Genomic DNA, 72,089 nt, shown 5'->3' on the forward strand with positions numbered 1-72,089 from the left:
AAGGAGGAAACCATACCTGCCATCCACGAACCACGAGCCCAGCACATGCTCCGTCTTCTAGATGTCGTCGATGCAGACCACAATCCGCATCCAGATCCCGCTATTGGTTATTGGCCGGAGAGGTGTCTCGGTCATGTCTGCATGGTTCCCGAACCCGTAGGGTCTACACACTTAATGTTCGGTGACGCTAGAGTTGTAATGGGAATAATATGTGGTTACCGAAGGTTGTTTGGAGTCCCGGATGAGATCCCGGACGTGACGAGGAACTCCGGAATGGTCCAGAGGTGAAGATCGATATATTGGACGAAGGGTATTGGAGTCCGGAATTGTTCTGGGAGTACCGGGTGACGACCAGCGTGACCGAAAGGAGTTTCGGAGGCCCCGGCAAGCATTGGGAGGCCTTATGGGCCAAGGGGAGGGGCACACCAGCCCACTAAGGGGTTGGGCGCCCCTCCCACCCCATCTCACGCAACCTGGAGAGGTGGGGCGCCTCCCCTAGGGCAGCCGCCCCTCCCGGCTTGGGGGGCAAGTTTCCTAGGGGTGGGGGCGCCCAAACCCATCTAGGGTTTCCCTGTGGCCACCGTCCCTCCCCTAGGGAAACCCTAGGGCGCCTCCTCCTCCCCCCTTCCCCCTATATATAGTGAGGGAGAGAGAGGGCAGCCGCACCCCCTTCCCTGGCGTAGCCCCTCTCTCCTCCAACACCTCCTCCTCCTCCGTAGTGCTTCGCGAAGCCATGCCGGAGAACCGCAAGCTCCACCACCACGCCGTCGTGCTGCCAGAGCTTTCCCTCAACTTATCCTCTCCCCTTGCTTGATCAAGGAGGAGACGTCCCTGGGTTGTACGTGTGTTGAACGCGGAGGCGCCATCCGTTCAGCGCTTGGACGGATCTTCCGCTATTTGAATCACCGCGAGTACGACTCCATAAACCGCGTTCCTGTAATGCTTACGCTTAGCAATCTTCAAGGGTATGAAGATGCACTCCCTCTCTCTCATTGCTAGCATCTCCTAGATTGATCTTGGTGACATGTAGGAAAATTTTGAATTATTACTACGTTCCCCAACAGTGGCATCATGAGCCAGGTCTATGCGTAGATTCTATGCACGAGTAGAACACAAGTAGTTGTGGGCGATGATTTGTTCAATTTGCTTACCGTTACTAGTCTTATCTTGATTCGGCGGCATTGTGGGATGAAGCGGCCCGGACCGACCTTACACGTACGCTTACGTGAGACTGGTTCCACCGACAGACATGCACTTGATGCATAAGGTGGCTAGCGGATGTCTGTCTCTCCCACTTTAGTCTGATCGGATTCGATGAAGAGGGTCCTTATGAAGGGTAAATAGTAATTGGCATATCACTGTTGTGGCTCTTGCGTAGGTAAGGAACATTCTTGCTAGAAACTCATAGCAGCCACGTAAAACATGCAACAACAATTAGAGGACGTCTAACTTGTTTTTGTAGGGTATGCTATGTGATGTGATATGGTCAAAAGGATGTGATGAGTTATATATATGTGATGTATGAGATTGATCATGTTCTTGTAATAGGAATCACGACTTGCATGTCGATGAGTATGACAACCGGCAGGAGCCATATAGGAGTTGTCTTAATTTATTGTATGACCCGCGTGTCAATGAAAAACGCCATGTAATTACTTTACTTTATTGCTAACTGTTAGCCATAGTAGTAGAAGCAATAGTTGGCGAGACAACTTCATGAAGACACGATGATGGAGATCATGGTGTCATGACGGTGACGAAGGTGATCATGTCGCGCCTCGAAGATGGAGATCAAAGGTGCAAGATGATATTGGCCATATCATGTCACTTTATGATTTGCATGTGATGTTTGTCATGGTTGCATCGTATTTGCTTAGAACGACGGTAGCATAAAATAATATGATCCCTCACTAAAAATTTCAAGAAATGTGTTCCCCCTAACTGTGCACCGTTGCGAAGGTTCGTTGTTTCGAAGCACCACGTGATGATCGGTGTGATAGATTCTAACGTTCGCATACAACGGGTGTAAGCCAGATTTACACATGCGAAACACTTAGGTTGACTTGACGAGCCTAGCATGTACAGACATGGCCTCGGAACACAAGAGACCGAAAGGTCGAACATGAGTCGTATAGTAGATGCGATCAACATGGAGATGTTCACCGTTGATGACTAGTCCGTCTCACGTGATGATCGGACACGGCCTAGTCGATTCGGACCATGTATCACTTAGATGACTAGAAGGATGTCTATCTGAGTGGGAGTTCTTTAAATAATTTGATTAGATGAAATTAATTATCATGAACATAGTCTAAATTGTCTTTGCAAATTATGTTGTAGATTAATAGCTCGTGCTTTAGCTCCCTGTTTTAATATGTTCCTAGAGAAAGACTAAGTTGAAACATATTGTAAGCAATTGTGCGGACTAGGGCCGTAGTCTGAGGATTGTCCTCACTGCTACACAGAAGGCTTCTGTCCTTAATGCACCGCTCGATGTGGCAACCCCTCTGGCGTCGTCTGTGGATGTTGTGAACATCTGGCAGACACATTCTGATGACTACCTGATAGTTTAGTGCGCCATGCTTTACGGCTTAGAGTTGGGGCTCCAAAAGCTTTTTGAACGCCATAGAACATATGAGATGTTCCAAGAGTTGAAATTGATATTTCAGGCTCATGCCCGTGTTGAGAGGTTGAGACCTCTGACAAGACCTTTGCCTACAAGATGGAGGAGAATAGCTCAGCCAGTGAGCATGTGCTCAGAATGTCTGGGTACTTCAATCACTTGAATCAAGTGGGAGTTAATCTTCCATATGAGAGAGTGATTGACAAAAGTTCTCTAGTCACTATCACTAAGCTGCTAGAGTTTCGTGATGAACTATAACATGCAAGGGAAGATGATCCCGGAGCTGTTCGTCGTGCTTAAGGCTATAAAGGTAGAAATCAAGAAGGAGCAACAAGTGTTGATGGTTAACAAGACCACTGGTTTCAAAGAAGGGCAAGGGCAAGAAGGGAAACTTCATGAATGGCAAGCCAGTTGCCGCTCCAGTAAAGAAACCAAAAAACCCAAACCTGAGACGAAGTGCTTCTATTCGGGGAACGGTCACTGGTAGCGGAACTGCCTCAAATACTTGGTAGATAAGAAGACTGGCAACTTCAACAAAAGTATATTTGATATATGTGTTATTGATGTGTAGCTTACTAGTACTCCTAGTAGCACATGGGTATTAGATTCCGGTTTAGTTGCTAATATTGGTAACTCGAAACAAAAGCTACGGAATAAACAGAGACTAGCTAAGGGCGAGGTGACGATGTGTGTTGGAAGTGTTTCCAAGGTTGATGTGATCACCATCGCACGCTCCCTGTACCTTCGGGATTAGTGTTGAACCTGGATAAATGTTGTTTGCATTGCTGTCTGCGTTGAGCATGAACGTGATTAGATCATGTTTATTGCAATACGGTTATTTATTTAAGTCAGAGAATAATGGTTATTCTGTTTACATGAATAATACCTTCTATGGTCATGCACCCAATGTGAATGGTTTATTGAATCTCGGTCGTAGTGATACACATTTTTATAACATTGATGCCAAAAGATGTAGAGTTGATAATGATAGTACCACTTTCTTGTGGCACTGCCGCTTAGGTCATATTGGTGTAAAGCGCATGAAGAACTTCCATACTAATGGACTTTTGGAGTCACCTGGTTTTGAATCACCTGACACATGCGAACCATGCCTCATAGGCAAGATGACTAAAACCCCGTTTTCTGGAACAATGGAACGGGCAAGTGACTTGTTGGAAATCACACATGCTGATGTGTGCAGTCCGATGAGTGTTGACGCACGCTGTCGTGGTTTTTGTCACGACAGATGTCCTAGAGAAAGGACTTAGTCGTGGAGCCATCGTGACGGGTTAGCTTAAAGGGGTTAAAGCGGACAAGGGACGCAGAGAGTTTATACTGGTTCGGCCCCTTGCGGTGAAGGTAAAAGCCTACGATCCAGTTGTTGTGGGATTGCTAGGGTTTCGATGACCAGGGAGCAAATACGCTTTGCCTGGGTCTCGAGTTGTTGTCTGTTCTCCTTAAACTGCCGTCGGGTCGTCCCCTTATATACATGGGTTGACGCCCGTCGGTTTACAGGGTCCCGAGGGCGGCTCATAAACGTGTCCGGCTCGGTCTCTGCTCTTTCTATCTTATAACACAAGTTTACATATCAATGTCGGTTTATCACTACAGGTCTTAATCCGCCTTTGGGCCCTGGGCTTACTTAAAGCGCCATCATCTTCGTCTTCATGGGCTTCAAGTATAATAATTCATTATGGGGATAACCCGGCCTCTCCGGGCCAGTTTACGCCCAGTAGTAATATCCCCAACATTAGGCCCCAGATTGATTTGAAGTGGTTCATGTCAATCCTCAATACTTAAGAAAATTTCTTCTTCAGCACCTTCGCATAATCTTGTAAACCGCCGTGACGTCACTTTCGAGGACCATGATAAATCGCCATGACATCATCTGTTATTAAAAACAGCACATAACCCACCTTCATTAATGAGCCTCCGACAATCGAGGCAACAGAGCTGTCACATATCCCATTTTTCGGGCTCCTCGATTCTCGCGCCTGCCACTTATCCATTCACCTTATAAATAAGGCCGAGGGGTCCTTTTCACTCCCCCCCCCCCCCCGTGCCTCTTCGCATCGTCTTCTTCCTCGTGCCGACTAACCTTCGAGCTCTGCCGCCGCCGTCGATCTTCACATCTGCCTCAACAACGGCCGCTGCATCAACCTGACCGCACCAGAGAAACGGGGTGATCCTCCGCTTCTTCCTCAGCATCAGTAAGTTCCTCTTCTCCTCTCTCTAGATCCACCATTAGGGTTTCAGTGTTCATCGGAGTTTATTGAAGCTCCGGCACCATTCTTCCCTGTTCTTTTTATTAGCACAAATGACTAGCTTGGATCTAATACTTCTTGTGCGGCCGTAGCCATAATCCCTTTTTCCTTATTGGATCTTCTCCTTTATATAAAACTCATCTGAACTTGCTGAACTGTTCAAGCACTTGAAATTAGGTCTGAATACTTTCTAGTTTCTGTCATTTTTTATACTACAGATCTGAAATTATCAAGCCTTGCTGTGAAACTTGTTTTTCCTTCACTTATGCATCTTAGATCTGTATCTTCTATATCAGAGTAGACGGTTTAATCTTTATAGAAAAAGTGATGATCCAGTAGGTACCATTAGTCCCCTGTTGAATCGCCAAACCGCTTTTACCTCTGCACATCTCCCATGACTGATTCCGGTTTAACAATGTGTACATATTTCTGTCTTCTTCTACTCTTGCACCGCTTTATACTTGTTCAATATAAACCTTAAACCGGCAATAATCATGTTTCAGCTTTCCATTGAAATGGCCAAACAAGTCTATGAGTGCAATTGGGCTCCTTCCCGAGTCACTGAGGATCAATTAGACAGATGTGTCGCAACTGGCACTTTAGCCAAGAAAGAGGTCATCCACTGGAGGGCCCCCGGTCCGGAAAATCCTCCTGAACCCAAGGACGGAGAAGTAGTTGTTTTCATTGACCATCTGGGTCGAGGCTTTACCCCTCCCGGTTCAAAATTCTTCCGAAATGTGCTTGCCAGTTTTCAGCTCCACCCCCAGGACATCGGTCCAAACTCTGTGTCCAACATCTGCCATTTCCATGTCTTTTGTGAGGCTTATCTTCAGGAGGAGCCCACAGTTGAATTATTTAGGGACTTCTTCCACTTAAACCGTCGCACAGAGTTCACAGATGGACCCAATACTGAGCTCGGTGGAATAGCGGTTCAGAAAAGGAAGGAAGACAGCTTCCCTCACGCCAAGCTTCATAGTCACCCCAAGGAGTGGAACCAGACTTGGTTTTACTGCAAAGATACATCTCCAATTGATGAAAATCCTTTGCCGGGTTACCGCCCTCACCGTCTTAGCAATACACATCCCTTTCCTCATAGGTTGACTGCAAAGAAAAGGGCCACTTATGCTCCACAACTGTCAAAGCTTAGAGCCTTTATGGCGAACGGTTTAACAGGTGTTGATTTTGCTCGCTGTTGGATAACTTGGAGCATATTTCCCTTAAGTCGACGCCCCGGTTTAATGTGTGAATATACCGGGAGATTGAAGGACCCTCAACGACACATTGATATCCAGCTTACAGATGCTGAAGTTACTGAGGCTATGAAGAAGATGCTGAATGAGCCGGAGGCTGTCCGTAGCTAGACCGGATTAAGTCCTTTATGTGTTTCCAACAAACCTCCAAAGGTAAGGGTCACATAACTTTTTTTTCGTTTTAACTTGCTTCTTTCAAATATTCTCTGAAAATCTTGTCCATCTTTGTCAGGGCGATGATCCATTCTGGAAGAAAAAACCACAAGATAAACCGGCAAAACCGCAAGATAAACCGGCAAAGCCACTTCGCCCGAAGACCAAGGTTGTTAAAAAACCCGCCAAGAAAAGGACCACTGCGTCTTCCGAGCCAAATGCAGATGCCGATGAGGCTAATCCGGACTCAGAGGTAGAACTTGACTCTCTTGGTTCATTTTTCATACACCTCATTGACAATGACTATTATCAGGACGACGTTGAAGGCAGTCAAGCTGATGACGTTGAGGTAATTATTCTTTCCTCCGATTCAGATCCTCTGCCAACATCAAAAATCCGTCGAGCAAACCGGAAAATAAAATTTTCTCACCCCCTTGCTCACTTGGATCCAAACTTCCTTTTGAAGACGCAGCAACACGAAGCTCGCCGCACAACCCGGCACAGCGGCCAGGTAGTTACCTCCGCCGGTTTACCGAACACTCCGGTTCGGGAACGCCGATCAGAGGTCTCTTATACTCTTGATACTTCTTGCCCCAAGGCGGGTTGTTTCCGGCAGCCTCTTAATCCGTCTGATTCAAATTACCAGGGAACACCTCACTCATCCTCTGGCGAGTTAATAGCCACACAGCTTCCAACCCTCATGACAGTTCCTGGGTGAGTCATACCTTTAAACTTACTTTCAATGTTTTTATGCTTTACACAATTTATTGACTTTTATATTTGTTCTTCAGTGCCAAGCCAAGACTCAGCAAGAAGGCTCGGTTAAACAAACCGGCTGACGAAAATGTGGTTGTTGAACCAGAGAAAACCCTAGACCCAGTAGAAACCAATGCTGAATTTCTGCTTGATGATCCGCCGGAACAAGATTATGACTTCGTTGTTGAACGAGTAGAACTTGACACCACAGGTCATACAGACAAACTGACTAGTCCGACTCGCACAGATGATAAAGCGGCCAGTCCGGCTAAGGCTGCTGATAAGCCGTCCACTCCAGGGAAGGCCACTGATGATAAAGAAGACAACATTATGATTACTGGCGTCAGCCACACTGCTCCTGGCAACCCGGTCGCTTTATCCAAGCATAGCGCCAAGGATGAGCTTTCTGCTATGGGCAAGGGTAAATGGAACACTGATTTGTCCAGCTACGCCCATCTCAATGCCCAAGACATTCACTCTGGCTTCTTGAACCGTCTGTATACTAACCGCGACTATGAAGCCGGTTTGGTAAACTTGATGAAAGAGCGATACGAGGTAACTAATGCTCAACTCTGCATAACTGTTTCTCTTTTAACTTCCAAATATCCACTCCAGTAGCCCCCAAGTGACGGTTTATGATATCAATCCAAACCGGGACTTAGTAATAACTTTATATTTGCAATATTGTATCTTTTCACTGGTCTAGCCCCCAAGGGCCGGTTTAACTTTATAAAGATGAACCGGGACTTTTTAAAAGAATTTCCATGTCAGTATTTGAGCAAACATACATTAGCCCCCAAGTGCCAAGAGTAATACTTGTATTGTGCTTGGGACTTGTAGAAATTTCCGAGAACAAGCAAATATGCATTAGCCCCCAAGTATCAGGTGCATAACTTGTTATGTGCTTGGTACTTCAAATATATACCGTCAACTCATAATATGTCTGTTTCTTATAGGCTGAGCTGAGCAAAAAGGAATCTCAAACCGCCGATCTGCAAGAAAATATCAAGTCCTAGCAAGCCGAAACTTCCAAGGCAAAGGATGAGCTGACTAGCGCTTTAGCCGCTATGGAAAAGCTAAAGGAGAGTTTCAACAAGGAGCGGGCAGATTGGAACACAGAAAAATCCGCTTTGCAGAAAAGAGCCGAGGACGCAGAAGCAGCTCTTAAACCGGTGGTAGACGAGCTGACTGGTGTAAAGCGGCAAGTACATGCTATGACTGCTGCTGTGTTCGGTAAGCCTCCTATCTTTAAATCCTCATCATATCATCTCATTCATTGCCGATTTACTGATGTTTGGAACGATACAGGAACTCGCATTAGCCACCTGGGCTCTGATGTACAGAAGAAGCTGAAGGCTGCCTATACTCTTATAAAGCAGTTATATACCGGCGCGCAACGGATTATCTGCACCGCTTCTCACAACAAACCGCCCCCAACTTTAATCAAGGAGACCTTAGAAAGGATGTCAATGCTGCCTGCCCGGGTAGAAGAGTTAAAGAGATCTGCTGCAAGAGCTGGTGCTCTGACCGCGCTAACCCGGGAAAAAGCATGGGTGCCCGATCTTGATCCGGAAGATGTCAGCAAAGGCTATCCGAGCTTGAAAGAAGACGGATCAGAATTTGGCAATGAGGACCTCCGAGCCATAAACCGGGAAGTACGTCCGCTGGCTTGTCAATTAGCTGAAGAAGCTGATCTTTCACATTATCAGGCAAGTTATGACATTAACAACAAACGGGTGGCCGCACCAACTCCTGAGGTTCAAAATCTCATCCCGCCAATTCATAAGCACACTTATGCCCCTAACATTGAACCATCCACCCTTATAAGCGACGAACCTGTGTTCCAAGCCCTAACTGGGATTGACTTGACAACTATTGACTTCCAGCCGCTGGGTAGAGACGAAGAGGATAAACCGGTGCAAGATGATCCGCAGCCGTCAGGTCAAGCTAGAGACGAATCATGATCCGGAGGCCGGTTTAGTCTTCCACGTGCTGCAATGCTTATTGAGAAACAATTATCCTTTTTGGGCACTGAAACGCTTTGTAATAGGCTAGTTAAAACACTTGGTCTATTATGCCTTCGTGCATATTTATTTGTGCCTGACACTTGTTAATCCGCCATGCTTAAGACATATTATGTTCATAGTCCGTAGCGATCTATTCCTGCACACAAAAAGTTGACAGTGTCCTGGCGGTTTACCGCCGGACGGGTCATGATGCCCAGATATATAGCCAGGGTTTATAACCAAGGCCGTAAAGAGATAATCAAATATGAAAATAATTGATACCTGTGACCTTGAATCACAACGTTGGCTGACCAACGTTGGTAGTGAGGGTGATAACCCCAATCTTGAGTAATGATAACTCCTTTCCTACCATGCCGGTTTATGATAAAACCATGTCAAGTTGTGATAAACACCTGTTTATTCAATGCTGGCGACTTAGAGTCAAAACCAGACCGGGTTAAGAAACTCCGGGTTATAAGTGATTACGTACTGACAACTTGTAGTTGACAGCCTAGCTGGGTTGATGAACACCGGTTTATCAAAAAACATCATAAGTCTTATCAAAAGAGAGAAAAACTTGGCAAAAAGCAAATGAAAACTTGTAGTCAAGGCTTTTCACGGGCTACCAGGCCCCAAATTCGAGGCTTTTCATGGGCTGCTAGGCCACTGAGTTAAACCATTTCACAAAGCCTTTTAAGATGGTCCTCAATCCTTAACCAATCGTCGTTTTAACTTTGACAAGTTTAGGGTCTCATATAGATTGACTTGTCATAGTTCGACGGGTCATACCAGGTTTACCTGGACGGAGTGACTTACTTAGAAAAGGCAGGCTAACCCGGGGTTTTAGGTATATACACCAGGCTTCCAAGCCGTGGCTTGATAGCCTATTACAAGTGTAGATTCTTTGTTCATTTTCGATAGCAAAGAATCCCCAAGCAATATTTTGAGTTGTGCTCAGTGGGTGCCTATGTTTGAGTTGTTCTTTTGCAACACTCTCTTTGGCCCGGGAGTAATTTGGCTTTGAGACGATCAAGAGGTGTGACTATGGTTCGAATACGACCAAGCCCCCAAGTGATTTTTCTAGTGGCATTACGCCGATAAAGAGGTGTAGCTATGGTTTAGTACAACCAAGCCCCCAAGTGATTTGTATATAAAGCTTTATAAGCTGAATCAAGGTGTAAACCGGACGCCGTTTTATGAACAGAAGCCCCCATGTAACCACACGTGATATAAGAAAACAACAGATACCCCGCTTTAGTTGAGGCTCCGGTTTATTATATTGATCATAATATATACATGGTCATAACTATGTACATAAGCAGAGCCTATAGCTCAGGTATAGTAGGGCCGAAGATGAGCGATATTCCACGGCCGGTGAGTCTCCTCCTCCGATTTATGTGAGTCTTTGTGCTCTCGAACATCAATAAGGTAGTATGACCCGTTATACAGATTCTTGCTGACCACAAAAGGTCCTTCCCAAGGTGGGGATAACTTGTGCATATCGGTCTGATCCTGGATGAGTCGGAGCACTAGATCGCCTTCTTGAAAAGTTCTGGTTCTAACCCGGCGGCTGTGATAACGCCGCAGATCTTGCTGATAAATCGCCGAACGGGCTGCCGCAATGTCTCTTTCCTCATCTAACAGGTCAAGTGCTTCTTGTCGTGCCTTCTCATTGTCAGCTTCGACGTACGCCGCCACACGGGGCGAATCATGACGGATGTCACTAGGGAGAACCGCCTCCGCTCCATAAACCATGAAAAAGGGCGTGTAACCCATGGATCTGTTAGGCGTGGTATTCATACTCCACAACACAGAAGGTAACTCCTCCACCCAACAACCCGGCGTCCGCTGCAAAGGAACCATAAGCCGGGGCTTGATGCCTCTTAAGATCTCTTGATTGGCCCTCTCCGCTTGACCATTAGACTAGGGATGAGCCACTGATGATACGTCAAGTCGGATGTGCTCACGTTGACAGAACTCCTTCATAGCACCTTTGGACAGATTGGTGCCATTATCTGTTATAATGTTGTGTGGAAAGCCAAACCAGAAAATCACCTTCTTGATGAATTGAACCGCTGTAGCTGCATCACACTTACTGACTGGCTCTGCCTCCACCCATTTAGTGAACTTATCAACTGCCACCAAAAGGTGGGTCTTCTTGTCCTTGGACCTCTTAAAGGGCCCAACCATATCCAGCCCCCAAGTTGCAAACGGCCAAGTGATTGGAATCATCCTCAATTCTTGAGCCGGTACATGAGCGCATCGTGAGAATTTTTGACATCCATCACACTTTTTGACCAAGTCCTCGGCATCAGCATGAGCTGTGTGGCACCCCGGCTCAGAGCGACCGGTTTACCCTGCATTGCCAGCCCAGAGATCATGTCTTCTGGCAACACACAACATATTGGTACAGAAAACAACCACTTTATTGATGCTAGCGGAACAGGGTTCATATTACAACAGTGGTCGAGGCCAAGCGGCACACTCGGTGCGGCGGAACAATATGTACATTATTTAGTGAACATAAAGGGGCCTCGACTTGAACAACTACGTGGCAGCGGAATAACGTCGTAGCGGAAGCTCCATATCACAGGGACACTGATGTGGACACGATCTAGACTCGAACAGCGCTCCTTTCCAACGAGACTTTCCTGAAATCTGGCATGACACGCCAGGTCAGTACATTGAATGTACTTGCAAGCTCACAACAAGCATAATCATAATGACAAACAATATCATGATATTTAACCAATTATTAATAATGCAACATTATATGTCAACATGCTGTGATCAAGCCCGAACGTCCCTCAGGACAGCTTACCAACTGTGATCATCTCTGGACCACAAACACACCACCATAGTGGTCTTTCTCAAGAACAACTCGTGATCCTTACGGCGATCACAACCACGACCATCGTTTGGTCCCAAATACCTCGATGGCCTTTCTGCCATCCATTTACAATGCAAAGTTCATAGCTTAGTGTGCAATTTTTATTAAACATTGACTCATGGTGGGACCTAGTACGAGGTGTCCGTGACCGTGGACTCGGCTATCGATAGATTATACACTCTGCAGAGGTAGCACACTGTACCCACACCATGGAACCCATGGCCTCGCATTCCCATTCGGGTGGACCAACGGCATTCCAACAAAACCCCTCCATTGCCACAACACTCTCCCGGCCACTCCGACCCAAATCCCCAACGGGCTGGTCCTGGGTGGCCCCGTGTCTACCAAAGACACCCCGACCACCGTCGTGGTCAAAACACTCCCACTCGGGGACTCGGTACCATAAACTCGTCAACGAGCACACAAGATTATGTGTGCTTACCGGGCCAGGGCAAGCATGACATAATCTTCCCTAGATGGAGGCACCGACCAGAGGCCGTGTCAATGGACCGAATCAAGGCCTCCCACAAGGCAAATGTGGTTGCACTGGAAAGAAACTCGATTCAGCGGCACCATGACCCAGTCAACGGTATATTCAAGTTGAATTATATTCAGGATTAATCTTTAAACTAAAAATGACCGGTGTCATAGCATGCCATGAAATGCAAAACAACACATGCATCACATATTGATAAAAATGACCGACGTCATCCATATTCACACCAAGCATAAACGTCAACAGCTCATATTACTCTACTTGCTCAAAATGACTCACAACTTAACCAAAATATTTTACAACAAGTTTTATTAATTTCCTACGCAAGAAAGTAACTCCGATAAATCTTTCATATGCTTGATCAAAAAATATCATTATCAACAACTCTTAATTTTTTTATCACTAAGTTGGGTTCAAACATTCTGTAAGACAAGTAATATGATTAAACAAGTATTTAACAGAATATTTTCTAACAAATTTTTATCAATTTAAGAATGTAAACACAAAGCTTTACATAATTACTAACATGCATAACAAAATAATTTCTAACATCACCTCAAATAAATTTTAACTTGCTTTACTAGTTTCAACTATTCTGTAAATCAAGCATAACAACTAACCAATACTTAACAGAATATAAATAATTCAATAATTATTTACATGCATGGGTTAATCATTTCATTTAAGTGAGAAAATCACAAATATTGAAATGGCATCATAAAAATGTTGTTGTGGCTTGCCTTAGTACAGATGAGGTTCACAAGCCTCCTCGTGATCCTCAAGACAAGCCTCACCTTCTGAAAATAATTTTAAACACAAAAAGAGAATATCAAGAACACTTCTGAAATTCACCAGAAATTCTAAACAACTCAGAAAAATCTCATCTTTGGTGAGCTGTTAGATTTCCTTTCAAAGAACACAATGCAAAAAGAATCATCTCATTTGGACTTATGGTTAAAAAGTTAAAATTGTTTGAAGCTCTCTGGAATATAAATGAATTTGAATAAAAAAGAAACAGCGGGGGGTGACGTCAAAGGCGTAAAGCCTAGGGGCGCCACCACTCGTACCGCTTCACACGTGTAATGAGTGGCTGACTAGCGGGCCCCGCTAGTCAGGTGGGGGAAGAGGGAGAGAGAAACAGAGAGGGCCGCGGCTTCGCCGGAGCTCTCGCCGGCGACGAGAGCTCCTTGGCCCAAACGAGAGGGAGGGATGGTAAGAGGAGGTCGAGGCGCACCTGCCCGTACCCGTAGTGTGGCTAGGGGTGGTCGGACGGCGTCGGAATCTAGCTCGCGAGCGGAGGTAGAACGAGGAGGTCATCGGAGTTGAGGAAGACGGTGAGCAGAGGCCGCTCTAGGGGCTCCAAGCGGGCGAGACGGCCTCACCGGAGAGAGGCGGAGGCCTTGGAGGGGTCGCCCAGGCCTGGGAGGGGCTGGAGCTACCGCGGCGACCAGAGGGGATCGCTGGCGAGCTTGAGCTTGGGGACGGCGGCCCGAGGCCTGCCCGGCCGGGCTACAGCTTCCTACTCGACCGTGGAGTGTGTGTGAGTGCTAGAGGATGCTCAAGAAGGTTGGGGAGGGGCTCTATATATAGGCGAGCGGCGAGGGTGCTTCGGGCTCCGCCGGTGGACACCTATCCACGGCGCCCGGCGATGAGCGGCGTCAGTGAGAGGGGGAGAAGGCGACGGAGGTCACGCGGCCACTGTGGGCGAGCGGGGACGAGCACAAGATCAAAGGGATGGCGACGAGCACAGTGCGCTCCGCACTGTTGGGCTGGCCGGACCTTGCCCGTGCTCGCTGCGGCGAGCTCCGGCGTCAGCGAGTGCCAGGGTGGAGTTAAGGACGTCGAGACGATGATGGTGGCGAGGTTTGGCATGGTTGGGCAGGCGGGGGAAGCAAGCACGCGCGAACAGAGCATTCGGCGGCACCCAGAGCGCGTCGACACGCATGCCTGGCATCATGGACACGCGTGGTCACCGCACGAACTCTCTCCTCAGGCCAGCCTTCGTCCAAAAATCATGTCTGGCAAGTTGTTCGTGGTAGTTTTGAAGTTTACCACGGTTTGGTTTGGATCCAGGTGAAGTAGAGAAGATTTTACACGCCATGTAAGTTTCTGGTCAGTAACTTTGTGATGTTACTGTGGTCAAATGGCTGGGAGTTTGGGGCTGTGCTTTGGAGGCTAGTAATAAGTTACTAAGGTAAAGATGCACAAGAAAGTTTAGGTCAAATGGAGCAAGTAAAATGGTAGTTGCTGTAGAAACCACCATTTCTGTCCAGAACAGAAAAGATTTTCTATAGCAAAAATATTCCAAAAAGTGATGAAATATTTTTGCTCAGGGAGGTGCCCTAGGGTCCCTAGAATATTTGTGATTTATCTTAGAATTTTCTGAGCCATAAAAATTAGGGTTGCCTTGAAGCAAACAGATCTGGCTTAGGGTTTTTGAGAGAAAATGAATATTTTTCATTTAAGAAAAATATTCCAAAGGTTATTTTGTGGTGGATCATAAGTGAAGTGATGGTTTGGGAGATAAGTGAACACTTGGGTGAAAGCCAAGGATGCCCAAGTGTTTAAGTCCAAATGAAAAGATTCAGAAACTCCAAGTTTCAAAAACTTTCAAATGAAATTTCAAGCAAATAAGAAAGGGCAAAAACCAGCCTGTCACAAGCTGTCAGCCAATAGAAACCGTGACGAAACGCTTTGGCTACCAGAGATTTTGAACCGGCATGGTGACCACAATCTCCTTCGTGGATCTCTTGAAAAATTTCGCGGCCTTCTTCAGGAGATACACAACGCTGAAACGCCCGTGTCACACTGCAATGATGTAACTCTCCATTGATAATAGTCATGGACTTGGACTGCCGGATTATCTGCCTGGCCGCTGTTTCATCCTCTGGTAACTCGCCCCGGTTCATATACGCCAAATATGGAACCGTCCAATCTGGGATAATATGAAGAGCCGCCACCAACTGAGCCTCCGGATCAGGAACAGCCAAATCTTCTTCGCCAGGGAGCTTGACGGACGGATTATGCAGCACATCCAGGAACACATTGGGTGGAACTGGTTTATGTTGGGAACCCAAACGGCTCAGAGCGTTCGCCGCTTCATCCTTCCGCCGGTCCACATGATCGACCTGATAACCTTTGAAGTGACCTGCAACGATATCCACCTCTCGACGATATGCTGCCATGAGTGGGTCCTTGGAATCCCAAGTACCAGACACTTGTTGAGCCACCAGATCCGAATCACCGGAGCACTTAACTCGGCTTAGATTCATCTCTTTAGCCATCTGAAGACCATGGAGTAAAGCCTCATATTCAGCTGCATTGTTAGTGCAAGGGAACATTAAACGGAGAACATAACAAAACTTATCACCTCGTGGGGAAGTTAATACGACTCCAGCCCCCGAGCCCTCCAATTGCCTGTACCCATCAAAATGAATAGTCCAATAAGTATGATCCGACTTCTCTTCTGGTGCCTGTAACTCTGTCCAGTCATTGATGAAGTCCACAAGTGCCTGAAACTTGATCGCCGTCCGGGGCATATACTTCAACCCGTGAGGCCCAAGCTCAATAGCCCACTTGGCAATCCGGCCAGTCACCTCCCTGTTCTGGATTATATCCCCCAAAGGAGCAGAACTGACCACAGTGATGGGATGACCCTGAAAATATTGCTTAAGCTTCTGGCTTGCCATGAAAACTCCGTACACCAGCTTCTGCCAATGCGGGTACCGCTGCTTGGACTCAATAAGTACTTCACTGATGTAATAAACCGGCCGGTGAACCGGATATTCCTTTCCAGCCTCCTTGCGTTCCACCATAATAGCCACGCTGACAGCCCGGGCATTAGCAGCCACATATAACAACAAGGGCTCCTTATCAACAGGAGCAGCAAGGATAGGCGGTTTAGCTAGCTGCCGCTTTAAGTCCTCAAACGCTTCATTGGCGGCGTCACTCCAAACGAAGTTATCTGTCTTTTTCAGCATCTGATATAAAGGGATGGCCTTCTCACTGAGGCGACTGATAAACCGGCTCAAGGCGGCAATCCGGCCTGCCAGTCGTTGGACGTCATTGATGCACTTCGGTTTAGCCAAAGAAGTTATAGCCTTGATCTTTTCCGGATTAGCTTCAATGCCCCTGTTAGACACCAGAAAGCCCAAGAGCTTGCCTGACGGTACACCAAAGACACACTTGGCCGGATTAAGCATCATTTTATAAACCCGGAGGTTGTCAAAGGTCTCCTTCAAGTCATCAATCAATGTCTCCTCCTTTCTGGACTTTACCACAATATCATCCACATAGGCATGAACATTGCGGCCGATCTGATCATGAAGACAATTTTGCACACAGCGCTGATAAGTCGCCTGGGCACTTTTGATCCCAAAGGGCATAGATACATAGCAGAAGGCTCCAAAGGGAGTTATGAAAGCTGTCTTCTCCTGGTCCTTAACTGCCATTTTGATCTGATGGTAACCAGAATAAGCATCCAGAAAACTCAAACGCTCGCAACCCGCCGTAGCATCAATGATTTGATCGATACGAGGGAGGGCAAACGGATCTGCTGGACAAGCCTTGTTCAAATCTGTGTAATCCACACACATACACCAAGTGTCGTTCTTCTTAAGTACCAGCACCAGATTAGCCAACCACTCAGGATGAAATACTTCAACAATAAACCCAGCCGCCAAAAGCCTGGCCACCTCTTCACCAATTGCCTTGCGCCTTTCTCCATTGAACCGGCGAAGAAACTATTTGACCGGTTTATATTTGGGATCAACATTAAGAGTGTGCTCAGCGAGTTCCCTCGGTACACCTGGCATGTCAGAAGGCTTCCACGCGAAGATGTCCCGGTTCTCACGGATGAACTTGATGAGCGCGCTTTCCTATTTCGGATCCAAGTTAGCGCTGATGCTGAACTGCTTGGATGAATCGCCTAGAACAAAATCAACCAGCTTAGTCTCATCAGCCGATTTAAACTTCAATGTCGGATCATGCTCTATAGTTGGCTTTTTCAAAGAAGTCATATCCGCCGGATCAACATTGTCCTTATAGAACTTCAACTCCTCTGTTGCACAAACCGACTCAGCATATGTCGCATCACCTTCTTCACATTCCAAGGCAATCTTACGGCTTCCATGAACCGTGATGGTACCCTTATGACCTGGCATTTTGAGCTGCAGATAGACATTGCAGGGCCTTGCCATGAACTTAGCATAAGCCGGTCGTCCAAACAAGGCATGATACGGGCTCTTAATTTTCACCACTTCAAAGGTCAGTGTCTCTGATCTCGAGTCATGCTCATCTCCAAAAGCCACCTCCAGAGCTATCTTACCAACAGGATATGCCGATTTACCAGGCACTACACCATGGAAAACCGTATTGGACGGTTTAAGATTTTTATCTGTTAACCCCATGCGATGGAAGGTTTCATAATAAAGGATATTGATACTACTCCCCCCGTCCATGGGTACCTTAGTGAACTTATAACCTCCAACCTGAGGCGCCACCACCAATGCCAGATGACCCGGATTATCAACCCGGGGTGGATGATCCTCTCTACTCCACACGATCGGCTGCTCAGACCAGCGCATAGTAACGGGGCACCGCCGGTTCAACGGAATTCACCGCCCTCTTATGAAGCTTCTGATCGCGCTTGCATAGACTAGTGGTGAAGACATGATACTGCCCACTATTCAACTGCTTCGGGTTGCTCTGGTAACCCGACTGCTGCTGTTGCTGCTGATTACCCTGATGATTATAACCACCTTGGTTGCCCTGATTGCCTTGATTACCATGTCCGCTCTGATTACCGTGAAAACCTAAACCAGAACTGCCTCCACCGTAACCCGGCCCATGAGATCCAGGGCCTAAACCGCCGCCCGATCCGTGATCATACCGAAAAAGTCGGAATTTTTGAACTCCTGCATGATATAACAATCTTTCCAGAGGTGCGTGGACGGTTGGTCCTTCGTCCCGTGCTTTGGGCAAGGCTGGTTTAATAGATAAGACAGGCGCTCTGGATTAGGACTTGGTCCTCCAGCACGCTGGGGCGGTTTACCCTTACGCCGCTGGCCTTTGTCCCGCGTGTTGGTATTAGCCACAAAATCTAGGCTGTTATCCGCTTTACGCTTACCGCCGTTTCCATGACCCGCCGGGTTATGCTGCTGCCCCTTGGTGTTGCCGCTCTTCTTTCCCTTCCCTGTCTTGTCATCATCAGACTCGGGGTCCTTGGTACTATCAGAGTCGGCATACTTTACCAGAGCTCCCATGAGTGTTCCCATGTCATTACAATGACGTTTGAGCCGTCCCAACTTCAACTTCAGAGGTGCAAACCGGCAATTGCCTTCCAATGTCAAGACTGCTGTATCAGCGTTGATGTGGTCCGATGAATGCAAAATCTCCGAAACCCGTCGCACCCAACAGGTTGTTGATTCTCCTTCCTCCTGGACACAGGCAGCTAAGTCCACGATCGACATGGGATGCTTACATGTATCCTTGAAATTATAAATCGGGCCCTTAATTCGGCCCATGATCCAATAGAGTTAGCCGGCAAGTTCTTCAACCAAGTGCGGGCTGTCCCCTCCAGCATCATGGTGAAGTATTTAGCACACGCATCATCATCCACATCCAGCATCTCCATTGCCATCCCATAGCTTTCAACCCATGACTCGGGGGATAAATCGACGGTGTAATTCGGTACCTTACGTGGGCCCTTGAAATCCTTGGGCAGACGCACGTTGCGCAGCGCTGGGACGAGACACGGTACTCCCAAAGAGCTGGAAGTAACCCCTGGTTCCACCGTCGTGGTCGGACAAACCGGAGTAAGTTGGCGAGCTTCATGCTGCGCCGCTAACTCGGCCTCTCAACGTGCCCTGGCCCGATCCACCACATCCTGGGCATCACCACCGCCACCCGCCGGGTTGTGGCCACGGGGCGGATTACGGTTTCACGTGCTGCTTGACATGGCCGGTTCATCGATATGCCTGCTGTAACTCCGGCTTGGGCGGGGAGTAGAATGGATCCTTTCGCGACTATATGAATAAGCCTGCTGCTGAGTCAAAGATGTCTAAAGGAGCTCCCTAGCCCGTCGCGTCTCGACCGCTACTGGGGACTCGCCTTCGATTGGGAGAGCTACTAGTCGTGAAGCGGCAGCGACAATGTTATCCATCGGGTTAGAGTAATGACCCGGCGGTGTTGGGACGTGCTATGACAAAACGTTGTTCTGACGAGGCAGATCAGTCAGACGTGGCTGAACCGGCGCCCCCGTTCCAGGTGCTTCCGCCTGATTTACCACCGGTGGATTACTGGTCCCTGCTCCTAGGGTATTAAAGAGGTTCCTGGCCTCATAAACCGGCGGTAGGTGAGACCGGTATCTTCTCCTCATGACATCATTTGATGCGCTCTGATCCAACATAAGTCGGTAAGCCTGTGCATCCAATGCGGCTCGTTCCGCAGCCATCCTGGTATCCTCAGCTGCCAGGCCCGCCTTGGCCTGAGTTATCTGATCCTTTACCTTTGCGATTTCCGCATTATGCGCCTCCTGATTCGCCGGATTAACTTCTGCTAGCAACGTTGCCAAAGCATCAAACATGTCGGACAAAACCTGAGCCGGCGGTCGCACAGGGCCTCCTGCCCCGGCTGCCGTCACCGCTACTGATCCGGAAATCATCGCTGCTGCTGTCGAGGAGTGCAGTGCAGGCTGTGTACCGGCCATGAAGATCGCCACCCGGTTCGGCGGATCAAAGGGGTCCGGAATACTGTCACCATCGGAACAGCCCCCAATCCGGCCATCTTGCAGCTGGTACAATGACTCGGTCTCTCCGGTTGATGACTCGTCGCCGGAATAAACAACGGTTTCACCACCAGATTCCGATCTATCCTCAGATTCCACTCCGTGGATGACTCCCACGAAGGCATGCTTCATGACAGGCTTAACCCGGTCAGATCTCGGTGCAGATGTCCGGCTCAGGGCCCGGTTCGCCGATCTTGCCAATGAAAATGTGGATGCCGCCGAAGGGGACCCGGTACCCGTACTCGATTGAACCGGCCTCCGGGGCCCAGCCTGCGTCGTCGATGTAGAGCTTGCCGCGACGACTCTTGGTCATCCGGCCCACAGCATAACCCTTGAGACCTTCGAAGCTGCCCTCTAAGAACTCGAAACCATCGTGCGATAGCCCCACGGTGGACGCCAACTGTCGTGGTTTTGTCACGGCAGATGTCCTAGAGAAAGGACTTAGTCGTGGAGCCATCGCGACGGGTTAGCTTAAAGGGGTTAAAGCGGACAAGGGACGCAGAGAGTTTATACTGGTTCGGCCCCTTGTGGTGAATAGGGATGGCAATGGGGACAATCCCCTATGGGGATACCTACAACATCCCCATCCCCATCTATTCCCTATCATCCCATCCCCGTTTACATGACTGGGGATGAAATTTCCCCATACACATGCCCCACTGGGGAACGGGGCCCCATTAGGGTCCCCATCTCCATAAACAAATACTCATATACACAATATGACACCCTATAATCAACATACAAAAATGGTGTTGTCCTGCTAATGCATATCTAGGTTGTACTGACTTCTTGGTCATGCTGGCAGCTGAGATGAGGACGTGAGATAGGTATAAGGCTTTTTTCAGAGCTTTTTTTGTTTTCACAAGTTTGTTTGTGAATATTTTAAGGTTGGCCGCAATGTCACAGTTACTAACCGGGTCCCCGATGGGTATTGGGTCTGGGGAATAGGATATCGTCCCCATCCCCGTTGTACCCTATGGAGAATAAATTAGTTTGGTAAATATCTCCATGGGGATGTTTTTCGCCCATCACCACCCCCTAATAGATGAAATCCCCATGGGTTGGCGGGTATGGGGCCCCGTTGCCATCCCTAGCGGTGAAGGTAAAAGCCTACGATCCAGTTGTTGTGGGATTGCTAGGGTTTCGATGACCAGGGAGCAAATACGCTTTGCCTGGGTCTTGAGTTGTTGTCTGTTCTCCTTAAACCGCCGCCGGGTCGTCCCCTTATATACATGGGTTGACGCCCGTCGGTTTACAGGGTCCCGAGGCCGGCTCATAAACGTGTCCAGCTCGGTCTCTGCTCTTTCTATCTTATAACACAAGTTTACATATTAATGTCGGTTTATCACTACAGGTCTTAATCCGCCTTTGGGCCCTGGGCTTACTTAAAGCGCCATCATCTTCGTCTTCCTGGGCTTCAAGTATAATAATTCATTATGGGGATAACCCGGCCTCTCCGGGTCGGTTTACACCCAGTAGTAATATCCCCAACACACGCGGTGGATATCGTTATTTTCTCACCTTCACCGATGAATTGAGTACATATGGTTATATTTACTTAATGAAGCATAAGTCTGAAACGTTTGAAAAGTTCAAGCAATTTCAGAGTGAAGTTGAGAATCATCATAACAAGAAGATCAAGTTCCTACGATCTGATCAAGGGGAGAGTATCTGAGTTATGAGTTTGGCAATCACTAAAGACAAGGTGGAATCGTTTCACAGTTGACACCACCTGGAACACCATAGCGTAATGGTGTGTCCGAACGTTGTAATCACACCCTATTGGATATGGTGCGATCTATGATATCTCTTACCGATCTACCGTTATCATTTTGGGGTTATTCATTAGAGACAATTACATTCACTTTAAATAGGGCACCATCTAAGTCCATGGAGACGACACCGTACGAACTATGGTTTGGTAAGAAACCTAGGTTGTTGTTTCTTAAGGTTTGGGGCTACGATGCTTATGTCGATAGGCTTCGGCCAGAAAAGCTCGAACCCAAAGCGGAAAATTGTGTCTTCATAGAATGCCCAAACAAGACAATTGGGTTTACCTTCTATCTCAGATCTGAGGGCAAAGTGTTTGTCGCTAGGAACAAGTCCTTTCTCGAGAAAGAGTTTCTCTCGAAAGAATTGAGTGGGAGGAAGATAGAACTTGATGAGGTTGTTGAACCTTTACTTCAATCACAGAGTAGCGCAGCACAGAAAGATGTTTCTGTGGCACCTACCTCAGTTGAAGAGAAAGCTAATGATGATCATCATGGAGCTTCAGATCAAGTTACTATCGAACCTCGTCGGTCGACAAGGGTGTGTACAACTTCTGAGTGGTAACCCTGTCTTAAAGGTCATGTTGTTGGACAACGATGAACCTATGAGCTATGGAGAAGCGATGGTGGGCCCGGATTCCAACAAATGGCTGGAAGCCATGAAATCCGAGATAGGATCCATGTATGAGAACAAAGTATGGACTTTGGTGGACTTGCCCGATGATTGGCAAGCCATTGAGAATAACTGGATCTTTAAGAAGAAGACAGACGCTGATGGTAATGTCACCATTTATGAAGGTCGACTTGTCTTAAAGAAGTTTCCGACAAGTTCAAGGAGTTGACTGTGATGAGACTCTCTCAATCATAGTGATGCTAAAGTCTGTTAGAATTATGTTAGCAGTTGCTGCATTTTCATTTACGAAATCTGGCAGATGAATGTCAAAACAAAGTTTCCTTGACGGTTACCGTGAGGAAAGGCTGTATGTGATACAACCAGAAGGTTTTGTCGATCCTAAGGATGCTAAAAGGTATGCAAACTACAACGATCCTTCTATGGACTGGAGCAAGCATCTCGGAGTTGGAACATACGCTTTGATGAGGTGATCAAAGCTTTTGGGTTTATGCAAAGTTTGCAAGCAACTTGTATTTACAAGAAAGTGAGTGGGAGCGCTGCAACATTTTTGATAGGTATATGTGGATGACATATTGTTGATCGGAAATGATGTAGAATTTCTTGAAAGCATAAAGGGTTGTTTGAATGAAGTTTTTCAAAGGAAGACCTGTGTAAAACTACTTACATATTGGGTATCAAGATCTATAGAGATAGATCAAGACGCCTGATAAGACTTTCACAGAGCACATACCTTGACATGATCTTGAAGGAGTTCAAGATGGATCAGTCAAAGAAGGAGTTCTTGCCTAAGTTGTAAGGTGTGAAGTTAAGACTTGAAGCTCGACCACGGCAGAAGAAAGAGAAAGGACGAAGGTCATCCCCTATGCCTTAGCCATAGGCTCTATACAATATGCCATGCTATGTACCGCACCTGATATGTGCCTTGCCACGTGTCTAGCAAGGGGGCACAAGAGTGATCCAGGAGTGAATCATTGGACAGCGGTCAAAATTGTCCTTAGGAATAAGGAAATGTTTCTCGGTTATGGAGGTGATAAAGAGTTCGACGTAAAGGGTTACGTCGATGCAAACTTTAACACCTATCCGGATGACTCTGAGTAACAAACCAGATACGTATAGTGGAGCAACCATTTGGAATAGCTCCAAGTGGAGCGTGGAAGCAACATCTACAATATGACATAGAGATTTGCGAAGTACATACAGATCTGAATGTAGCAGACCCATTGACTAAAACCTCTCTCACGAGCAAAAACATGATCAACACCAGAACTCTATGAGTGTTAATCACATGGCGATGTGAACTAGATTATTGACTCTAGTAAACTCTTTGAGTGTTAGTCACATGGCGATGTGAACTATGAGTGTCAATCACATGGCGATGTGAACTAGATTATTGACTCTAGTGCAAGTGGGAGACTGTTGGAAATATGCCCTTGATACGTCTCCAACGTATCTATAATTTTTTATTGTTCCATGCTATTATATTATCTATTTTGGATATTTAATGGGCTTTATTATGCACTTTTATATTATTTTTGGGACTAACCTATTAACCGAAGGCCCAGTGCAAATTGCTATTTTTTTTCCTATTTCAGTGTTTCGCAGAAAGGAATATCAAACGGAATGAAACCTTCGGGAGAGTTATTTTTGGAACAAACGCAATCCAGGAGACTTGGAGTGTACGTCAAGGAAGCAACGAGGCGGCCACGAGGCAGGGAGGCGCGCCCAGGGGGGTAGGCGCGCCCCCACCCTCGTGGGCCCCTCGTGGCTCCACCGACCTCCTTCTTTCGCCTATATATACTCATATACCCTGAAAACATCCGAGAGCAGCACGAAACCCTATTTCCACCGCCGCAACCTTCTTTACCAGTGAGATCCCATCTTGGGGCCTTTTCCTGCGATGGTGGTTCCCACTTTAGAATGTACCAGCACTGGGTCAAACTACCCCTCTTCCGAAAGCTTCACGGGGACCTTTACTACTTTACGACGACGGGGGACCGCCCATAGGGGGCCCAGCGAAGCTGCAGGGAGCACTGAGCAATGGGGGGATGAGGGCGACTCCGCCCACGGGTTGGACCACACCACAGGCAAAAGTCCTTCCACGGCAAGAGAAGGGTGACCGGAACAAGAAAAGGGAGCTAGTCGTCCGCCGGAGGGGGAATCGATCATGGAGGGCTTCTACATCAACACCATAGCCTCTCCGATGATGTGTGAGTAGTTTACCACAGACCTTCGGGTCCATAGTTATTAGCTAGATGGCTTCTTCTCTCTCTTTGGATCTCAATACAAAGTTCTCCTCGATTCTCTTGGAGATCTATTTGATGTAATTCTTTTTGCGGTGTGTTTGTCGAGATCCGATGAATTGTGGGTTTATGATCAAGATTATCTATGAACAATATTTGGTTCTTCTCTGAATTCTTATATGTATGATTTGTTATCTTTGCACGTCTCTTCGAATTATCAGTTTGGTTTGGCCTACAAGATTGATCTTTCTTGCAATGGGAGAAGTGCTTAGCTTTGGGTTCAATCTTGCGGTGTCCTTTCCCAGTGACAGCAGGGGCAGCAAGGCACATATTGTATTGTTGCCATCGAGGATAAAAAGATGGGGTTTATATCATATTGCTTGAGTTTATCCCTCTACATCATGCCATCTTGACTAATGCGTTACTCTGTTCTTATGAACTTAATACTCTAGATGCATGCTGGACAGCGGTCGATGTGTGGAGTAATAGTAGTAGATGCAGAATCGTTTCGGTCTACTTGTCACGGACGTGATGCCTATATACATGATCATGCCTAGATATTCTCATAACTATGCTCTTTTCAATTGCTCGACAGTAATTTGTTCACCCACCGTAGATTATGCTATCTTGAGAGAAGCCACTAGTGAAACCTATGGCCCCCGGGTCTATCTTCCATCATATTATTTTCCTATCAATTTACTATTTCTGCCGCCGTTTATTTTGCAATCTTTACTTCCAATCTATATCATAAAAATACCAAAAATATTTATCTTATTATCTCTATCAGATCTCACTTTTGCAAGTGGCCGTGAAGGGATTGACAACCCCTTTATCGCGTTGGTTGCAAGGTTCTTATTTGTTTGTGCAGGTATAAGGCGACTTGCGTGTAACCTCCTACTGGATTGATACCTTGGTTCTAAAAAACTGAGGGAAATACTTACACTACTTTGCTGCATCACCCTTTCCTCTTCAAGGGAAAACCAACGCATGCTCAAGAGGTAGCAGCCCTAGAGGCAATAATAAAATGGTCATTATTATATTTCCTTGTTCATGATAATTGTCTATTGTTCATGCTATAATTGTATTAATCGGAAACCGTAATACATGTGTGATTACATAGACCACAACATGTCCCTAGTAAGCCTCTAGTTGACTAGCTCGTTGATCAATAGATGGTTATGGTTTCCTGACCATGGACATTGGATGTCGTTGATAACGGGATCACATCATTAGGAGAATGATGTGATGGACAAGACCCAATCCTAAGCATAGCACAAGATCGTGTAGTTCGTTTGCTAGAGCTTTTCTAATGTCAAGTATCATTTCTTTAGACCATGAGATTGTGCAACTCCCGGATACCGTAGGAATGCTTTGGGTGTATCAAATGTCACAACGTAACTGGGTGGCTAAAGATGCACTACAGTTATCTCCGAAAGTGTCTGTTGGGTTGGCACGAATCGAGACTGGGATTTGTCGCTCCGTATGACGGAGAGGTATCTCTGGGCCCACTCGGTAATGCATCATCATAATGAGCTCAATGTGACTAAGGAGTTAGCCACGGGGTCATGCGTTATGGAACGAGTAAAGAGACTTGCCGGTAACGAGATTGAACGAGGTATGGGGATACCGACGATCGAATCTCGGATAAGTAACATACCGATGGACAAAGGGAATTGTATACGGGATTGATTGGATCCCTGACATCCTGGTTCATCCGATGAGATCATCGTGGAACATGTGGGAGCCAATATGGGTATCCAGATCCCGCTATTGGTTATTGGCCGGAGAGGTGTCTCGGTCATGTCTGCATGGTTCCCGAACCCGTAGGGTCTACACACTTAAGGTTCGGTGACGCTAGAGTTTTAATGGGAATAATATGTGGTTACCGAAGGTTGTTCGGAGTCTCGGATGAGATCCCGGACATGACGAGGAACTCCTGAATGGTCCGGAGGTGAAGATCGATATATTGGACGAAGGGTATTAGAGTCCGGAATCGTTCTGGGAGTACCGGGTGACGACCAGCGTGACCGAAAGGAGTTTCGGAGGCCTCGACAAGCGTTGGGGGGCCTTATGGGCCAAGGGGAGGGGGCACACCAGCCCACTAAGGGGTTGGGCGCCTCTCCCACCCATCTCACGCATCCTGGAGAGGTGGGGGCGCCTCCCCTTGGGCAGCCGCCCCTCCCGGCTTGGGGGGCAAGTTTCCAAGGGGTGGGCGCGCCCAAACCCATCTAGGGTTTCCCCTGTGGCCGCCGCCCCTCCCCTAGGGAAACCCTAGGGCGCCTCCTCCCCCTTCCCCCTATATATAGTGAGGGAGAGAGAGAGGGGGCAGCCGCACCCCCTTCCCTGGCGCAGCCCCTCCCTCCTCCAACACCTCCTCCTCCTCCGTAGTGCTTGGCGAAGCCCTGCCAGAGAACCGCAAGCTCCACCACCACGCCGTCGTGCTGCCAGAGCTTTTCCTCAACTTCTCCTCTCCCCTTGTTGGATCAAGAAGGAGGAGACGTCCCCGGGCTGTACGTATGTTGAACGCGGAGGCGCCGTCCATTCGGCGCTTTGATCAGATCTTCCGCGATTTGAATCGCCGCGAGTACGACTCCATCAACCACGTTCTTGTAAAGCTTCCACTTAGCGATCTTCAAGGGTATGAAGATGCACTCCCTCTCTCTCGTTGCTAGCATCTCCTAGATTGATTTTGACGACACGTAGGGAAATTTTGAATTATTACTACGTTCCCCAACAGATCCGGCGACCCCCCTCATCACCGACGACCGAGGTCGCCGGCGGAGGGGAGCCACCGGAGAACGGCGTTGGAAGATCGGCCTCCCCTGGCGGCGGCTAGGGTTTCAGCGCCAGGGACGAGAGGAAAACAAGCATTGTTTAGTCCTTACTAGTGGTTGGTTAAGAGTAAGATGTGCGCACGTTTCCATTTCAAAAAAATACATAGTCCTCGCCTCCGTCTAAAAACACATCTCAGAAAAAATCCTCGCCTTCATCTAAAAAAAAAGTAAAAAAAGAAAAAAAAATTACAACCGCAGCCTACCAGCGAGTGCCACTTTGCATAACCCTCCATTTAAAAAATACCAGAGGTCCTCGTCTCCATCTAAAAAAATCATTTAAAAAATAATCCACACCTTCATCTAAAAAAATCTAAAAGATTTCTCACCGCGGCCAACCAGCTTGAGCCACGTGGCATAGCTGGTTTGCCGCCCTTCATGCGTAGCTTAATGGGTTTAATAGTTGCAGGCAATATCTAACATGGTCCTCATAGTTAGGAAGTACTTCAATACAGTTCTTAATTAGACTACTCACAATGGGAGTAACATAGGTACTAACATCACACATATATCCAGATAAAATAGATGATGTGACAAACAATAAGTGAAGAAAGAGAGAAAAATGTTAACATATCTAGTTACTAGTAGTATGAGTAACATCACACATATCAAAGCAAGATGTGTCTATAGCGTAATTAATGAAGTGTTGCATGTTACCACACATATGCTACTCCCCACTATGATGGTAGTAACATAGACATGTTACGAGCGTCTTATACATGCGAATACAGCGTCTATACAGTCCCACTGCCACGTCAGCATCGGTCCCACATGTTAGCCAAGCAAACCCTTCCGCCACATGGGAAGCGGAACGGTCCACGCGGGCGGGCTTTGGGTCGGGCCAGGCCGGGCCGACGCGGAAGGAAGGAAGGAAGGCGGGCCTGCTGTAGTACACGGCTACACCCACCCGCCACGGACGGACGCGGCCTCTCTCATCTCACCTGTCTGCCCTTCCCCACCGCGTGCCGACTCTCTCTCCGCTCCTCCCCTCCCCTATCTCGCGCGACCTAGCTGGAACGCCGCCCCCCGGTGGACGGCGGCTCGGCGCCCCCCCTCCCCTTCTCGTCGGAGGTACGCCTCCCCCTCCCCCTCCCCTCCTCCCCTCACGATTCCGCCCTCCTCCCCCTCCGCAATTCCGTCCGAGGCGCGCCCGCGCCCGCTTTTGCTTTCCGCTCTGGGTCAAATTGGCGCGCTGGATCTGAGCTGCCGCCCCGATTCGGGTGCAAATCGAATCGGGGGATGGCCAGCGGCGCCCCGCCCGCCGTCTGCTGATTGCCTACCGCGGCTCCCCGCAGGTCGGGTGGGAGCTAGAATTTGGTTGGCGGGTCTGTTTGCTTGGGGAATTGCAGAGGGGCGTGGTCTTGGCCTTCTTTCTTTTGCGTTACCCCTAAAAGCTGTCCCCTTAACTTTACTCTTCTTTCATAGAATTTCATTCATCAGTATCTAAAATTATTGTTTGGTGCTCAGTTTAATTTTATTTTAGGTGAATATAAAGGAGGACTGAAATGGCTGAAAATTGGGTAGAAGAAGCCTCGAAAAATGCTTCTGCTCCGACGTCATTCTCTGGATCGCCCCCTAGTTGTCAAACCTCTTCGACAAGAAGATCAAGGCAAAGGTAGAATACTACTCCCTCCGTAAACTAATATAAGAGCGTTTAGAATACTAAAGTAGTGATCTAAACGCTCTTATATTAGTTTACAGAGGGAGTACATTACTACTTCATGCCATTGTTATCTATTTGCAGTCTTAGCTAGACAAGTTAGCCAATATCACAAAGTAGCAGATTAGTTTCATTCGGAGCAAGTGTCAGTTCACCAGCTAAAACAAGTTGCATGTTCTAGACCAACGTGTATGTTCACTTCTGCAACTTTTGATTGTATGTACAACTCTCGTTAACCAATGTTGCATGATTGTGCAATGTTTGACGTATGAAATGAGGAGAGTTTACTGAGTTTGATTGTACCTTCACAGTTTTGTTTGTTTTTTAATGATTTTAACTTCTCTACCTAATAATAATAAAAGGGTTATTGCTTCTGGCGGTACATCACAGAAATAACCCCTAAACTATGCCACCCATAAGTGAAGAAAAATGATTCGTTTTTTAATTCAGAAACGCCGCCAGGTTTAATTCTTTTACATAGATACTCTCACAGAAGACAGGAACACGAGTAGTGTGATGGCTAAGGCCGCAGCCTTCCACAGGGTAGACATGTGTTCGATCCCTGGTTCTGCCCCGTTTTTCTTCCCTTTTTTCTCTCCAGCGCGCCTCCTCCTCCCACACGCGGTAACGGGCCGGCCCATTTGCGGGTCAACGCATCCCCTCATTTTAACTTTGCTACTAAATCAGCGACAATTAATATGGATCCGACGGAGTAGCAATTATTGTTATTAGACAACCAATATGAAATAATATTTGTAAAATGGAACTTGTATCTTATTTGACCCTAAGGCTAGCACAGTAAGGGCTGGCATGGTGCCAGGCTGCTGACTCCACTGAATTTAAAATGAAATTCTCCACCAGAAAAAAGGCTGCTGACCCTTCATGCCTGCTGTGTCAAATGATCTGCTGTCCACTATCCTCTTCGACATGCATTGCTGTTAGTGAGTTTGGGACTAGTTCACGAGCTATGGCATTAACATTTATGCTTAACAAAGTTTAGGACAATACTGGGCCTGAATGTCACCAGAGCAAAAGCTTGGTTCTGTGACCTAGGAACTTACACATTTGCTTATGTCCTGACTCATGAAAATAAGCCCAGCCGGGCATCTATCCTTTTGAAAAAGTGATTTAGTTGCTAATGCCAACCTGTGATTTTACACCCGACATTGTTAATTCTGCTGTTTTTTTTGCTGCTAGTGTCCTTTGATATGCCTGCTATAGGGTGGTCATGATGCTATCCTACATGGCACCAGATCTTAGTGCCTCAAATGGTGCTACTATTTCTTGCTCTGTAACCAATTCTGTGAAAAAAAGTCCTGCATGAGACCATTTTCTGAATATTGTTGCAACAAGTTCAGTAGTAGTATTGTATTAACATTGTCAGTTTGTCACTTGTTGAATATAACCTTTGCCTTGTCCATTATTATCAGAAACATATTCCATCTATTAAGTCATCGAGAGGTGTCTCCTCGAACAAAACACCAAGCTAAAAGGCATTGGAAGAAGCCTCCGACTTGCGGCGCTGGTTACAGTGAGTTAAGATATTCAGCTACAGATGCTAAACATGATTTATTTTCGTGGTAAGGAAGCTCTCTTTTCACCAAGAAATGTTTCTGTTGACACCTGGGTTGAGAATGTTATACTTCCGGTTTGACGTTTTCCGTCCACTGGCTAAGATTTTTGAACTTGCTGTTCACAGGGCAGAATCACAGTCCCTGCATCGTTGGTCTGCAAAGTATTGCCCTCTTATGCCACCCCCTAGGTCAACTATTGCAGCTGCATTCAGTTCGGATGGGAAAACACTTGCATCAACGCAGTAAGTTAATTTACTAGCTGAATATATGAACTAAACATAGTATGAGAACTGACTATCTCTTTTCTCCAGTGGTGACCATACTGTTAAAATAATTGACTGCCAAACAGGGAAATGTTTGAAAGTGTTGGGTGGACATCGGCGCACACCTTGGGTGGTATGTTTTTTCTGACACTGGCACAATTTGGTAGTGCATTTGAACAGGGAGTAAGCTATTGAATATATGGCTCTAATAACGATGTGATGCATTGTTTTTGTAATCATTTGACCAAGCAGCATCAGTTTATCTTTTTTTTTGGCCTGTCTAAATAAAATATGAAAATGGAGTTTAATAATTTACAGTTCTGTTTATTAGCCGATGTTATAGCACAAGTGTGTTTACGAAGCTACTGTTCTATTGCAGGTTAGATACCATCCCTTACATTCTGATATACTTGCCAGCGGGAGTTTGGATCATGAAGTCCGTCTTTGGGATGCTAATACCTCAGATTGTATTGGATCTCAGGATTTCCGTAATATCCTTTAAACAGTCTCTAGCTCCATTCATCATTGTTAGCTTCTGTCTAATGGCATTTCTGAAGCAACACTAATTTTGTATTATGTTCCTTTGGCAGAGAGGCCAATTGCATCCATTGCATTTCATGCAAGGGGGGAGATTCTAGCAGTTGCATCAGGTCACAAAGTATGACTCCCAGTGTTAAACTCATAGCAAAATATTCTTTATGTAATTCTTCTATGAACAGTTGAAATAACTTGCACCTAATTTATGTGTCAGTTGTTCATATGGAACTACAATAGGCGAGGGGAGTCTTCTGCCCCGACCATTATATTAAGAACCCGCCGTTCGTTGAGAGCTGTGCATTTCCACCCTCATGGTGCTCCATATCTTCTTACGGCAGAGGTAGAAAATGTAGAATATGAATATCCTTTGTACTTCATTATGCGTTCCTGTTATATAATTTTTGTTTACTCATATGTACCTTGAATTTCAGGTTAACAATCTTGACTCCGCAGACTCACAGCTGACCCATGCAACATCTACTGGCTATTCAAACTATCCCTCAGCTTTGTTTTTTGCAAACATCAACTCTAGAGGCTATCCACATCTTGAGTCTAATGTGTCATCACCTTGCCTAATTTGGCCTGCATTCCTCAGGGATGATGGAAGTCTATATATTCCTCGAAATGACTTGGCTAGTGGTTCAACCAATGTGCAGCAGAGTTCATCATCTTTAGCTCAAAATGTATTGGCGTCAGATGCTGAAAACCAGCAGTCTGACCAGTCTGTAACCCCTATGGATGTATGTCCAGGGGAACCATCTGCGTCTAGTGATGTTCAAATGCCTTCCACGAGCAACAGCCTGCCACTTCCGGCAATAGCCAGGCCTTCAAGATCTGCTGTTGATCGTATGCCAGTGAATTCATTCACCACTAGTGGGTTAGATGTTCAAATGTTTCTAAGAAATTCAGAGGGTGGAAATCACCATCACGATCTCTTCAGTGACTCGCGTAGCTGGGAGCTGCCTTTTTTGCATGGTTGGTTGATGGCCCAAAGTCAGACAGGTTTGCACCCTGCATTTCTGAACAATACTGTCCTTAAAATCCTGCCTCTTGGTGGTGTTATTGTGATTAACTTTACCAGGGAATCACAACGCATGAATTGTTCAACATCCAGGTGCTTCTTCATCGATACCGATTCCCGCTGGCAGTACTAGAGGATCAAATCGACACTACGCCTCACGCCCTCATGCTTCGGCCTCTGTACCAGGGGTTGGGAATTCACTTCTGGGTCCACAAATCGATGAAGCTGAGGCTCGTGCTGCGTCCTTAGGTGTTGGATCAGAACTTGCTACCTCACTGTTTTCTGCCGGCGCTGCTGAATTACCTTGTACAGTGAAGCTTAGAGTATGGCGGCATGATATCAAGAATCCATGTGTTGCATTAGAAACCAAGGCATGCTGCTTAACAATCTCTCATGCCGTTCTTTGCAGGTGATCCCTTGTACTTTGGTTACTTTCTCTCTCTCTTTCCTGTACAACACAAGTTGTTGTTAGTCTCTTCATATTATTTACCAATGCCTTCACTGTTGTGTATACAGAAGATGGATCTATGCTCCATTCTTACCTCATCTCTGAACTTACTTAGTAATGTTACTAAATAGTTCCAAGTAGAATGCATATGTGGTAGATTTGCCTAACGGGGATTGTGCTTTTATGTTTAACGGAGTTGGACTTCTGTACTTATAAGTTATTAATTGTTGCAGTGAAATGGGTGCCCATTTCTCCCCCTGTGGACGATTTCTGGTGGCTTGTGTTGCATGTTTGCTGCCTCAAACAGAAGGTGACCAGGGTAACCAATTACCTGTGCAGTATGAGTCTACAGGAGCTGGAACATCACCAACTCGTCACCCACTTCCCTCCCATGGAGTGATTTATGAGCTTCGGGTTTATTCTCTTGAGGAGGCAACGTAATTTTTCTCACTGTTGACTGTTCTATTACTGTAGTTCGTTCTTTATCAGCCTATCAGGTTACTGTTTTGTAAATGGTATCCTTACTTTAAAGTTGTGAATGTGTTTCTTGCAGATTTGGAGAAATTCTCACGTCCAGAGCAATAAGAGCGGCTCATTGTTTAACGTCCATTCAGGTTATTGTGTTCACTTTTGTTTGTGTGTGTGCGTTTGCATCAATTTTTCTTTTTTATGTTGGGAAAATAACTTGTGGTTTGTGTCTCAAGTATCATGATGCAAGTGAGCCTCTTTGGCGTGGCCGCATTGACCACGTTTGTGTAATACAGGTTTAGAGGGTGCGCACTTGCCGCATAACCATGTGGGCAAATCAGGCTAAAATTCAAAGCCACATATTAGTTATGTAGTCCTTTTTAACCCAAACAAACAAGAACCCTCCTTCTGTTTCTCAAAGACACAAACAGGAAACCTTGTCAAAGGATAACAAGAAATACAGAACAATTGAACACAGCACAAGCAGCAAATGCCCTCTTCTTTAATTCCAAATACTTCTCCCATTTCTGGTGTGACTTCTTCCTCTCGTTCTTGGTTCTGCACCCAGCAAAGCAAAGAGCAAATCAAACGAAACTAACTGACATAACCTGGAAAGCACAAAGTATTTCAGTACATGTGACACATTGATGATTTAACACGTATGGTTTATTCTTCTCCTTTTGTGAATAGAGCAGTAGTCATAACAAATGGATTTGGTCAGGTGTTATGATAAGATATATGCTCACTTCTTTTTTACATTCCCATGCTTCTAATCACTACGAAAGGATGGTCCCACTAAAGCAATATCTGAACTTTTTTTCATTTGGAAGCTCCCTCCCACCTGCATCAGGGCATATGCCATTAGAATAACCTCTATTAAATAAGAACACATGTGCGCAGTGTACTGCCATGCAGTGTGTGTCCAGGTTCTGTGGGAGTCCCAGCTGTTGACCCAAAAATTACAGAAATTACCAATCTTGTTATTAATTCCAGTATTGGAGATTTTTAGCAGGCTTTTTTTGCATGGTCTTCTGCATTGCAGACCCATCCCAGAGACATCAGGCTGCAGTTATGCAATTCTCAGAGTTTAATCTGAGCCTAATGTCTTTTCTTTGATGCAGTTTTCGCCTACTTCAGAACACATACTGTTGGCATATGGACGTCGTCATAGCTCGCTGCTCAGGAGCATTGTTATGGATGCGGAGACGACTGGAATTCCTGTATATACTATCTTAGAGGTGCGTGCGGTGCTCACCCCATAGCATAGGTTGCACATCATAATGATAGGCTGGCTATACTTTTTTTGGAGGCAATATCCTGCCTATGCTGGCATTGCAGTTACATATATCTTTTCTATACCCGGGATTCAAAACCATTTGCTTATTACAGTTCATAACTCTATGTCCTGCTATGATGTAATGCCATTGTTCTTTCCATCAATTTAGGTTTACCGAGTATCGGACATGGAGCTGGTAAGAGTTCTTCCTAGTGCTGAAGATGAAGTCAATGTTGCATGCTTTCATCCTTCCCCTGGAGGTGGTCTTGTTTATGGGACTAAGGTGAATCTACAACTACCTCATCAACAAAGTTGATGTATTATTTTCATTGCTGACGCTTCCACTGGTTTTGAACTATAGGAAGGGAAGCTCAGGATCCTACAACACAATGGCGCAGACGCTGCAAGCATGGGGCTGAATTGCTTTATCGAGGAAAATATGCTTGAGGTAGCAAGCTCCCTTCCAAACAGCCTGTTCATCTATGATTGTCCCTTGTTTGCGTTTTCCGCTGTGTCAGTGTGCATAAGGCTCAAGCATATTTTCGTGTGGGGGCATGTTAAGGAGGCTGTAGAAACCTGCATGGAGGTGTTTGTTCTGAGCATATCTCTGCATATGAGTTGTTTGTCTTTGATCTATATATGCACTTTTTTCAGAGCTGAGCAAAGACAGAATATGGTCTTCTGTATCTTGCCAGAGCGTTGACCAAGTGTCGTTTGAATTGATTGTTTACATCTCTAGTGTCATTTACCTGCTTCACTTGTGTAACTGCCAGGATGCTCTTCGGCCGCTTTTATTTGTTTTGTTTAGCGTGATATAACACTAACACTGTTATACCTTGCAGGTTCAGAGGTATGCGTTGGAAGGCTGAATGATCATTTGCGTCATGAGCTTATATGTGTCCTTCCCTGGTAATTACTGCTTGCCAACATCTCATTTGACGCTTGTTTGAGCTGTGGTAGTTGCATTCCTGGTCCCAGACATTATCCTGTTGACCTCTTGGATTTGATATTTAATTATTTACTTTTTTTTTGCATTTGAAGTCTACAATGAAAGCTTGCTTTAAAGTTTTATTTGGCATTGGAGTCTACTATGATGTTTTTGATATTTAGTTGTTTGCTAGTTTTTTCTTTTGGCATTGGAGTCCTGCTTTTCGAGTGGCTTTGCTGATACTTCTATATGACTGAAAAAATGATTGTCCCAGCAGGAACTTTTGTCTGCAAGCTCCATTTTTGTTTAGGAGAGCCTCATGGACTAAATTACAAGATCTCATCAGGGCCTCCGACTAAATCTTTCGAGTGGCAGATGATTCTCCACGAGTTTGTTCAAGTGCAATGTACTGATCTATTGCTGGTTTCCAGAGAATGCTGTGGGCCGACTCTAATCGTGCATCGTTTTGCAACTTTTAACTCAGGTCTGTGCACAGGCGGTGTGATGATGTAAATTTGGCATGGTCATCGTTGCTGTCAAGTTCCCACGACCCTGTAATTATAAAACTGTACATGTAATCTCCAATCAGCTTAAAACAACCGCTGTTGTATTTTAGAAAGCTCGCAATCCTAATCCTCAAGTTTCTTTTACGTGGGAAATGTTTGTACTATTTCTGTCCTGACCAATGCCAGTGACTTGCATTAACAAATCTTTGTATTGTGTCAACGTTATTTGGTTCCCTTTTTTGCTTGCATAAAATTTCCTTGGAAGTTATGAATGACTTTCTGAAAGTTACTAAAAACAGTTTATGAGGATAGGCAGTGAATAGGCCTTTGGCCTTGTTCTCTTGGCTTCAGTAAGCCATTACTTTGACCTTGTTCTCTTGGCTTTTCCTTTGGGCTTGTTCTCTTTGCCTCCTTGGAAAGAACCAACATTTCACTCACTGTAAATGAGGAACCAACATTTCACTCGCTGTAAATGAGGAATTAACATTTCACTTGCTGTAAACGAGATGCAATATTTTCTGAGAGAAAATTTTGGTGATTGCTTGGTAATCAAGGCACTGTTCAAAATATTTTTTTGAGGCAGAGTTTCAAAATATGTGCAGCATTGAAGCAGGTCTACGTTTTCTGCAACATCGTCTACTAAAAGTTAATAATGTTAAATGTATCCTATGGAATGATGATGAAAGCTCAAGAAATATGTCCACACGGCAAACTTTTGTAGAGTCCCAAACACATCTTATATAAAGTTCAAGAAATGTCTACAAACGGCAAACTTTTCCAGAGTCCCAAACACATCTTACATAAAGTTCAAGAAATATATGTCCACGCGGTAAACTTTTCCATGTCCCAAACACATCCTATATACTCCATCACTAACTTATTTATCTCAAAATGAGCATATGCAAGAGTTTGGACCTGGTTCAGTGCTCGTTTGGACCTATATAGGGTGTGTTTGGGACTTGGAAAACCTTGGACCTAGTTCAGTGCTCATTTGGACCTATATAGTTTTTGTCTACAATAACAGATCCTCATTTTTCAAGTCCAAACTGAACTAGTCAATATAATGCTCATTTGGACCTATATAGTTAACAATAACAGATCCAAACGAGCACTAAACTAGTTGCTAGTTATTTTCCACACAAAGAATACATTATCACACTTCAACAGGGCTTTCGGGAAGAGAACCCTTACCCGTTCACCGTGGCGCTGATGCTTTCGGGAAGAGAACCCTTACCCATTCACTAATTTGGTTCTACATCCATGACATGACCTCCCTGTCAACATTGTCGGTGGCTCCCTCATGGTCCATCTCACACTGCCACCATGCCACTATTGCAACGCTTCACTCACCTAGTCAATTATATATGTTCATGCAAACTATCATTGATGTGTGTGCCGTAGTGGATCTTTTCTCCCGTTGCAACGCATAGACATATATGCTAGTGGTCTTCTATTCCCCGCCATTGCCATCGGCTTCATTAGGTAGAAGTGGCCCTTGCCTCTGAAGGTCGCACGGGGACTTGGGGAGACCTTGCCGTGGACGCACGGAGTGGCAGCGGCAATGAACATCTTTAAAAAATATATAGAGTACAGTTAGAAAATGAAACAGATTAAAAAAAGGAGATTTAAAAAGTGAAAGAAAAAAGTTAGAAATAAAAGAATAACCAAAAAAACCCAAAAGAAACCGCATAGAGCCAAAGAAAAAAAAACACATCCGACAGAAAAAAAGAGAAACAATAGAAAATAAAAATCAGAAGAAAACCATCAGAACAAACAAAAAAACCAGAGCATTTCGGCCCAAAACCGTCAATATATATGTGGTACATTTTGAAAAACAAGGTGAACATCTTTTTAATAATGTTTACCATTTTAACTATATGGTGAAGATTTTTAAATACACATTCAACATTTAATAAGTACTAGTTGGACATTTATTAGATACATTACTTATATTTTTAAAGAAAGTTCATTTGTTTTTAATGCACTATGAGCATATTTGATATACCATGAACATATTTTTAAGCGAGCGAACACCTTTATAAAAAAATACATGAAGATTTTCAAAATGAGTGAACACTTTTTAATGAATTCATGACTATTTTACTTTTCAATGTGTGCCAACTTTAACACAATGTTGAATTTTGTATTATTAAATGGATAATATATTGGTCACATATAAGTATTATATAAATTCTTTTCGTGCATATCTAACAAAACAATTAGTGTATTTTTACCATAAAAATCGAGAAAAATATAAGCACAATGAAACTAAAAACATAATAAGAAAAGAGGAAAAAATGAAACTGCACTACTTGGGTCAGCCTATGATGGTTGTATGAGAGTTACCCTAGTTTTTGTTTTTGAGTCACAAGAGTTTTTTTTAGCGTATTGAGTCACAAGAGGTACCCCAGTGTATAACAGCTTCCAACTGGTTTTCGGATGATTTTCTGCATTTTTCTCCAGGTTCGTTCACAGGTTTTTCATAGTCATGTGTTAAGCAATGTTTGTCGTGTATTAAAAGTATTTACCATATAATTTTTGATTTTTTTTCATATTGCTATTCAAAAATGTTTTTTCTGAACTAAATTTGTTCATCATGCATTAAAAAAATGTGAGTATAATTAAAAGAATTATTCACACATTTAGAAATTGTTAATGTATTATTGAAAAGTGTTTGTGTATTGTTGCAAACAAATTTATAAAAAGAAAAGGAGTAATAAATAAATAAGAAAATGAAGATAGAGAAATAAAAAGTAAACAAAAACACAAAAGAAAATTCAACCGAAAAAACAGCATATAAATTATGCTGAAATGGACTTGAATAAAAGGAATAAAAATAGAAAATAAATAATAAAATAGAGAAATAAAATATAGCAGAAACATAAAGAAATATCAATAGAAAAACTCTGGGCATTGTCGATGCCACTCGATCTCTGCGTCACTTCAATTCCAACTCTTTGGTGGCTAAAAAAAGGTTGGATGCTCGTTTTTTGGTAAGCTTTCTTCACTGCTCCGCTGTTGAAGACTTTCAAAGCTTTGCGCCAACTTTTATCTCTTTCAAGGCTTTTTCTCTATTCTAGTTACCATGAGCATCTTCAACAGGCGCGCAACACGCGATGCGCTAAAACAACCTTTACAGCATCGAAATAGCAACTTTTTGTGCGCAGTAGAGCGCTGGCTCCGGCTGCCGCTGCAAAATATTGCACGCGCTGCAAAAAAAAAGACGCGTGAGCCCATCACAAACAACATTTGACACTCAAATAGAACCAAGAAGATCAAACACATAAAAAATAAATCAACAATAAATAGTTCAATTTATTCCAATACAACAAATAGTTCAAAAATACAACATCAAATATACAAATCACTAGTTTTGTCCGTCATTCCATGCCCACCACTCCTTGATTAGATCCTTTTGAAGATCGTCGTGCGTTTCGTCACGTCGAATGGCATGATAGGAGCAACAAATCGGGCCTCCCTCGCAGCCCTCCGCCGCACTCGCATGGGATGTTCCAAGAGCTCATACTGAGAGTAGTCTAAATCTTGGCCACACTCATTCTCGATGATCATGTGTTATGCATGATCACACAAGCGTGCATGTTGTACCAAAGAATCTTTTGATCCCAAAATCTAGCCGGTCCTCTCACAATAGCAAATTGGGCTTGCAAAATCCCAAAAGCTCTCTCCACATCTTTCCTAGCCGCCGCCTGAGCATTGTGGAAATCAAGATTTTTCTTACCTTCCGGTTTTTTCAACGGCTTCACAAATGTTTGCCACTTTGGGTAGATGCCATCCGCAAGATAGTAGCCATAGTTATATGTATCGCCATTTGCTACAAACTGCACCGGTGGCAGTTCACCATTTGCAATTTTATTCATGAGTGATGACCGATTAAGAATGTTGATGTCATTCAAAGATCCAGGCATTCCAAAAAAGCATGCCAAATCCAAGTTACTTGATCGGCCACCACTTCAAGGATTATAGTGGAACCCTTTTTCTGGCCACGGAATTGTCCATGCCATGCTATAGGACAGTTCTTCCAACTCCAATGCATGAAATCTATTGAGCCAAGCAAACCTGGGAACCCGCGCGCTTTGTTCATCTCCAAAAGCCTTGCGGCGTCTTCAGCATTGGGAGCTCTCAAATACCCCGGACCAAACACTTGCACAATTCCGACTGCGAAGCGCTTGAGACACATGATGGCTTGACTCTCACACATGGCCAAGTGGTCATCAACTAGATCAACCGGAATACCGTATGCCAACATACACAAAGCGGCTGTCACCTTTTGAAAGGTTGTAGGATCGAAAGTATGTCTAGAGGGGGGGGGGGGGGGGTGATTAGACTACTTGACCAAATAAAAATCTAGCATTTTCCCAATTTTAGTTCTTGGTAGATTTTAGCAACTTAACACAACTCAAGCAATCAACCTACACATGCAATTCTAAGAGTATAGCAGCGGAATGTAAAACAATTGCATATGAAGGTAAAGGGGATGAGATAGAGGGAGCAAACGCAATGTTGACACGGAGATTTTTTATCCGTGGTTCCGATAGGTGGTGCTATCGTACATCCACGTTGATGGAGACTTCAACCCACGAAGGGTAACGGTTGCGCGAGTCCAGGGAGGGCTCCACCCACGAAGGGTCCACGAAGAAGCAACCTTGTCTATCCCACCATGGCCGTCACCCACGAAGGACTTGCCTCACTAGGGTAGATCTTCATGAAGTAGGCAATCTCCTTGCCCTTACAAACTCCTTGGTTCAACTCCACAATCTTGTCGGAGGCTCCCAAGTGACACCTAGCCAATCTAGGAGACACCACTCTCCAAGAAGTAACAAATGGTGTGTTGATGATGAACTCCTTGCTCTTGTGCTTCAAATGATAGTCTCCCCAACACTCAACTCTCTCTCATAGGATTGGATTTGGTAGAAAGAATATTTGAGTGGAAAGCAACTTGGGGAAGGCTAGAGATCAAGATTTATGTGGTTGGAATGGAATATCTTGATCTCAACACAAGTGTAGGTGGTTCTCTCTCAAAAAATATGTATTGGAAGTGTAGGCATGTTCGGATGGCTCTCTCCACGAATGAAGAGTGGGTGGAGGGGTATATATAGCCTCCACACAAAATCTAACCGCTACACACAAATCACCAAACTCGGTGGGACCGAATCAGAGAACTCGGTCAGACCGATTGGTTCATAATGTGACCGTTAGGTGTTTCGGTGGGACCGACATGTCAACTCGGTGTAACCGATGTCATTAGGGTTAGGGCATAACGCAATCTCGGTGAGACCGATTACACAAACTCGGTGGGACCGATTTTGGTAATAGTCAAACAGAGAGTTGGTCAGGCAAACTCGGTGGGACCGATTCGCTCATCTCGGTGGGACCGAAACGTTACGAAAAGGAAACAAAGTGTTTGCATTGCAATCTCGGTGGGACCGATCGCTCATCTCGGTTTGACCGCGAAACGTTACGAAGGGAAATAGAGAGATTACAATCCCATCTCGGTGAGACCGAGATCCCTATCGGTGAGACTGAAAAGACTAGGGTTTCTGGCAGTGGCTATGTCAACTGAACTCGGTGGCGCCGGATAAAGAATCGGTGGGGCCGAGTTGGACTTTTGGGTTTGGAACATATGTGGATATGAGAAAGTAGTGGAGGATTTTGGAGCATATCACTAAGCATTTTGAGCAAGCACCTCATTAAGCAACACCTCATCCCTTTTTAATAGTATTGGCTTTTCCTATAGACTCAATGTGATCTTGGATCACTAAAATAGAAAATGTAGAGTCTTGTGCTTTGAGCTTAAGCCAATCTTTTGTCCTTAGCATTTTGAAGGTTCCACTTTCATATCCATGCCATGCCAACCATTGAGCTTTCCTGAAATATCTATCTTGAAATAGCATTAGCTCAATAAGCTATATGTTGTTAGGAATTACCAAAACCACCCAGGGATAGTTGCACTTTCAAAGGTGCTATGCCCGAGTTCCCCGACGGCATTCCTCCTTCATTGAAAAAACTGATCATGGCTCGCCAGTTTCTCTGCAATGCGCCTGAACAACTCGGTGCTCATCCTAAAACGGCGCCGAAAGTATGACTCAAGGTATACGAGATTATCCACAAAATAGTGCCTCATCAATCTGTTGTCGGCATCGATCTTATCCCTCCAAATTTTCTGACGACCCATAACCGAACCACCGTGCTTCGGCTTTTTATTGATGTGCATAGCTAGGATCATTGCAAGGTCCTGCTCCTCTTCAATATCAAATTCTTCGTCGGAAGAATCATATGACGAACTCATCTATAATATTGAAATTAAACTAGTCTATAAAACTACAAACAACATGCACCAAATTCATATACAAAATGTGAAGTTGAAGCAATACATACCTCACAAGCGTTTTGTCGAACACCTTGTGGGCGCCGAGTGGCAGTGGGCGGCCTGGCGCTGTTCGTCGGAGGAATGGCGCGCTCGAGAGGCGGCGGCGACTAGAGGAGGTGGAGGAAGCAGCGGCGGCGCGGGGATAGGCCGGGGAAGCGTCGTCGAGTCGCCGGAGCAAATGGGGAGGTGCGGGCGGCAGCGCGAGCGCCTAGATATGGCGGTTGGTGGAAGTCGCGCGCGAGTCGTTGCTCTCCAGCGCGTGGGAGAGGGTGCACGAAATAAGCGGCGTGCGATGCCGTTTTGCTCCGCGCGCTAAACCAATTATACCACGCACGCGTTTTTTGCGCGTCTGCTGGAGCACCCGAAACGGCTGTGCGCGCGCAAAAAAATAATCAATTTTTCCAGCACGGCGCTAATATCGGGCGCCTATTGGAGACGCTCTTAGCGATACTCCAGTTCTTCTTTCGTTTTGCGTTTGAAACTTAGCATGGACCATGTGGTTTTTGAGCTATGGGTGTGCTCGTTTGTGGCATTCCATGTTGTTGGATGTTTTCGTTCTGCTTCCGCTTGCTTATAATCCGGTGCGATCCAAGTGTTTGTATGATATATATTCGTAGTTTGTATTAGGGTTAGAACTGTATAATTTCTCTAATAAAAATTGGAGGGGGTGCCTCTTCTTTCATTCAATTTTTTTTGCCTTTTAGGCCCCCCCCCCCCCCCCCCCCCCCCCCCCCTAAAGTTGCTACTCTATTTTCAGGCGGTAGACCATGTAGATCGATCCACTATGCTGAAATCGACAATTGGAAGTGACATACAACTTCCATTGCGGCCCATACGCATCCAGTTGCACTATAACACCTACATTCTAATTTACTAACTAAGAGAATCTACAGTCTGACACCTCAAACCGGTCTGAAACGCCTGGGCGGGTAGACCGGTCATTGACCGGTCAAAAATACCCAACCCACTCGGGCACCTCAAACCGGCCTCGCACTGTCGGGCTGACCGGCACCCTCATATTCAGACCAAAAATGAGGCGGCTGTGGAGCGGCCCGAGCGCTACTGGGCGCATCCGCCACACGACGCTGATAGCCGGGTCCCACACTCAAACGCCCAGAAACCAAACGGTCTGGTGGACGTCTCCTCCTATGGGAGTGTGAACGTAGTGTGGCCAGCCAGATCTAGTCCATCCACTTCTAGTCGCCGGCCACTTTAGCTTTCTTTCTGCCTCTCGCCGCCTGTCTCAGCCATGGCCCGATAGCGACCTACGCTATGCTTATGCCCGAGCGGTGCCTCCAGCTGCCCCAGGAGATCCAGGCTAGGTGCGCCACCCGGCTAGCTACGGGCCTACCTCTGGACTCGTCGGAGCCAGAGAAGGAGGAGGAGGAAGAGGAGCCGGTGAGGAGCCGGAGCCCATGGAGGAGGAGGAGCAGGAAGCCGTGGCAAAGTCAGTGCCGGTTGCTGGCTTCGCCATGGAAGAGTATGAGGTCGCCCAAGCGGCCGAAATGGGCCTATGTCACCGGATGAGGCCTATGTCAAGGCCAACCAATGGCTCATTATGTCATTGTCAAGGCCAACCAATGGCTCATTATGTCGCTCCACCGATGGGAGGGGGAAAGGACCCTAGGGCTTTGATTTTGTCATGGTAGGGTTTGTCTCCATTTGGCGGCGGCGAGACCATAGTATTGCCATCTACATGCAATAGGATCTCCCGGCCACGCCTACATTCTAGTGATACTTCTTCGTATCATTGGAAGGTGTGTAGAAGATGGTGTGTACCCATATCTGGTTCTTCGGGTTTGGCTTTTTCTGCAGGTTTCTCTTGGTTGCGTTGCCAGTAGAGCGGACAATGTCCGGTGCGTCTTGATTCTGCAGCTCTAATTCTGACCGAAGAAGGGTGGCCAACCTTGTCCACACCAGGGAATTTGTGAGACTCTTGTTCCCCAATTTCATCTTGCCGGAACCGGGCCTTCTATAGTGAAGGAAATATGCCCTAGAGGCAATAATAAAGTTATTATTTATTTCCTCATATCATGATAAATGTTTATTATTCATGCTAGAATTGTATTAACCGAAAACATAATACATGTGTGAATGCATAGACAAACATAGTGTCACTAGTATGCCTCTACTTGACTAGCTCGTTGATCAAAGATGGTTAAGTTTCCTAGCCATAGACATGAGTTGTCATTTGATTAACAGGATCACATCATTAGGAGAATGATGTGATTGACTTGACCCATTCCGTTAGCTTAGCACTTGATCGTTTAGTTTACTGCTATTGCTTTCTTCATGACTTATACACGTTCCTATGACTATGAGATTATGCAACTCCCGATTACCAGAGGAACACCTTGTGTGCTACCAAATGTCACAACGTAACTGGGTGATTATAAAGGTGCTCTACAGGTGTCTCCGATGGTACTTGTTGAGTTGGCATAGATCGATATTAGGATTTGTCACTCCGATTGTCGGAGAGTTATCTCTGGGCCCTCTCGGTAATGCACATCACTATAAGCCTTGCAAGCAATGTGACTAATGAGTTAGTTGCGAGATGATGCATTACTGTAACATCCCCAGCATCACACTACAGTAATCCATTATGATCAGTGCCAAGTCATCTTGGTTTACAAAGCTTAATCTTGTTGGGGTAATATCTCAACTCAAATCCCTTCTCTGAATTCTATTCAAATTCAAAGTGAAATTTGAAGTTGCAAAAAGTTGCGGGAAAATGTTCATTAGTTAGCAAATATTCCAAAAAAATTTGATGTTAAGAAAAGGAACATCACTATGTTGCTAAAATGAGCAGTAGCAATTAATCCAGTGCAATTCTAGCATTTTAAAATGCTACTCCAATTACGAAAATTCCAAATGGATTCAAATAATTCCCAATCGTATGGTGGCAGTGCACCACTGCCCCTAGTATTTGTTTTCACCAGTGGCACATTTTTGCAAAAGATAATTAGTGCAAAAGAAAATGCAAAAGGCTTCTGTTAAATGAAAACAGAAAAGTTTTAAAAGAAAAAGAACAGGGGAAAGAAAGCCTCCTGTCCTCTAGGCCTCGGCCCACCTGAGCCGGCCTAGTGGCCCACTTCCCTCGGTCAACCCTCTCGTCCCCCTGTTCCCCTGACCCGAGCCGGGCGCCCGTTCCCGTCGGACCACCTCGCCGGCTCCGTCGCTACAGCACGCCGCGGGAGGATAAGGCCGCCACGACGCGCCTCGGGACGCCTCCTCTCCCACTCGCCTCTCCCAGATCCACTTCCCCTCTCCTCCCTCTCCCTCACGCGCCCGCTCCCTTCTTCCCTCTCTGTTCGGGCGCGGCCGACGTCGCACCACCGTCGATCTCGCGGCCGCCGGCGCTCTTTGGTTCCTCCGACGAGTCTGGAAGGCCAGCCGGCCTCTGCCCCTTCCTCCTCGACCGGCGATTGGAGTTCGGAAACTCTACGCGTGCCGGATCGACCCTTCATCAACCTCGGGCCGCCAGCGACCTCCTCCCTCACCGGCCGGCCACTACTGCTCCTAAGCCCCTCGAAGGCCTCCTTGCGCCGCGGCGGTGAGCTCCGCTCCTCCTCCCTCCTTCTGCCGCTCTTTTCTGCACCCGTATTTGCCATCGCCATGGATGGCCGCGCTGAGCTCCGCCGTGCAGCTAGTCGCCGTCGTTGTAGTCGTTGCCAAGGCCGGGCAAGCACGTCAACATGCTCAGGGCGCCTCCCTGGTGCCGCTCGAGCCTCCAGCTCGCCACCTCGTGCCCTCTGTCACCGTTGGCGGAGATGGCCGAACTACGGTGTCCGCCTCGCCGCGTACCGTCGTCGTTTTAGGCCTTCCCGAGGCCAACCGTTAGCGCCACGCGACGCGCCTCGCTCCCCTCTTTCGAACGCCACCTCGCGCGCGCAAAACGGTGGCTGAAGCGCGTTTTCCGACGAGTTCCGAGGCCACGCCGCTGCAGGTTTGGTCGCCGGCGTGATTCCGGTGCCGACGCCGGCGAGGCTGACCTGGCGCTGACGTATGGGGCCCGCTGAGCCACTGACGGGTGGGCCTAGTTGACTCGTTGACTGGGTCAACCCACTGACATGTGGGGCCGAGTCAATAAAACGAGTTAGTATTAGACACTGACAGTGGGCCCTGCTTGATAATTAGTATTAGATTAGTCCAATATACCCTGTTTAATTAGTCCAGTCACTGACCAGTGGGTCCCACTGGACCCACAGGTCAGGTTTGACCAGTCAATGGTCACAGTTGACTGCTGATATCGCTATGATGTCATGCTGACGTCTTTTTCCATTTCTGTTAATCTAAAAAAAATCCAGAAAATGGTTTGATCTTTGAAAAATCATAGTAATTAAACCGTAACTCGGATGAAAATGTTTTCTACATGAAAGTTGCTCAGAACGACGAGGCGAATCCGAATACGCGGTCCGTTTGCCTGTCAGATGCCTCTAACTATCTGAACATGGAACATTCCCTCTCCGGTCATCTGTCTGACACAGGTCCGGAACCGGGAAAACATTCCCGGTTGGATTCCCCCCTTCACCTATATCGTGTAGCCCTACGTTAGTACACTCCTAGCGCTGCGTATTGCCATCTTATGCCTTGTGATGCTTTGTTTGCTCTGTATTTACTGTTTCTTCCCCCTCTTCTCTCCGGTAGACCCCGAGACCGATGCCGCCCCTGTGATCGACTACGTCGACGACGACACTTCTTCCTTTTCAGCAGAGCTTCCAGGCAAGCCCCCCCCCCCTTGATCACCAGATATCGCCTATTCTTCTCTATACTCTTGCATTAGAGTAGTGTAGCATGTTACTGCTTTCCGTTAATCCTATTCTGCTGCATAGCCTGTCTTTGCCACTACTGTTGTTACCTTTACCTGCAATCCTACATGCTTAGTATAGGATGCTAGTTTTCCATCAGTGGCCCTACATTCTTGTCCGTCTGCTGTGCTATACTATCGGGTTGTGATCACTTGGGAGGTGATCACGGGTTTATACTATATACTTTATACATTATACATGTGGTGACTAAAGTCGGGTCGGCTCGTGGAGCACCCGCGAGTGATTCACGGATTGGGGGCTGAAAGGACCTTTGTCCCGACTGCCCTCTGGGTGGATCTTTGTGACAGAGCGACATGGCAGGTTGAGACCGCCTAGGTGAGAGGTGGGCCTGGCCCTGGTCGGTGTCCGCGGTTACATCAATTAACACGCTTAACGAGATCTTCGTATTTGATCTGAGTCTGGCCATTTGGTCTATACGCACTAACCAACTATGCGGGAAAAGTTATGGGCACTCGACGTCGTGGTATCAGCCGAAGCCTTCGTGACGTCAGCGACTGAGCGCCGCGCGCCGCATTGGACCGTAAGCTCGCGCTTGTACTAAGGGGGCTAGGTCTGCTTTCCGGTCGCGTACGCAACGTGCAGGTGTGCAATGGGCGATGGGCCCAGACCCCTGCGCGCATAGGATTTAGACCGGCGTGCTGACCTCTCTGTTGTGCCTAGGTAGGGCTGCGACGTGTTGATCTTCCGCGGCCGGGCATGACCCAGAAAAGTGTGTCCGGCCAAATGGGATCGAGCGTGTTGGGTTATGTGGTGCACCCCTGCAGGGAAGTTTATCTATTCGAATAGCCGTGTCCCTCGGTAAAAGGACGACCCGGAGTTGTACCTTGATCTTATGACAACTAGAACTGGATACTTAATAAAACACACCCTTCCAAGTGCCAGATATAACCCGGTGATCGCTCTCTAACAGGGCGACGAGGAGGGGATCGCCGGGTAGGATTATGCTATGCGATGCTACTTGCAGGACTTCAATCTACTCTCTTCTACATGCTGCAAGATGAAGGCTGCCAGAAGCGTAGTCTTCGACAGGATTAGCTATCCCCCTCTTATTCTGGCATTCTGCAGTTCAGTCCACCGATATGGCCCTTTACACATATACCCATGCATATGTAGTGTAGCTCCTTGCTTGCGAGTACTTTGGATGAGTACTCACGGTTGCTTTTCTCCCTCTTTTCCCCCTTTCCTTTCTACCTGGTTGTCGCAACCAGATGCTGGAGCCCAGGAGCCAGACGCCACCGTCGACGACGACTCCTACTACCCCGGAGGTGCCTACTACTACGTGAAGCCCACTGACGACGACCAGGAGTAGTTAGGAGGATCCCAGGCAGGAGGCCTGCGCCTCTTTCGATCTGTATCCCCATTTGTGCTAGCCTTCTTAAGGCAAACTTGTTTAACTTATGTCTGTACTCAGATATTGTTGCTTCCGCTGACTCGTCTATGATCGAGCACTTGTATTCGAGCCCTCGAGGCCCCTGGCTTGTATTATGATGCTTGTATGACTTATTTATGTTTTAGAGTTGTGTTGTGATATCTTCCCGTGAGTCCCTGATCTTGATCGTACACGTTTGCGTGCATGATTAGTGTACGATTGAATCGGGGGCGTCACAATTACAGAATGAGTAAAGAGACTTGCCGGTAACGAGATTGAGCTAGGTATTGAGATACCGACGATCGAATCTCGGGCAAGTAACATATCGATGACAAAAGGAACAACGTATGTTGTTATGCGGTTTGGCCGATAAAGATCTTTGTAGAATATGTAGGAACCAATATGAGCATCCAGGTTCCGCTATTGATTATTGACCGGGGACGTGTCTCGGTCATGTCTACATAGTTCTCGAACCCGTAGGGTCCGCACGCTTAAAGTTCTGTGATGATCGGTATTATGAGTTTATATGTTTTGATTTACCGAATGTAGTTCGGAGTCCCGGATATGATCACAGACATGATGAGGAGTCTCGAAATGGTCGAGACATAAAGATTGATATATTGGAAGCCTATATTTGGACGTCAGAAGAGTTCCGGGTGAAATCGGGATTTTACCGCAGTGCCGGAGGGGTTACCGGAACCCCCCGGGGGTTAATGGGCCTAGTTGGGCCCTAGTGGAGATAGAGAGGGGCCGGCCAGGGCAGGCCGCGCGCCCCTCCCCCTCTGGTCCGAATTGGATAGGAGGGGGGGGGGGCGGCGCCCCCCTTTCCTTCTCCTTCTCCCCCTTCCTTTCCCCCTCCTAGTAGTAGTAGGAAAGAGGGGAGTCCTACTCCTACTAGGAGGAGGACTCCTCCTGGCGCGCCCTACAGGGGCCGGCCGGCCTCCCCTTTGCTCCTTTATATATGGGGGCAGGGGGGCACCCTAGAACACACAAGTTGATCATTGATCTCTCCCAGCCGTGTGCGGTGCCCCCCTCCGCCATAATCCACCTCGGTCATATCGTAGCGGTGCTTAGGCGAAGCCCTGCGACGGTAGCTTCATCAACATCGTCACCACGCCGTCGTGCTGACGAAACTCTCCCTCGAGCTCTACTGGATCGTGAGTTCGCGGGACGTCACCGAGCTGAACGTGTGCTGAACGCGGAGGGTGCCGTACGTTCGGTACTGAGGATCGGTCGATCATGAAGACGTACGACTACATCAACCACGTTGTCATAACGCTTCCACTTATGGTCTACGAGGGTACATGCACGACACTCTCCCCTCTCGTTGCTATGCATCACCATGATCTTGCGTGTGCGTAGGAATTTTTTTGAAATTACTGCGTTCCCCAACAGTGGCATCCGAGCCAGGTTATGCGTAGATGTTATATGCACGAGTAGAACACAAGTGAGTTGTGGGCGATACAAGTCATACTGCTTACCAACATGTCATACTTTGGTTCGGCGGTATTGTTGGATGAAGCGGCCCAGACCGAAATTACGCGTACGCTTACGCGAGACTGGTTCTACCGACGTGCTTTGCACACAGGTGGCCGGCGGGTATCAGTTTCTCCAACTTTAGTTGAATTGAGTGTGGCTATGCCCGGTCCTTGAGAAGGTTAAAACATCACTAACTTGACGATCTATCGTTGTGGTTTTGATGCGTAGGTAAGAACGGTTCTTGCTCAGCCCATAGCAACCACGTAAAACATGCAACAATAAAGTAGAGGACGTCTAACTTGTTTTTGCAGGGCATGTTGTGATATGATATGGTCAAGACATGATGCTATATTTTATTGTATGAGATGATCATGTTTTTTAACGAAGTTATTGGCAACTGGCAGGAGCCATATGGTTGTCGCTTTATTGTATGCAATGCAATCGCCCTGTAATTGCTTTACTTTATCACTAAGCGGTAGCGATAGTCGTAGAAGCAATAGTTGGCGAGACGACAACGATGCTTGGAGATCAAGGTGTCGCGCCGGTGATGATGGTGATCATGACGGTGCTTTGGAGATGGATATCAAAGGCACAAGATGATGATGGCCATATCATATCACTTATATTGATTGCATGTGATGTTTATCCTTTATGCATCTTATTTTGCTTTGATTGACGGTAGCATTATAAGATGATCTCTCACTAAATTTCAAGGTATAAGTGTTCTCCCTGAGTATGCACCGTTGCGAAAATTCGTCGTGCCGAGACACCACATGATGATCGGGTGTGATAAGCTCTACGTTCAAATACAACAGGTGTAAGCCAGTTTTGCACACGCAGAATACTCGGGTTAAACTTGACGAGCCTAGCATATGTAGATATGGCCTCGGAACACTGGAGACCGAAAGGTCGAGCGTGAATCATATAGTAGATATGATCAACATAGTGATGTTCACCATTGAAAACTACTCCATCTCACATGATGATCGGACATGGTTTAGTTGAGATGGATCACGTGATCACTTAGATGATTCGAGGGATGTCTATCTAAGTGGGAGTTCTTAAGTACTATGATTAATTGAACTTTAATTTATCATGAACTTAGTACCTGATAGTATTTTGCTTGTCTATGTTGTTGTAGATAGATGGCCCGTGCTGTTGTTCCGTTGAATTTTAACGCGTTCCTTGAGAAAGCAAAGTTGAAAGATGATTGTAGCAATTACACGGACTGAGTCCGTAACTTGAGGATTATCCTAATTGCTGCACAGAAGAATTACGTCCTGGAAGCACCGCTGGGTGCCAGGCCTGCTGCAGATGCAACTGACGATGTTAAGAACGTCTGGCAGAGCAAAGCAGATGACTACTCGATAGTTCAGTGTGCCATGCTTTACGGCTTAAAACCGGGACTTCAACGACATTTTGAACGTCATGGAGCATATGAGATGTTCCAGGAGTTGACGTTAATATTTCAAGCAAATGCCCGGATTGAGAGATATGAAGTCTCCAATAAGTTCTACAACTGCAAGATGGAGGAGAATAGTTCTGTCAGTGAACATATACTCAAAATTGAAGGGAATATGCCCTAGAGGAAATAATAAAGTTATTATTTATTTCCTTATATCATGATAAATGTTTATTATTCATGCTAGAATTGTATTAACCGGAAACATAATACATGTGTGAATACATAGACAAACAGAGTGTCACTAGTATGCCTCTACTTGACTAGCTCGTTAATCAAAGATGGTTATGTTTCCTAGCCATAGACATGAGTTGTCATTTGATTAACGGGATCACCTCATTAGGAGAATGGCGTGATTGACTTGACCCATTCCGTTAGCTTAGCACTCGATCGTTTAGTATGTTGCTATTGCTTTCTTCATGAGTTATACATGTTCCTATGACTATGAGATTATGCAACTCCCGTTTACCGGAGGAACACTTTGTGTGCTACCAAATGTCACAACGTAAATGGGTGATTATAAAGGTGCTCTACAGGTGTCTCCAAAGGTACTTGTTGGGTTGGTGTATTTCGAGATTAGGATTTGTCACTCCAATTGTCGGAGAGGTATCTCTGGGCCCACTCGGTAATGCACATCACTATAAGCCTTGCAAGCATTGTGACTAATGAGTTAGTTGCGGGATGATGTGTTACGGAACGAGTAAAGAGACTTGCCGGTAACGAGATTGAACTAGGTATCGAGATACCGACGATCAAATCTCGGGCAAGTAACATACCGGTGACAAAGGGAACAACGTATGTTGTTATGCGGTCTGACCGATAAAGATCTTCGTAGAATATGTGGGAGCCAATATGAGCATCCAGGTCCCGCTATTGGTTATTGACCGGAGACGTGTCTCGGTCATGTCTACATAGTTCTCGAACCTGTAGGGTCCGCACGCTTAACGTTACGATGACAGTTTTATTGAGTTTTGATGTACCGAAGGAGTTCGGAGTCCCGGATGAGATCGGGGATATGACGAGGAGTCTCGAAATGGTCGAGACGTAAAGATCGATATATTGGACGACTATATTCGGACTTCGGAAAGGTTCCGAGTGATTCGGGTATTTTTCGGAGTACCAGAGAGTTACGGGAATTCGTATTGGGCCTTAATGGGCCATACGGGGAAGGAGAGAAAGGCCTCAAAAGGTGGCCGCACCCCTCCCTATGGTCTGGTCCGAATTGGACTAGGGAAGGGGGGCACACCCTTCCTTCTTTCTCCTTCCCCCTTCCCTTCTCCTACTCCCACAAGGAAAGGAGGAGAGTAGGACTCCCCCTATGGCGCGCCTCTCCCCTTGGTCGGCTGCCTCCCCCTTGCTCCTTTATATACGGGGGCAAGGGGGCACCCCAGAGACACAACAATTGATCCTTGAGATCTCTTAGCCGTGTGCGGTGCCCCCCTCCACCATATTACACCTCGATAATAACGTTGCGGAGCTTAGGCGAAGCCCTGCGTCGGTGGAACATCATCATCGTCACCACGCCATCGTGCTGACGAAACTCTCCCTCAACACTCGGCGGGATCGGAGTTCGAGGGAAGTCATCGAGCTGAACGTGTGTAGAACTCGGAGGTGCCGTATGTTCGGTACTTGATCGGTCAGATCGTGAAGACGTACGATTACATCAACCGCGTTGTGATAACGCTTCCGCTGTCGGTCTACGAGGGTACGTGGACAACACTCTCCCCTCTCGTTGCTATGCATCACCATGATCTTGCGTGTGCGTAGGAATTTTTTTGAAATTATTACGTTCCCCAACAGTGGCATCCAAGCCTGGTTTTATGCGTTGATGCTATGCACGAGTAGAACACAAGTGAGTTGTGGGCGATATAAGTCATACTGCTTACCAGCATGTCATACTTTGGTTCAGCGGTATTGTGAGATGAAGCGGCCCGGACCGACATTACGCGTACGATTACGCGAGACTGGTTTCACCATTGCGAGCACTCGTTGCTTAAAGGTGACTGGCGGGTGTCTGTCTCTCTCACTTTAGTTGAACCGAGTGTGGCTACGCCCGGTCCTTGCGAAGGTTAAAACAGCACCAACTTGACAAACTATCGTTGTGGTTTTGATGCGTAGGTAAGAACGGTTCTTGCTAAGCCCGTAGCAGCCACGTAAAATATGCAACAACAAAGTAAAGGACGTCTAACTTGTTTTTGCAGGGCATGTTGTGATGTGATATGGTCAAGACATGATGTGATATAATGTGTTGTATGAGATGATCATGTTTTGTAACCGAGTTATCGGCAACTGGCAGGAGCCATATGGTTGTCGCTTTATTGTATGAGATGCAATCGCCATGTAATAGTTTTACTTTATCACTAAGCGGTAGCGATAGTCGTAAAAGCAATAAGTTGGCGAGACGACAACGATGCTACGATGGAGATCAAGATGTCGCGCCGGTGACGATGGTGATCATGACGGTGCTTCGGAGATGGAGATCACAAGCACGGTGCTTCGGAGATGGAGATCACAAGCACAAGATGATGATGGCCATATCATATCACTTATATTGATTGCATGTGATGTTAATCCTTTATGCATCTTATCTTGCTTTGTTTGACGGTAGCATTATAAGATGATCCTTCACTAAATTATCAAAGTATAAGTGTTCTCCCTGAGTATGCACCGTTGCGAAAGTTCTTCGTGCTGAGACACCACGTGATGATCGGGTGTGATAGGCTCTACGTTCAAATACAACGGGTGCAAAACAGTTGCACACGCGGAATACTCAGGTTATACTTGACGAGCCTAGCATATAACAGATATGGCCTCGGAACACGGAGACCGAAAGGTCGAGCGTGAATCATATAGTAGATATGATCAACATAGTGATGTTCACCATTGAAACTACTCCATCTCACATGATGATCGGACATGGTTTAGTTGATATGGATCACGTGACCACTTAGAGGATTAGAGGGATGTCTATCTAAGTGGGAGTTCTTAAGTAATATGATTAATTGAACTTAAATTTATCATGAACTTAGTCCTGATAGTATTTTGCAAATTATGTTGTAGATCAATAGCTCGCGTTATTGCTTCCCTGTTTATTTTTGATATGTTCCTAGAAAAAAATTATGTTGAAAGATGTTAGTAGCAAAGATGCGGATTGGATCCGTGATCTGAGGATTATCCTCATTGCTGCACAGAAGAATTATGTCCTTGATGCACCGCTAGGTGACAGACCTATTGCAGGAGCAGATGCAGACGTTATGAACGTTTGGCTAGCTCAATATGATGGCTACTTGATAGTTTAGTGCACCATGCTTAACGGCTTAGAATCGGGACTTCAAAGACGTTTTGAACGTCATGGACCATATGAGATGTTCCAGGAGTTGAAGTTAATATTTCAAGCAAATACCCGAGTTGAGAGATATGAAATCTCCAACAAGTTCTATAGCAAAAAAGATGCAAGAGAATCGCTCAACTAGTGAGCATGTGCTCAGATTGTCTGAGTACTACAATCGCTTGAATCAAGTGGGAGTTAATCTTCCAGATAAAATAGTGATTGACAGAATTCTCTAGTCACCATCACCAAGTTAGTAGAACTTCGTGATGAACTATAGTATGCAAGGGATGACGAAAGTAATTCCCGAGCTCTTCGTGATGCTGAAATCGACGAAGGTAGAAATCAAGAAAAACATCAAGTGTTGATGGTTGACGAGACCACTAGTTTCAAGAAAAGGGCAAAGGGAAGAAGGGGAACTTCAAAAAGAACGGCAAGCAAGTTTCTACTCAAGTGAAGAAGCCCAAGTCTGTACCTAAGCCTGAGACTAAGTGCTTCTACTGCAAAGGGACTGGTCACTGGAGGCGAAACTGCCCCAAGTATTTGGTGGATAAGAAGGATGGCAAAGTGAACAAAGGTATATTGGATATACATGTTATTGATGTGTACTTACTAGTGTTTATAGCAACCCCTCAGTATTTGATACTGGTTCAGTTGCTAAAGAGTAGTAACTCGAAAACGGGAGTTGCAGAATAAACAGAGACTAGTAAAAGGAGAGGTAACGATGTGTGTTGGAAGTAGTTCCAAGATTGATATGATCATCATCGCACACTCCCTATACTTTCGGGATTAGTGTTGAAACTAAATAAGTGTTATTTGGTATTTGCGTTGAGCATGAATATGATTTGATCATGTTTATTGCAATACGGTTATTCATTTAAGTTAGAGAACAATTGTTGTTCTATTTACATGAATAAAAAACCTTCTATGGTCATACACACCAACGAAATTGGTTTGTTGGATCTCGATCGTAGTGATGCACATATTCATAATATTGAAGCCAAAAGATGCAAAGTTAATAATGATAGTGCAACTTATTTGTGGCACTGCCGTTTAGGTCATATTGGTGTAAAGCGTGTGAAGAAACTCCATACTGATGGGATTTTGGAATCAATTGATTATGAATCACTTGATGCTTGCGAACCATGCCTCATGGGCAAGATGACTAAAACGCCGTTCTCCGGAACTATGGAGAGAGCAACAGATTTGTTGGAAATCATACATACTGATGTATGCGATCCGATGAGTGTTGAGGCTCGTAGCGGGTATCATTAGTTTCTGACCTTCACAGATGATTTGAGCAGATATGGGTATATCTACTTAATGAAACAGAAGTCTGAAACATTTGAAAAGTTCATAATTTCAGAGTGAAGCGAAAATCATCGTAACAAGAAAATAAAGTTTCTACGATTTGATCGTGGAGAAGAGTATTTTAGTTACGAGTTTGGCCTTCAGTTAAAACAATGTGAAATAGTTTCACTACTCACGCCACCTGGAACACCACAGCATAATGGTGTGTCCGAACGTCATAACCGTACTTTATTGGATATAGTGCAATCTATGATGTCTCTTACCAATTTACCACTATCGTTTTGGGGTTATGCATTAGAGACAGTTGCATTCACGTTAAATAGGGCACCATCAAAATCCGTTGAGACGACGCCTTATGAACTGAGGTTTAGCAAGAAACCAAAGTTGTCGTTTCTTAAAATTTGGGGTTGCAATGCTTATGTGAAAAAGTTTCATCCTGATAAGATCAAACCCAAATCGGAGAAATGTGTCTTCATAGGATACCCAAAGGAGACTGTTGGGTATACCTTCTATCACAGATCCGAAGGCAAAACTTTTGTTGCTAAATTCGGAAATTTTCTAGAGAAGGAGTTTCTCTCGAAAGAAGTGAGTGGGAGGAAAGTAGAACTTGATGAGGTAACTGTACCTGCTCCCTTATTGGAAAGTAGTTCATCACAGAAATCTGTTCCTGTGACTCCTACACCAATTAGTGAGGAAGTTAATGATGATGATTATGTAACTTCAGATCAAGTTACTACCAAACCTCGTAGGTAAACCAGAGTAAGATCCGCACCAGAGTGGTACGGTAATCCTGTTCTGGAAGTTATGTTACTAGACCATGACGAACCTACGAACTATGAAGAAGCGATGGTGAGCCCAGATTCCGCAAAATGGCTTGAGGCCATGAAATCTGAGATGGGATCCATGTATGAGAACAAAGTATGGACTTTGGTTGACTTGCCCAATGATCGGCAAGCCATTGAAAATAAATGGATCTTCAAGAAGAAGACTGACGCTGATGGTAATGTTACTGTCTATAAAGCTCGACTTGTTGCGAAAGGTTTTTGACAAGTTCAAGGGATTGACTACGATGAGACCTTCTCACCCGTAGCGATGCTTAAGTCTGTCCGAATCATGTTAGCAATTGCCGCATTTTATGATTATGAAATTTGGCAAATGGATGTCAAAACTGCATTCCTGAATGGATTTCTGGAAGAAGAGTTGTATATGATGCAACCAGAAGGTTTTGTCGATCCAAAGGGAGCTAACAAAGTGTGCAAGCTCCAGCGATCCATATATGGACTGGTGCAAGCCTCTCGGAGTTGGAATATACACTTTGATAAGTTGATCAAAGGATATAGTTTTATACAGACTTGCGGTGAAGCCTGTATTTACAAGAAAGTGAGTGGGAGCACTACAGCATTTCTGATAAGTATATGTGAATGACATATTGTTGATTGGAAATAATGTAGAATTATTCTGCAAAGCATAAAGGAGTGTTTGAAAGGAGTTTTTTCAAAGAAAGACCTCGGTGAAGCTGCTTACATATTGAGCATCAAGATCTATAGAGATAGATGAAGACGCTTGATGAGTTTTTCAATGAGTACATACCTTAACAAGATTTTGAAGTAGTTCAAAATAGAATAGTCAAAGAAAGAGTTCTTGCCTGTGTTACAAGGTGTGAAATTGAGTAAGACTCAAAGCCCGACCACGGCAGAAGATAGAAAGAGAATGAAAGTCATTCCCTATGCCTTGGCCATAGGTTCTATAAAGTATGTCATGCTGTGTACCAGATCTATTGTATACCCTACACTGATTTTGGCAAGGGAGTACAATAGTGATCTAGGAGTAGATCACTGGACAACGGTCAAAATTATCCTTAGTGGAATAAGGATATGTTTCTCGATTATGGAAGTGACAAAAGGTTCGTCGTAAAGGGTTACGTCGATACAAGTTTTGACACTAATCTAGATGACTCTAAGTCTCGGTCTAGATACATATTGAAAGTGGGAGCAATTAGCTAGAGTAGCTCCGTGCAGAGCATTGTAGACATAGAAATTTGCAAAATACTTACGGATCTGAATGTGACAGACCCGTTGACTAAAATGATCTCACAAGCAAAACATGATCACACCTTAGTACTCTTTGGGTGTTAATCACATAGCGATGTGAACTAGATTACTGACTCTAGTAAACCCTTTGGGTGTTGGTCACATGACGATGTGAACTATGGGTGTTAATCACATGGTGATGTGAACTATTGATGTTAAATCACATGGCGATGTGAACTAGATTATTGACTAGTGCAAGTGGGAGACTGAAGGAAATATGCCCTAGAGGCAATAATAAAGTTATTATTTATTTCCTTATATCATGATAAATGTTTATTATTCATGCTAGAATTGTATTAACCGGAAACATAATACATGTGTGAATACATAGACAAACAGAGTGTCACTAGTATGCCTCTACTTGACTAGCTCGTTAATCAAAGATGGTTATGTTTCCTAGCCATAGACATGAGTTGTCATTTGATTAACGGGATCACCTCATTAGGAGAATGACGTGATTGACTTGACCCATTCCGTTAGCTTAGCACTCGATCGTTTAGTATGTTGCTATTGCTTTCTTCATGACTTATACATGTTCCTATGACTATGAGATTATGCAACTCCCGTTTACCGGAGGAACACTTTGTGTGCTACCAAACGTCACAACGTAAATGGGTGATTATAAAGGTGCTCTACAGGTGTCTCCAAAGGTACTTGTTGGGTTGGCGTATTTCGAGATTAGGATTTGTCACTCCAATTGTCGGAGAGGTATCTCTGGGCCCACTCGGTGATGCACATCACTATAAGCCTTGCAAGCATTGTGACTAATGAGTTAGTTGCGGGATGATGTGTTACAGAACGAGTAAAGAGACTTGCCGGTAACGAGATTGAACTAGGTATCGAGATACCGACGATCAAATCTCGGGCAAGTAACATACCGGTGACAAAGGGAACACCGTATGTTGTTATGCGGTCTGACCGATAAAGATCTTCGTAGAATATGTGGGAGCCAATATGGGCATCCAGGTCCCGCTATTGGTTATTGACCAGAGACGTGTCTCGGTCATGTCTACATAGTTCTCGAACCCGTAGGGTCCGCACGCTTAATGTTACGATGACAGTTTTATTGAGTTTTGATGTACCGAAGGAGTTCGGAGTCCCGGATGAGATCGGGGATATGACGAGGAGTCTCGAAATGGTCGAGACGTAAAGATCGATATATTGGACGACTATATTCGGACTTCGGAAAGGTTCCGAGTGATTCGGGTATTTTTGGAGTACCCGAGAGTTACGGGAATTCGTATTGGCCCTTAATCGGCCATACGGGAAAGGAGAGAAAGGCCTCAAAAGGTGGCCGCACCCCTCCCCATGGTCTGGTCCGAATTGGACTAGGGAAGGGGGGCACACCCTTCCTTCTTTCTCCTTCCCCCTTCCCATCTCCTACTCCCACAAGGAAAGGAGGAGTCCTACTCCCAGTGGGAGTAGGACTCCCCCCTATGGCGCGCCTCTCCCCTTGGCCGGCTGCCTCCCCCTTGCTCCTTTATATACGGGGGCAAGGGGGCACCCCAGAGACACAACAATTGATCCTTGAGATCTCTTAGCCGTGTGCGGTGCCCCCCTCCACCATATTACACCTCGATAATAACGTTGCGGAGCTTAGGCGAAGCCCTGCGTCGGTGGAACATCATCATCGTCACCACGCCGTCGTGCTGACGAAACTCTCCCTCAACACTCGGCTGGATCGGAGTTCGAGGGACGTCATCGAGCTGAACGTGTGTAGAACTCGGAGGTGCCGTACATTCGGTACTTGATCGGTCGGATCGTGAAGACGTACGACTACATCAACCGCGTTGTGATAACGCTTCCGCTGTCGGTCTACGAGGGTACGTGGACAACACTCTCCCCTCTCGTTGCTATGCATCACCATGATCTTGCGTGTGCGTAGGAATTTTTTTGAAATTACTACGTTCCCCAACAAAAATGTCTGGGTATAATAATCACTTGATTCAACTGGGGGTTAATCTTCCGGATGATAGTATCATTGACAGAATTCTTCATTCACTGCCACCAAGCTACAATAGCTTTGTGATGAACTATAATATGCAAGGGATGGATTAGACAATTCCCGAGCTCTTCGCAATGCTAAAGGCTGCGGAGGTAGAAATCAAGAAGGAGCATCAAGTGTTGATGGTCAACAAGACCACCAGTTTCAAGAAAAAGGGCAAAGGAAAGAAGAAGGGCAACTTCAAGAAGAATAGCAAACAAGTTGCTACTCAGGAGAAGAAACCCAAGTCTGGACCTAAGCCTGAGACTGAGTGCTTCTACTGCAAACAGACTGGTCACTGGAAGCGGAACTGCCCCAAGTATTTGGCGAATAAGAAAGATGGCAAGGTGAACAAAGGTATATGTGATATACATGTTATTGATGTGTACCTTACTAATGCTCGCAGTAGCACCTGGGTATTTGATACTGGTTCTGTTGCTATATAATATTTGCAACTCGAAACAGGGACTACGGATTAAGCAAAGATTGGCTAAGGACGAGGTGACGATGCGCGTGGGAAATGGTTCCAAAGTCGATGTGATCGTGGTCGGCACGCTACCTCTACATCTACCTTCGGGATTAGTTTTAGACCTGAATAATTGTTATTTGGTGCCAGTGTTAAGCATGAACATTATATCTGGATCTTGTTTGATGCGAGATGGTTATTCATTTAAAACAGAGAATAATGGTTGTTCTATTTATATGAGTAATATTTTTTATGGTCATGCACCCTTGAAGAGTGGTCTATTTTTATTAAATCTTGATAGTAGTGATACACATATTCATAGTGTTGAAGCCAAAAGATACAGAGTTGATAATGATAGTGCAACTTATTTGTGGCACTGCCGTTTAGGTCATATTGGTGTAAAGCGCATGAAGAAACTCCATACTGATGGACTTTTGGAATCACTTGATTATGAATCACTTGGTACTTGCGAACCATGCCTCATGGGCAAGATGACTAAAACGCCGTTCTCCGGAACAATGAAGCGAGCAACAGATTTGTTGGAGATCATACATACTGATGTATGTGGTCCAATGAATATTGAGGCTCGCGGCGGGTATCGTTATTTTCTCTCCTTCACAGATGATATGAGCAGATATGGTATATCTACTTAATGACACATAAGTCTGAAACATTTGAAAAGTTCAAAGAATTTCAGAGTGAAGTGGAAAATCATCGTAACAAGAAAATAAAGTTTCTATGATCTGATCGTGGAGGAGAATATTTGAGTTACGAGTTTGGTCTACATTTGAAACAATGCGGAATAGTTTCGCAACTCACGCCACCCAGAACACCACAGCGAAATGGTGTGTCTGAACGTCGTAATCGTACTTTACTAGAGATGGTGCGATCTATGATGTCTCTTACTGATTTGCCGCTATCGTTTTGGGGTTATGCTTTAGAGACGGCTGCATTCACGTTAAATAGGGCACAATCGAAATCCGTTGAGACGACGCCTTATGAACTGTGGTTTGGCAAGAAACCAAAGTTGTCGTTTCTTAAAGTTTGGGGCTGCGATGCTTATGTGAAAAACTTCAACCTGATAAGCTCGAACCCAAATCGGAGAAATGTGTCTTCATAGGATACCCAAAGGAAACTGTTGGGTACACCTTCTATCACAGATCCGAAGGCAAGACATTTGTTGCTAAGAATGGATCCTTTCTAGAGAAGGAGTTTCTCTTGAAAGAAGTGAGTGGGAGGAAAGTAAAACTTGATGAGGTAACTGTACCTGCTCCTTTATTGGAAAGTAGTTCATCACAGAAACCGGTTTCTGTGACACCTACACCAATCAGTGAAGAAGCTAAATGATATTGATCATGAAACTTCAGATCAAGTTACTACAGAACCTCGTAGGTCAACCAGAGTAAGATTCGCACCAGAGTGGTACGGTAATCCTATTCTGGAGGTCATGTTACTTGACCAAGGCGAACCTATGAACTATGAAGAAGCAATGGTGAGCCCAGATTCCGCAAAATGGCTTGAGGCCATGAAATCTGAGATGGGATCCATGTATGAGAACAAAGTGTGGACTTTGGTAGACTTGCCCGATGATCGGCAAGCCATAGAGAATAAATGGATCTTCAAGAAGAAGACTGACGCTGACGGTAATGTTACTGTCTACAAAGCTCGACTTGTTGCGAAAGGTTTTTGACAAGTTCAAGGAGTTGACTACGATGAGACTTTCTCACCCGTAGCGATGCTTAAGTCTGTCCGAATCATGTCAGAAATTGCCGCATTTTATGATTATGAAATTTGGCAAATGGATGTCAAAACTGCATTCCTGAATGGATTTCTGGAAGAAGAGTTGTATATGATGCAACCGGAAGGTTTTGTCGATCCAAAGGGAGCTAACAAAGTATGCAAGCTCCAGCGATCCATTTATGGACTAGTGCAAGCCTCTCGGAGTTGGAATAAATGTTTTGATAGTGTGATCAAAGCATATGGTTTTATACAGACTTTTGGAGAAGCCTATATTTACAAGAAAGTGAGTGGGAGCTCTGTAGCATTTCTAATATTATATGTGGATGACATATTGCTAATTGGAAATGATATAGAATTTCTAGATAGCATAAAAGGATACTTGAATAAGAGTTTTTTCAATGAAAGACCTCGGTGAAGCTGCTTACATATTGGGCATCAAGATCTATAGAGATAGATCAAGACGCTTAATTGGACTTTCACAAAGCACATACCTTGACAAAGTTTTGAAAAAGTTCAAAATGGATCAAGCAAAGAAAGGGTTCTTTCCTATGTTACAAGGTGTGAAGTTGAGTCAGACTCAATGCCCGACCACTGCAGAAGATAGAGAGAAAATGAAAAGTGTTCCCTATGCTTCAGCCATAGGCTCTATCATGTATGCAATGCTGTGTACCAGACCTGATGTTTGCCTTGCTATTAGTTTAGCAGGGAGGTAACAAAGTAATCTAGGAATGGATCACTGGACAACGGTCAAGAACATCCTGAAATACCTGAAAAGGACTAAGGATATGTTTCTTGTTTATGGAGGTGACAAAGAGATCGTCGTAAATGGTTACGTCGATGCAAGCTTTGACATTGATCCGGTTCTAAATCGCAAACCGGATACGTGTTTACATTGAACGCTGGAGTTGTCAGTTGGTGCAGTTCTAAACAAAGCGTCGCGGCGGGATCTATGTGTGAAGCGGAGTACATAGCTGCTTCGGAAGCAGCAAATAAAGGAGTCTGGATGAAGGAGTTCATATCCGATCTAGGTGTCATACCTAGTGCATCGGGTCCAATGAAAATCTATTGTGACAATACTGGTGCAATTGCCTTGGCAAAGGAATCCAGATTTCACAAGAGAACCAAGCACATCAAGAGACGCTTCAATTCCATCCGGGACCAAGTCCAGGTGGGAGACATAGAGATTTGCAAGATACACATGGATCCGAATGTTGCAGACCCGTTGACTAAGCCTCTTCCACGAGCAAAACATGATCAACACCAAGGCTCCATGGGTGTTAGAATCATTACTGTGTAATCTAGATTATTGATTCTAGTGCAAGTGGGAGACTGAAGGAAATATGCCCTAGAGGCAATAATTAAGTTATTATTTATTTCCTCATATCATGATAAATGTTTATTATTCATGCTAGAATTGTATTAACCGGAAACATAATACATGTGTGAATGCATAGACAAACATAGTGTCACTAGTATGCCTCTACTTGACTAGCTCGTTGATCAAAGATGGTTAAGTTTCCTAGCCATAGACATGAGTTGTCATTTGGTTAACGGGATCACATCATTAGGAGAATGATGTGATTGACTTGACCCATTCCGTTAGCTTAGCACTTGATCGTTTAGTTTACTGCTATTGCTTTCTTCATGACTTATACACGTTCCTATGACTATGAGATTATGCAACTCCCGATTACCGGAGGAACACCTTGTGTGCTACCAAACGTCACAACGTAACTGGGTGATTATAAAGGTGCTCTACAGGTGTCTCCGATGGTACTTGTTGAGTTGGCATAGATCGAGATTCGGATTTGTCACTCCGATTGTCGGAGAGGTATCTCTGGGCCCTCTCAGTAATGCACATCACTATAAGCCTTGCAAGCAATGTGACTAATGAGTTAGTTGCGAGATGATGCATTACGGAACCAGTAAAGAGACTTGCCGGTAACGAGATTGAGCTAGGTATTGAGATACCAACGATCGAATCTCGGGAGTAACATAGCGATGACAAAAGGAACAACGTATGTTGTTATGCGGTTTGACCGATAAAGATCTTCATAGAATATGTAGGAACCAATATGAGCATCCAGGTTCTGCTATTGGTTATTGACCGGGGACGTGTGTCGGTCATGTCTACATAGTTCTCGAACCCGTAGGGCCCGCACGCTTAAAGTTCTGTGACGATTGGTATTATGAGTTTATATGTTTTGATGTACCGAATGTAGTTCGGAGTCCCGGATATGATCACGGACATGATGAGGAGTCTCGAAATGGTCGAGACATAAAGATTGATATATTGGAAGCCTATATTTGGACGTCGGAAGAGTTCCGGGTGAAATCGGGATTTTAACGGAGTGTCGGAGAGGTTACCGGAACCCCCCGGGGGTTAATGGGCCTAGCTGGGCCCTAGTGGAGAGAGAGAGAGAGGGGCCGGCTAGGGCAGGCCGCGCGCCCCCTCCCCCTCTGGTCCGAATTGGACTAGGAAGGGGGGGGGGGGGCGCCCCCCTTTCCTTCTCCTTCTCCCCTTCCTTTCCCCCTCCTAGTAGGAGTAGGAAAGAGGGGAGTCCTACTACTACTAGGAGGAGGACTCCTCCTCCTAGCGCGCCCTACGGGGCCGGCCTCCCCCTTGCTCCTTTATGTACGGGGGCAGGGGGCACCCTAGAACACACAAGTTGATCATTGATCTCTCCCAGCCGTGTGCGGTGCCCCCCTCCACCATAATCCACCTCGGTCATATCGTAGCGATGCTTAGGCGAAGCCCTGCGACGGTAGCTTCATCAACATCGTCACCACGCCGTTGTGCTGACGAAACTCTCCCTCGAGCTCTACTGGATCGTGAGTTCGCGGGACGTCACCGAGCTGAACGTGTGCTGAACGCGGAGGTGCCGTACGTTCGGTACTGAGGATCGGTCGATCGTGAAGACGTACGACTACATCAACCGCGTTGTCATAACGCTTCCGCTTACGGTCTACGAGGGTACGTGGACGACACTCTCCCCTCTCGTTGCTATGCATCACCATGATCTTGCGTGTGCGTAGGAATTTTTTTGAAATTGCTGCGTTCCCCAACATATAGACCCTCAGTGTTTTCTTCTCCATGGCGGCGATTTGATACACAGATCATGGCCGCTAGCCTCTTCTGGTTACATCGACCACTTCCTGCCACTGCTTTTATACACTAGTGGATTAAAACTAGTTTCCTCCATTGAGACGGAGGCCCAGAGGCGGGAACGAGCTTTCCTCATGGTGCGCCGCCGGTGGATGTGGAAGGAAAAAGACTTTGATACGCTCTCGAGAATTTGAATGTATTTTTCAGTTTCTGCATGGATGTTTTTGTAATGGTTCACGCTAGTCCTTTGGCTAAGTAGAGTCTTTAATTTCGAAGTGCATAATCTCGCCAAGTATGGTTGTAATTTAGGTGTAGGTCGTCACATTTGGTTGGCGTCTCCTCATGACCAAAACATTGCACCTCTGATTATTGAGTAGTAAAGAATGCGAGTTTTCTCAAAAAAAAAGAAAGGAAAAAGACTTTGACAACCCTCTCAGAATTTGAATGTATTTTTCAGTTTCTGCATGTGTGTTTTTTTGTAATGGTTCAGGCTATTCCTTTGGCCTTCAATAGCATTAGTACAAAAATGGGCTGGCCCGGCATACATGGAGGCAAACGTAGGTGTGGGAAGGACCAGCTGCACGTACATACACGCAGTACTAGTGCCGACTAAAAAAGTGCTCTAACGCGACGAGAATGCCCTATCGCTCTCATAGCCACCTGCCGGTGGTCGTTGAACCAAGTAAGTACATCAAGGCCGGACAACTAATCTCAAAAGAGGAATTAATTGAGGACAAAAAATAATAATGGGCATCCGATAGTGCACAATCTGCAAAGTTGATTTGAAAAGCAGTGCACGCACGCCGATGCACCTCAGGTACCACCTTTGTCTGTGCGTGTTTGTCAGTATGGTCTACCCTGTATCTTCGCCTCGTTTTATATATAAAACGACTACACAACAGAGTACACGGCCCAACAATACTAAACCCTGTCCAACTCAATAAAAAGAATATGTATGGTCTACCTTGCCAATTTGCCTTGTGATCGATGGATGATCTATGCATGCATGATTAGTTTTGTTGACGAGTGGAGCGAATGCATTCATGCACAACACAGTGAACGTTAGGGGTCAACTGCACCTACGTCTGTAGTATATGTAATATGTTGACACGTACGACGTACCTACGCTTCCAACGGGCAACAAAACATCCATCGATCGACCACATGGTAGTAGATAGTCTACCACATGGTCAGCCGGGCTCCGTCAACAGTCCACGTAAGTAACCGGTAACTGTAAGAGATGGAGATCGAGGCCCCGGTCGTGCTCCGAGATCGGGATGGAGAAAGCAATGCTTGCATGCATGCATACGTGTACACTCCCTTCGTGTATGCATGTGCATGGATGGTCCCGACCGATCGACCACACGATATTTTTTCTGTGATCGACCACACTGCGGCGTTTTGTCGCCATCGATGTATATGAATTATCCGACGCCATTCATTCTGATTCAAATTCAATTAACTGTGCCATCCAGTGATCCATATATATTCACACCGGCTTGCAGGTCTAGATCACACTACTGCTACGTATGTCATCTAGCTACAGGCCCTTCATTGTTCTTGTTCCCCGGGAAACCCATGCACGTGACCAGCTTCATATTTGCCATCCAGTGAATTTCACCTTTGGCCCATGGGTGCCGTAAAACTGTCTCTGGATTCCATACTTGCATCGTTTCTTCATGCTAATGGATTTTTTATTTTATTTTGAGGAACCAGCCAGAGCTCTCTTTTTTTCACATAAAAGAAGAAGAATTAGGAGGTTAATAAGAAAAACTGGCAGAAAACCGATACATCAAACAATACACAAGCTGACCCTGAGGCCGCACACTAGCCGAGCTGCCGGCTCTGTCGCCCTAGCAACCCGGAGCCGGCACACCCTACAACCATATCCGAAGACGCCGCTTCGACATCCATGCCAACCACGAGGCCGGGCACCAGGCAATCCACACTGCCTCGGTGTTCCATGGTGACGTTGTGCATATATATTGGATGATTAATTCGAGGCGGCTTAGTACATATTTGCATGATTCAACTATATATTACCATGAAGTGATACCACTGTAGCCAATATATGGTAGTAGGAGAGTATGTATCCCTACATCATTAGGAGGGGAACTTTTGGTCTATGGGTGTATCTACACCCTATATCGAAGAAAAAAATTATAATTCAACAAAAAGTCAAAGAATTCTGAATATTTTTAAAATAAACTTGACCTTCCATTGTACTCGTGAGAAATATTCCACAAAAAGAAAACCCCCCTTTGACTTCTTTCAAAAAAATATTTTTTTGGCCAAAATAGAGTGAATAGTGACCTATAATAACAAATAAATTTTGTCTTTTTTGCTATGAAGTCAACGTTGGTCTTTTTTTCGTGAAAAATTATATACTGAAGCAAAAGTAAGTCAAGTTTTATTCTAAAAAAATTCTTAACTATTCTGACTTTTTGTTTAATTATTAAAAAAAATCCTCATATAGGGTGTATCTACAACCAGGAAAGTGTATCTCCCTATATCACTACATCTACATGACATGGATTGGATGAAAGAGACAATTAAGACTAAATAGTGAAAGATTGTGGTTGTTTGCGTGAGCAAAGGAATGATGGATGGAGAACAAGGAATGGTATACGATGATGCATGCATGGTTGGTTTTGCATGTAGCTACATGCATGGCCTAGTCTCGTCTCTCTGTCTCTTTCTCTGAGGAGCGCAGCGACCGCACGTGAACAGCTCGACCGTGGAGCTAGACACGTACGCCTATCCAACGCCGCGAGCGCAGTAGTAAACCGTGAACGAAGAGAATTACTACGTATTGCACGCAAATAATTAATTTGGCGCCATCTATACATGTATATGGTCTGACACCCATTAATGCACGCATCAAATTGAGATTCATGTCAAAATTTGTCCATATTCACAGCCCTGCGGTTACGGGCAGTGGTACCACCTGCGTGTCCAGTACTATGTACTCCCTAAGCTCTTATATTTCTTTACAGATGGAGTACATATAAGACGGTGTACGATTATTATTATTTTGAGTTCTGGTGGTCGCTGTCCCCTAGCTGCCTCTCGCGATCAATGTATGATTTCCAGGGAGACCCATGCTTGTACATGCAGATGCAGATCTGATGCTTGATGCCCATGAATGGCTTCAAATTCAAATTGGACAGGAAAATTCAGAAGATACCCGTCAAACAGAAGTAATTCAGTGAGTCGTCGATAGGGTTAAATTTCATTTGAGACTGACATACGGCTTCAAATCCTGTTTTTCGAAGTTCAAACTCAAACTACACATAGCAAAGTTGGTTTTTTTTTTGGCCAATTAAGAATCATTCAGTGAACGATATGTAAAATGTCAACTAACATTGATTTATTACGAGGAGCGAGAAAATAGATGGCGCGCGGGAGGGAAAGAAAATATGTAGCCAATTGAAGGGAGTGTTAACTGAGCAAACTAATATGGATTTCTCTCATTGGATAGTCATCATATGCATGGGGACTCTTACATCTTGCAGTAATTAACTACCAAAGAAAACACTGTCAACCCAGCACAACGTAAAATACGTACATGTAGTAGTCATCAATGTTTTAAATCGTGAGAAAAATGATTTCGGCTTCTCTCCGTATCTATAGCGAGCACTTTTCCAATTGGAAGAGTTCGTAGGTTATTGCAAAATCTTGGGCAGTTTAGCAGGGTTTCTCATGGCGGTGGCAATAGCGCGGAGGTTGTAAGCCGAGTACATGTGTCTCCATCCGGCCCCGCCGGGCACACGGGCAAGGTGTGATTTATATAGAGCCACCAGCTATAGGGTCACAGGAGATTTAAATTTATGGCAGTAATTGCACAACACAACAACAAAAACTAATTAACTATTGATTTTGATAGCCACACGGTGGATCCATCGGTAATGTGGATCTCAACTCATCAACTAGTAGTAAATAAAGATTGACCGCATCAAAGGATGGATGGATGTGGCAACAGTGGTGTGTAGCTAGACGGCGGCAGCCTTGTTGGAGCGGAACACGGCGCCGTTTCTGAGGACGTACTGGTGGTACACCATGGCCACGGCGGCGCCGATGAACGGGCCAACCCAGAAGATCCACTGGTCGTCCCAAGCCTTCCCGCCGTTGTACACCACGGCGGCGCCAAAGCTCCTGGCCGGGTTGATCCCGGTGCCGGTGACGGGGATGGTGGCGAGGTGCACCATGAGCACGGCGAACCCGATGAGCAGCGGCGCCAACACTGGCACGTGCGGGTCCCGGGCGATGCGCTTCGGGTCGGTCGCCGAGAACACCGTGTACACGAGCACGAAGGTGCCGGCGATCTCCGCGATGAGCCCCGCTGTCCTGGAGTACCCCGGCGCGAGCACGTTGGCGCCGCCGCCGTAGAGTGCGTAGTGGTGGCCTCCGTGCACGGCCCTGACCAGCGCGGCGCCGCAGATGGCGCCCACGCACTGCGCCACCATGTACAGAAAGGCCCTTGGAAGGGACACCTTGCGCGCCAGCAGCAGCCCGAACGTCACCGCGGGGTTGATGTGGCCGCCGGAGATGCCGGCGGTGCAGTAGACGAGGACGGCAATCATGCCGCCGAAGGCCCACGCGATGCCCAGCACGCCGGCGCCGCTGCACGCTTGGGCGTCGGTCTGGCGCTTGTGGCCGACCACGGTGGCGACGGCGACGTAGACGAAGATCAGCGTGGCGGTGAACTCGGCGATGACGGCGCGGTAGAGCGACCACTTGCCCAGCTCGGCGGCATCCACCAGCGGCACCGGAGCAAGGTCGAGGTAGTCCTTGGTGCTGCCGTTGCTGATAACTTCGTTGTCGATGGCATCCGGACTCACCTTGCCCTCTCCCACTGCCATATCCAGGAAGCTAGCTCCTTGATCGATCTAATCTCGGCTGATTAATCAAGGCTTCAAGGCTCGATCGGCAATGATGGAGATTGGGTGTCCATTACCCGGCAGGGATGCATTTATATATAGAGAGCAAGGCCAGCAACACTAAGCACTGATGCCCTACCACAGTATCAGGCACCCCATCTGCATATTTTTACTATGACAAGCGCCATTTACTGATTTACAAATTACAAGCAATGCTTCTCTTTTTCTATTCCCTCAAACTAGGAAAGTGGCTTGCGCAAATGCAGCAATAGCTTACATGTCTAGTGTTTACTTTGAAAGGAAATCTATATGTTCCATCAGACTTTTTTATATTATAATACATCATATTGGCTACAGAAATACTGAGTTTTCTGAAATTACCTTTTTTTAATAAGGCAAAAGACTTGCCCTTTTCATTGATTAAGAAGAGAGTGCGAATTGCCCGGTTAACTGTGGCAAACCAAGCTAAAACCAATACAGCCCAACCCACACAATTTGGATACTACCGGCCAACCTAGCCACATGCCAACAGATGGCCACACACGCGAACAACCGACAACTCTGACTTTGATAAAGAGCTTTGCAAGGGAAATATGCAGGACTTTCGCCGACCGCGCCCTACGCAAACGACCACCGAGTTCCTGACATTGTAAACCTAGACTCTCTGCACCGCAGCTTCAAGTTCAAAGCAACCAAGCAACCCACGAAAGAGTACCTCGCACATGCCAGGAAGATCCGACTACGGAAGCCCGAATCGCAACCCAAGCTCATGTCGACGCCATCATCGTTGCCAAACATAAACCAGCGCCCCCGAAATGGCCGCCTCAACAAACCACGTAGCGAAGATGCCGCATTAATGTAGCGAAGATGCAACCATCCACCACTCTCTAGGTTGGGGCCGGCTCCAAGACGATGCCCCTAAGAAGGAAGAAGACGTGAATGCGCTTTCATCGCCCGATCCCACAGATATGAGGTTTCCCTTTGAATCGAAGGCCGCGGGGAGAGGGGAGGAGCACCCCACAACAACGACGCTTTCAAGAAAGAGCGCGGCTCTGCGTCGCCAGATCCGGTAGAGGCCGGAAATAGGATTTCTCCTGGAGATGCTCAACCACCACCTGCCCGTACCTGCACAGCCAACAAACACCATCCTACTGAGCATACCCGGAACTGGCCATGGGATCCCACGACCCACCACGTCCAGACACACACCACCCTCAGCCGAAGCCGCTGCCACCTAGTCCAGGCCCCCCCGCCTCGGCATCCACTGAAATTATCACG

The 72,089-nt window shown here is 45.8% G+C and overlaps 2 protein-coding genes across 9 annotated transcripts; one reads left to right on the forward strand and one right to left on the reverse strand.

The window, feature by feature from the left end:
• The first annotated feature begins 28,603 nt into the window (after window positions 1-28,603).
• LOC109743723 (uncharacterized) lies at window positions 28,604-36,599 on the forward strand. Of its 8 annotated transcripts, none has more exons than XR_012183504.1 (18): window positions 28,613-28,769; window positions 29,166-29,313; window positions 30,789-30,938; window positions 31,058-31,174; window positions 31,244-31,328; window positions 31,575-31,683; window positions 31,786-31,853; window positions 31,947-32,072; window positions 32,164-32,734; window positions 32,847-33,162; window positions 33,435-33,638; window positions 33,755-33,815; window positions 34,791-34,907; window positions 35,115-35,228; window positions 35,307-35,393; window positions 35,788-35,854; window positions 36,148-36,279; window positions 36,358-36,599. XR_012183504.1 is itself a non-coding variant. In XM_073498479.1 (17 exons), exons 2-16 carry the CDS (start codon window positions 29,204-29,206, stop codon window positions 35,812-35,814), a joined length of 2,262 nt encoding a protein of 753 aa, XP_073354580.1. In that variant the 5' UTR covers window positions 28,604-28,769; window positions 29,166-29,203; the 3' UTR covers window positions 35,815-35,854; window positions 36,151-36,599. The 8 variants fall into 8 exon arrangements, 4 of the variants coding, with proteins under 4 accessions (XP_073354580.1, XP_073354581.1, XP_073354582.1 ...); XR_012183502.1 differs by having other exon boundaries at window positions 28,617-28,769; window positions 36,151-36,279; XR_012183505.1 differs by having other exon boundaries at window positions 28,617-28,769; window positions 29,182-29,313.
• A 33,194-nt stretch (window positions 36,600-69,793) lies between these two features.
• On the reverse strand, window positions 69,794-70,878 carry LOC109743730 (aquaporin PIP2-5). Its single transcript, XM_020302816.3, has one exon. It carries the CDS (start codon window positions 70,791-70,793, stop codon window positions 69,924-69,926), a length of 870 nt encoding a protein of 289 aa, XP_020158405.1. The 5' UTR covers window positions 70,794-70,878; the 3' UTR covers window positions 69,794-69,923.
• Between the last annotated feature and the right edge of the window lie 1,211 nt (window positions 70,879-72,089).

The sequence above is a fragment of the Aegilops tauschii genome, chromosome 5, assembly GCF_002575655.3.
Source record: "Aegilops tauschii subsp. strangulata cultivar AL8/78 chromosome 5, Aet v6.0, whole genome shotgun sequence".
Classification (NCBI taxonomy): Eukaryota; Viridiplantae; Streptophyta; class Magnoliopsida; order Poales; family Poaceae; genus Aegilops; species Aegilops tauschii.

Coding starts and splice junctions, on each gene's coding strand:
- LOC109743730 (XM_020302816.3), bottom strand. CDS start 70,793: ATGGCAGTGGGAGAGGGCAAGGTGAGTCCGGATGCCATCGACAACGAA.
- LOC109743723 (XM_073498479.1), top strand. CDS start 29,204: ATGGCTGAAAATTGGGTAGAAGAAGCCTCGAAAAATGCTTCTGCTCCG. Junction 32,073..32,163: donor CATATCTTCTTACGGCAGAG/GTAGAAAATGTA, acceptor CTTGAATTTCAG/GTTAACAATCTTGACTCCGC. Junction 33,163..33,434: donor TCTCATGCCGTTCTTTGCAG/GTGATCCCTTGT, acceptor TAATTGTTGCAG/TGAAATGGGTGCCCATTTCT.